The sequence below is a fragment of the Cetorhinus maximus genome, chromosome 1 (genome assembly GCF_964194155.1).
Source record: "Cetorhinus maximus chromosome 1, sCetMax3.hap1.1, whole genome shotgun sequence".
In the NCBI taxonomy this organism is placed as follows: Eukaryota; Metazoa; Chordata; class Chondrichthyes; order Lamniformes; family Cetorhinidae; genus Cetorhinus; species Cetorhinus maximus.
The window spans coordinates 11598625-11670713 of NC_135879.1; positions in this window are offsets into that span (position 1 = coordinate 11598625).

Here is a 72089-nt window from a genome sequence, read left to right on the forward strand (position 1 = left end):
TTTCCAATCCACTGGTATCTTTCCAGACTCTAGAGAATTTTGGAAGATTAAAACCAATGCATCCATTATCTCTGCAGTCACTTCTTCTAAGACACTAAGATGCAGGCCATCAGCTCTAGGATGCTTGTTAGTTTTTAGTCCCATTAGTTTTCCTAGTACTTTTTCTATAGTGATCGTGATTGTTTTAAGTTCCTCCCTTCCGTTTGCCTCTCAATTTTCTATTCTCTCTGGGATGCTTTTAGTGTCTTCTACTGTAAAGGCAGATGAGGAATATTTGTTCAATGTCCCTGTTATTTCCTTATTTCCTATTAAAGATTCCCCAGTCTCTTCCACTAAGGGACCAATGTTTACTTTAGCTACTCTCTTCCTTTTCCTATACTTGTTGAAACTCTTATTGTCTGATTTTATATTTCTTGTTAATTTACTCTCATCTTCTAATTTTTCCCTCTCTATCATTTTTTTAAATCAACCTTTGCTTTGCATCCATTAAAATGATCCCAATCTTCTGGCTTGCCACTAATCTTTGCAGCACTGTACATCTTTTCTTTCAGTTTGATACCATCCTTCACTTCCTTAGTTGTCCACAGATGGTTCATCCTTCTCGTAAAGGTTTTTGTTCTCAATGGAATGTAATGAGTGGCTCGGAATGCTAAGTGGCCTACTCCTATTCCTATGTTCCTATATCAGCTGCTCTCCTTTACTGTGGTACAACCTGGGACCTATCCTGCTCTTGGAAATATTAGTGAGGGCTTCACCTATTGCCTCATCCATTTCCTTGAGAATTCTAGATGCCCAGTAGACATTTTAAGTGCCTTGAGTTGCTTCATAATACACACTCCATTGACCTCTGCATATGTTATTGATTCAGCTAGTGAGTCAGTCTGATTGGATGTGAAATTTATCCAGAGTCTTCACTTGCACACACTGCTGTGAAGAATTTATTCAACACATCTGCTGTTTCCTGATTTTCAATTGCTTTTCTACCTAACCAATCCTTTAAAGGATCCATCTAGTTTTTAACAATTCCTGAACTTATATAAACAGTCTTTGGATTTCTCCACTTACTATCTACAATCCACCTTTCCTCTGTCTTAACCTCTAAAATCAATTTTAGCTGTTCTTAATGACATTTATTTGAATCAACAGCCTGATTACTCCTTGAGCATTTATCTATTTTACAATAGTTCTTGGGGCAGATTTTTGTCGACATTCTGGGTGGGAATCCAATGGAGTGGGTCATCTGTTCTTTTTAAAACCCATCTGATGGAATGAAAATTTGGGTGAGTTCTACAAAGTGATCTGTTTCACTGGATGACCATCTTGTCAACGATAATGAAGATAATGACATTGACAGATGATTGCTTAACATATTAAAGAAAGAGAAAGGACTTTCATTTATATAGTGCCTTTCACAACCATGGGCCATTCCAACTTAATCTGCTGAATGCTTGACATTTATTAACCTGATGCCTTTGTCCCTGGCTCTTTGCAGAGACACTTTGCAGAGAAACAGCCTGTGTTACACAAACGTAAGTGGGTGAACAAGGAAAACCTGTTACAATTATGTGGTTTGAAATACATTTATGTTTTGGGAATATGTTTTTTAATTTAGGGTTAAACAAAGGGGGTCATGTGACCTGTTCTGAAATCTGCCTGACTGTAAGCCTGGGTGGCTTGATTGTTAGATATCAAAGGAAAGCTGAGATTGTTTTACTGGGAAGAATATGCAAGTATTTATGTTTGGAGACAATGGCAGCAGCCTCCGTGCTAACAGTAAAAACAGTCCCAGAAAAGTGTAAGAATGTCGGGTTGTAAGTAGTTGTGCCTTAAAGTGTCTATTCAGTTCCAAATAAAACAGAGTTGGGCACTGAAGGATAGCTAATTAGCACTTCTATCTAGATACAAGGTCTATGTGATTCACCTTGCCATGGGGAAGAATGGCCAGAGGAAGCCACGGTAAAGATCAGGCTACATACGTTCCTAGAATATCCCTGAATATTACAGTGTTTTTAGTTTGCCTGGACCCGCGAGAGAGGGAACAGCTAGAAACCAAAAATTTTCTGTTGTTCATTTTTCAGGAATGCAAGCGGGAACTTGCACTCAAACTGAAAAGATCAAATTTGTGGGGAGATAAAATGAGGCTGGAAGAGTCACCGAGCTTGGGCTAGAGGGAGATTCTCCAGGAAAAGATAAGCTCATTGTAAAAAACAGTTCTAATTTTGCAAGTTGTGTGGCTGAGGAAAGAAAAGAACAGGAATAAATCCTTGGGAGTTAAAAACCACTTCAGATTAGTCCTGGAAAAATTGGATGTCTAAGTAAAGGACAGTGTGAAGTATACCTGTGAAGTATGTTTTTTTCAGTTGGACCAAGAATAAAAAGCGGGGAGGGGGAGGGGTGTTCTGTTCTGTGGTTTAAAATATAAATTTCTTACCAAGTTAATGTTTAGTTAATAATTGTTTTCAGTCATTTGTTACAGTGAATGTCTTAAAATGTGAAATCTTATCCTGTCATTCTTTCAGTTATTAACTGGAGTTTGAATCTTTCTTTTAAAGTTATCAGTCTCTATGGAGATCGTAACAATTACTTTTAGAATATTGGCGTTCACTCCCTCTTGATCATTGCAGAGAACAGGCCACTAAATCTTTTTTCAAGTGTAGTCACCTGTAACACAGAAAATGCAGCAGTCAATCTGCACGCAGCAAGGTCCCTCAAACAGCAATGAACTAATGACCAGATAATCTCTTATAATAATGTTGGTTAAGGGTTAAATATTGGCCAGGACATCAGAGCAAACTCCATCTATTTTCTTTAAATTGCGTGAATTTTATGCCTGCCTGAGGGGGTACCTGGGGATTCAGTTTAACACGCTTCCAAAATTATAAAATAACTGTATTAATGTTGACGTTAAAATAACCGACAATAAAATGTCATGCAACCACCTTGCATACCTGTCCACTAATATCACCAACTCTAACTGGTGTACTTCCTTGCTGCATTTTTCCTCTCCTGTTTTACTTTGTTTTTTCTACCTCCTTCCTACCTTATTCTCCAGAACTCTTGGCATTTATTAATTTGGTAATGTTGCCTTCATTCCTTGTTCATTGTACAGCCACTAACCAAACAGCCTTTCCACAATTAGCCTAAAACTGAAGTGATAAATCAAGAAAGAGAGTGAACAAGAAAAGCTAGAAAGTCATCCAATTACTTAGAAAATATTGGAGCCTACTCCCACAAGCCAAAGGAATAGTCCATCCCTTCAGAAAGAGTTGACCTAGTTTATTGAGGAGATACACAATGGCTACTTTAGGTATTTAGGAATATCTTAAATGATCCAAGCTGTCATCAATGTCCATGATTCTTCATATCTGCTATTAGAATAGTTTATCATTTCAGCTTCTGCTCAGTGGAAGTGTTAGAATATTGGCTATGGAGAACTAAATGCCCTGAACAATGTTTCTTTGGAGTACCTCATCGGTAAATGAGGATGAAAAATATTTTTAAAGGAATATTTAGGTTCTCCTTTAACAAAACCAACTTGAGGACTCAATGCAACTTTTAGCATAAATTAGGAATTTGTGCTTCATGGTCGTATTTAACTGAATTAGATAATCCTTCAACTGGCATTTCACCTCGGGAGTTCAGCTCCCACAACACTCAAGAAGCTTGACACCCTCCGGGACAAAGCAGCCCCCTTGATTGACACACATCCACAAACATTCACTCCCTCCTTCAACAACACACAGTAGCAGCAGTGTGTACCATCTACAAGATGCATTACAGCAATTCACCCAGGCTCCTTCTAGAGCACCTTCCAAACCCATGACCACTACCATCTAGAAGGACAAGGGCAGCAGACACATGGGAGTATCACCACCTAGAAGTTCCCCTCCAAGTTACTAACCATCCTGATTTGGAAATATATCGCCGCTCCTTCACTGTTGCTGGGTCAAAATCCTGGAACTCCCTTCCTGACAGCACTTACACCACATGGACTGCAGAGGTTCAAGAAGGCAGTTCACCACCACCTTCTCAAGGGTAACTAGGGATGGGCAATAAATGCTGGCCTAGCCAGTGAAGTCCACATCCCATGAATGAATTTTAAAAAAGGAGCCTGCAACGAGTGGTAAGTAAGAGAGAGGGTACTTCAACATGGAGGAGCCCTCTCACCAACTTTAAATAAAAAATGGTTCCTGCTGCCAAGCCACCACCATGAGGAGAGTTGTCGGGGGAAGAGGGGATGAATCCCTTAATAGGCCGGGCTCTGGTGGCTGTTACACCCAGGCAGTCAGGGAGGGGCTCGGGGCTTGCCTGGAGTGCTGGCAACACCCCCAGGTCTGCCGCTGGTTGCCTGCGCCTCCAAGCTGTTAAACTGCACTCCACTAGTTCGGGAAACTGGAGACCGACTGGAAAATTCCAGTTGGTCTCCCTCAATTGCTGTTAACAAGGCTCTTAACAAGCCTACTTAGCTATCTGCTTCATAGGGGTGGGCAGCTGTGAAAGGCCCCAAATTCATCCTGGCAAAAATGTCTGGTGCCGGGAACCGGATTGGGAATCTAGCACGCTGGCCAGTGCTGGTAATTTCTGGCCTCATCTGCCTCATTTCCATCCTTGCACAGAGTGTTTCCACTTGCAGAGAAGAACAGTCTACAAGGTAGTCACCCAAAAAAAAATCAAATAGGGAATTCAGGAGAAACCTCTTTACCCAGACAGTGGTGAGAATGTGGAACTTGCTACTACAGCGAGTGGTTGAGGCAAATAGTATAGATGCACTTAAGGAGAACCTAATCTTACTGAATGGCGGAGCAGACTCAATGAGCTGAATGGCTTACCCATGCTCCTGTGTTCTTATAGAAGAGAAAAGGGAATAGAACATAATGATGATAGAGTTAGATGAGGAAGAATGAGAGGAGAGGAGCACAAACATTGACATGGACTGATTGCGCTGAATAGCCTGTTTCTGTGCTGTGGATTCTATGTAATTCAGAACTGAAATTGATAAATTTTTGTCGGGCAAGGGTTCAGAACAAAGGCAGGTAGAGGGATTCAAGATAAGATCAGCCATGGTCAAACTGAATGGCAAAACAGGCTCAAGGGGCTAAATGGCCTATTCCTGCTCATGTGTTCCCAACCCGTACTCCTCCCCGTCTGCACTCCCCCACTCCCATTCCTGAGGCAGAACAGGAAGCTGTGCAGTCATCTGGTGCTTCTAACATAGATATATTTAGGAGTGGTTCTTGAGGTAGTCATTCCACAGAAACTAACTGTACAAAGTGTTACATGATAGCACATCACTCAAATGACCTCAGCCACATGTACTTCCATGAAGCCTATACCTCAATGAAGTCAACATAGGACTGTTACAATATTGAGTGACTCGTTCTTTCATTGTACTCAGTAGCGAGCAGCCAAGAACATTGGGGATGGCAAAACAGAAGAAATGAAAGGGAATTAGTTAAAGATACAAGAGAAACAAGGAATAATGTTAGGCAATTAGCTCTGCTGCCGTAATGCATGACATCTGGATTGTTATGGCGAAATCTTCATTGCTGCGGCCAATTTTTCTTATTAGGAATCTCAATGTGGTAAGTCTAATTTGTTTTGTAGTGGGGAATGTTGACTTTTCTGTCTGTAATACTCAAATAAAGTTGGTGCTAATTACAACTTGATGCCTCAGTCTGTCTTCTTGCTTTTCCACCCACCAGGGCTTCAAGTATTTCAGCATTCTATTGTATCTCACTGGCCTCATGCTCCATCCCAACCCCTTGCAGGATGAGGCCTTTTCATTAATATTATGCACGCAGAATCCTTACCACAATTCAAGCGACCGTGTCTAATCTATAGTATAAGGACTCCCCAATACAATCTAAACGTCTGAAGCATTAGTGTCCTAAACATGTTCGCATTTTAGATCTTTCTTTATTCCTGTGCCTCACTGCGACCAGCCACATGATTGGCGTGAGTACTAGAGCAGGTCAGAAGCTGGGAATTTGGCAGCAAAGGCCTCATCTCCTGATTCCCCATGGCCACACTATGCACCATCACATCACTATTCTTACATCGTCGCTGGATCAAATATTCCAGATCTCCTTACCTAAGATCATAAGAAATAGGAGCAGGGGTAGGGAAATTCAATAAGATCCTGGCTGATCTTAATGAATGATCTTAGTGGCTAGTGGAGTCTTAACTCCACTTTCCAGCCTGTCCTTCAAAACCTTTATCTCCTTTGTAAACCAAAAAATCTGCCTAACTCGGCCTTGAATATATTCAGTGACCTCTGGCCTCCACTGGTCTCTGAGGAAGAGAATCCAATGACTAATGACCCTCTGAGGGAATAAATTCCTCTTCACCTCCATCTTAAATGGGAAATCCCTTATTATTAAATCTAGGTTTAGATTCCCCCACAAGCAGTGAAAAAATCCTCTCAGAAACTAGCCTGTCAAGCCCCCTCAGTATCTCATATGTTTCAATAAGATCACCTCTCATTCTTCTAAACTCCAATGGGCATAGGCCCAACCTCTCAGGCTTTTCTCATAATTCAACCCTTTCATCCCAGGAATCAACTTTGTGAACTTGCTCCAATGCTACCCCTCCTTAAATCAGGAGGCCAAAACTGTATGCAGTACTCTAAGGGAAGAATTTTTGTCAGGGGTGAGGGGGAAGTACAGGAGCGGGCGCGTGCAGGCGCGCCTCCGATCGGCGCCCCCGATTGGGGGCGTGCCGCCATCTTATGTGGGCGGGCCAATTAAGCTATGCGCTCCCTGTGCAGGCAGGGGAGGGAATTCCCTCAGCTGGGAATGCGCTCTGTCGCATTCTCCCTGAGGCTAAGTGCTGCCTCAGGGAGATCGGCATCAAATTTAAAAATGGTAAACGTACAAAAACAAAATTTCCCTGACATGTCCCCTCATGTGACACTGTTACATGAGTTGGGACACGTCCATCACTTTAAATCAAACATTTATTAAATTTTTTTAAAAACTCTCATGAAACCTCATCTCGTCTGTGGATGAGGTTTCATGCTTTTTCTGAAGCCCGCCAGCGCTCCCGGCCTGTCCACCAACGCTAAGGTTGGACGGGCAGGTTCATTAATGATGTCAATAGGCCGTTGACAGGTCGGCGGGCGCACAGCTGATTCGACTGCGCCCCCGCCAACTTGAAAATTGAAATGATGCGGGGTGAGGTCGGGAGTTCCGCCCGACGTCATCCCACATCATTTTACGCATCGGCGAGCGGGCCCCACCCCCCCGGCCCCACCCCCCCTGCTCGCCGAACTAAAGATCCTGGCCCAAGTGTGGTCTCACCAACATCCTGTACAATTGTAGCAAAACTTTCCTGCATTTATATTCCACCCCTTTGCAATAAAGCCAGGATTCCATTTACCTTCCTAATTACTTGCTCTATCTGCAGCATTCTGCAGTCTCTCTCGATTTAAATAATATTCTACTTTTCTATTCTTCCAGTCAATGTGGAAAATCTCACATTTTCCCACATGATACTCCAGCTTCCAAATTTTTTCCCACTCACTTTATCTATCTATATCCCTTTGCAGACCCTTTGTATCCTCCTCACAATTTGCGTTGCTACCTACCTTTGGATCCTCATCAAATTTGGCTACAATGCACTTAGGGTGGGATTTTCTGGCCCTACCCATCACTGGGATCATCCAGGTCCTGCCGAAAGTCAATGGGCACTTAGCTGGGCTGCTGAATCTTCTGCTGCGGGTCCCGGCATGAAAAGGCCGGAAAATCCCTGCCTTAGTCACTTCAGCCAAGTCATTAATATAGATTGTAAATAGTTGAGGCCCCAGCACTGATTCCTGTGGCACACCACTAGTTACAGTTCACAAACCTGAAAATGATTCATTTATCCCTACTCTGTTTCCTGTTACTTGGCCAATCCTCAACCCATGCCAATATATCACTCCCAACACCATGAGCTCTTATCTTGTGTAGTAACCTTTTATGTGGCACCCTATCGAATGCCTTTTGGAAATCCAAATACACTACGTCTACTGGCTCCCCTTTATCCAACCTGCTTCTTACTTCATCAAAGAACTCTAATAAATCTGTCAAACACGACTTCCCTTTCACAAAACCATGTTGACTCTGCCTGATTGTCAATTTTGTAATGTTCTACTACTACCTCCTTAATGATGGATTCTAGCATTTTCCCAATGACAGATGTTAGACTAACTGGCCTGTGGTTTCCTGCTTTCTTGAATAGTGGTGTTACATTTGCGATTTTCCAGTCTGCTGGAACCTTTGCAGAACCTGGGGAATTTTGGAATATTGCAACCAATGCATCCACAATCTCAGCAGCCGCTTCATTTAAGACCCCAGGTTCGGGATTTCCTGGCCCCGCCCATCACTGGGATCATCCAGCCCCACCGAAAGTCGATGGACTTTTGGCTGGGCCACCAAATGTCCCGCATTAGGTCGCGCCACAACAGGGCCAGAAAATCCCAGCCTAGAATGCAGAACATCAGGCCCAGGGAACTTGTCAACCTTTAATCCCATTAGTTTTCCAGAACTTCTTCTCTAGTGATTTGTAATTGTTTTAAGTTCCTCCCTCCCTTTTTCTCCCTGCTTTTCTACTATTCTTGGGATTTGTATGTGTCTTCTACTGTGAAGGCAGATGCAAAATACTTGTTCAAATTCACTGCCATTTCCTTGTTTCCCATTATTAATTCCCCAGTCTCACCCTCTAAGGGACCAACACTCACTTCAGCTACTCTTTTCCTTTTTATATACTTGTGAAAGCTCAGTGTCTGTTTTTACATTTCTTGCTAGTTTTCTCTCATACTTCAATTTTTCCCTCTTTATTATTCTTTGAGTTATGCTGGTTTCTAAAGTGTTTCCAACCTTCTGGGTTACCAGTAATATTTGCAGTGTTGTACGTCTTTTTTTTCAATTTGCTACCATCCTTAACCTCCTTAATTAGCCATGGACGGTGCAACGTTCTTGTAGAGTCTCTTTTACTCAATGAAATAAATCTTTGTTGAGTGTTGTGAAATAGCTCCTTAAATGTCTTGCTGCTGCTTCCTAACCTTCATAATCTTACCTACCAAAATATTGGGAGTGTCTTTACCACCCAAACTACAAGAAGACCTATCGCCATAGTAACTAGAGATGGACAATAAATGTTGGCCTTGCCTGAGGGAGCCATATCCCAAGGATGAATAAAAATAAAATTGTTCTTCTCTATAGCATGGACTGAGCCTAGAGCATCAATTAAGGTTGTAGCAGGTAACTAGGGTCCTATAGCAACAAAGCTCCAGCCTTCTATCAGAACATTTCTTCATTGACCTGAAATATTAACCCTCTGATTCTGTCTCCACAGCTGCTGCCTGACTGGTTTGAGTATTCCCACCTCTACTAAAGAGAAGAACAAGAGGAGCAATGTTGTAGGAATATCATTACCTCCAAGTACCCCTCCAAGTCACACCCCATCTTGGCTTGGTCACAAATTGCTGTTCCAAGTCAAAAGTCGTGGATTTCCCTACCTGACACTGTGTTGGAGGCCCCATACTGCAAGAACTGCAGCAGTTCAAGGGGCAGACCGATAACCATCGCCATCTCACAGGCAACTGGGGATGGGTAATAAATACAGCCTTACCGGCAATGCCCATAACCTGAGACAAAAGATTTTTTAAAAAGCTAGTTTGAAAGCTAGTATAGGCTAATGCTTCCTCATGAGTCACTCCACTGAGTGGATTGTAAAGAGTATGTGTTGCTATACTCTATGCTGCTGTAAAAGAAGCATTCACCAGAAAACTGGACAATGGGTAGACAAAATGTTGAAACGTCAAAGACATTCTCCAACTACAAACACAACCCAGTTTAAAAATATTGTAAAACGTCTTTAAAAACTGGGTATCATTACAATCCCTACTCCTTACACCATGCCTGCTTATCAGGAGCATGAATTTATATTGGGCAAATGGCAAGAAACATTTGCCATCACCGTATGAGCTAAATACAAAGTTGCTGCTTTACAATATATTAAGCGCAATGATCATTTTGGGCAATTCACAAAGTACTTAGCCATTTTAAAAGCTCTGCAGATTTCAAGCAAAGTAAATCAATACCAATCAGCTGTTTCACCTCCTTAAAGAGCAAATACCTTAGTGATGAGATTCTGGGTGCAACTGCTAATAATTGGACAAGGTGGTTGCTGGGTGGAAATTTCCTGTTTTTTAAAAAAATATGTTGGTTACTTTGTTTTTTTGTCCAGTGGACAAATCAGGTTAATTATTGATGTATTCACATTGTGATGGTCTTCCCTTGGATATTAGTGGAAGGGTTTAAAGGCTGATTAACAAACAGCCTGACGGGCTGAGATGTGAACTTCCATGACCATTGACAGTCAACCTATACCATGAGGGTAGGGCAGGAGGGTGGGACTATCCACACAGCCAGATGTGAGTATCCCGCTGAATATCCAGAACCAGGAACCGGGGCAGAATCTTACGTTACCCCGCTGGTGGGTTTGTAGTTGGGGAGTGAGTGTAAAATTCCTCGAATGGGCTTCCCACTGGGTTCCCGCCTGCACCGACCTTCCTGCAATTTTATGCTGGGGCTGGCGAGACCTCGGACAGGAAACTTGCCCTTGCCCCAGTTGAAGCCATTAAGTGGCCAATTATTGACCCCCTAATAGCCGTTTCCAGCCCAGCCTCAATTTTAAGGTGGTGGGAGGAGTTCCAGGGTGTGGGTGAAGCCCAAAAATAAATTGGGTTCAGGTGTTGGGCAGAATGGGGGGCAGTGCGCCTCCACTAGCAGCCCCCTTTTAACATTGGAGGCTCCCCATCTTAAGGTCCGGTAACCGCAGGACCTCTCCAACTCCCCAGCCTCTCCACTGACACCCCAATCCCCCTCTGTCCATCCGCCCATGTCACCCCAAACCTCCATGCCCTGAGACCCTCAAAACTTAACTGTTCCTGGAATCCCGGGACTTAGGCTCTGGGGACTGCTGGCAGTCCCAGCCCTGTCCACTGCAGCTTCTGGCACTGCACAGACTAGAGAACTGTCGGCCAATCAGATTGACCAGCAGCTCCCTAAGGCGGGACTTCCTCCCGAGTGAGGGGCGGAAGTCCCGCTTCCTGCCAATTAACACTCGTTGGAGCGTGAAATTGCTAAGGGGCAGGCGGCCTTGGCAGGGATGTGTTGCCTGCTGACTCTTCAGATGGTGGGAAGGGAAATACCGCCATCCTAAAAATCCTGACCAGAGCTCTGATCCCCACTTTGCTGGGACTCTGTGGGGTTGCATTTGACCCTTGTACCTTCTGATGCAGGAATACACCCTCTAAGCCTCACACCAGTTCCATGGTAGAACACTCTACCAATATATAAAAATGCTATCCTCAAACTAGCTGATAGCAACCTTATAGGACATCCCCTGGTAAATACAATATTTTAATTTTATTTCTTTTTATTCATTCAAGGGCTTCACTGGGCTTCACTGGCTAGGCCAGCATTTATTGCCCATCCCTAATTGCCCTTGAGAAGGTGGTGGTGAGCTGCCTTCTTGAACCACTGCAGTCCCTGTGTTGTAGGTACACCCACAGTGCCGTTAGGGAGGGAGTTCCAGAATTTTGACCCAACGACAGTGAAGGAACGGCGATGTAGTTCCAAGTTAGGATGGTGAGTGACTTGGGGGATACCGTCCAGGTGGTGGTGTTCCCATGTTTCTGCTGTCCTTGTCCTTCTAGATGGTAGTGGTCATGGGTTTGGAAGGTGCTGTCTAAGAAGCCTTGGTGTGTTTCTGCAGTGCACCTTGTAGATGGTACACACTGCTGCTACTGTTGGTCGGTGGTGGAGGGAGTGAATGTTTGTGGATGGGGTGCCAGTCAAGCAGGTTGCTTTAACCTGGGTGTTGTCAAGCTTCTTGAGTATTGTTGGAGCTGCACTCATCCAGACAGGTGGAGAGTATTCCGTCACACTCCTGACTTGGGCCTTGTAGATTGTGGACAGGATTTGGGGAGTCAGGAGGTGAGTTACTCATTGCAGGATTCCTAGCCTCTGACCTGCTTTTGTAGCCACAGTATTTATATGGCTAGTCCAGTTCAGTTTCTGGTCAATGGTAACCCATAGGTTGTTGATTGTGGGGGATTCAGCGATGATAATGCCAGTGAATGTCAAGGGGCGTTATGTCAGTGTTAAAATGAGCAATGCACTAAAATACATCTACAGTTTGTTTGTACCAGACATGCACCTAACGAATATGTAACAGTTGTGACATGTGATATTTGAACAGTTCTCCTTATATAAATAAATGTTGCATCTCATGGGGTAGTAGAATAGATAGTGCAATGGTTCACTGTGCTGTTCTTACCTCTGGCTCTTAGGCTCATGTGTAGTCCAGCATCATGATATACTGGATTAGAGTTTCCACTTGGGTCCAATTGGTGATCCGGAATCGAATTGCATTTAAAATTGCTCTGGTTTTAAGATGCGTTTTTTTATCCTCGAGTTTCAATTTGAACTCATTTGCATATGACCAAATGTAAAGTGACCCATATGAACCAGTGCAATTGAGCAACGTCTGGGAACTAACTCTTCCCTTTCTTTAAAAAAAAAGCTTTTCTTTAAAAAGTATTCTCTGATGTACTTAACAGTGAACCGGTTCAGTTCGATTAATCAAACTCAAGACGGGTTTATCACAATAGTAAAAAATTCAGTGTGTTCAAAGCACCACCAATTTAAAATAACTCAGAATGACTTCAAAAAATACATACAGTTAGTTATATGCTAGTCATATTGGTGTCAGTTTATTAGTAAGTAAAAAAAAACATTCAAAAGCTTTTAAAATGTGCCAATTAGTCTAAAGCAGCATAATATTTAGAACCTTCTTGAAGACCTGGAATTGGGACAAGTAATGGAAACTCACAGCGGTGATTAGTTCAACTTGGGTACATGGCCTGTTTTGTAGGCAGGGCCATGGCCAGGATTTTACGGCCCTGCCACAGCGTGTCTCCACCAACCCCACCCCCCCACCACCCCCCCAACCCGCCCCACCCCAGCGGATGCAGTGAGTCATTTAAATCTCCATTCAGTTTGGCGGGACCTTAATATCCCACCGGGCGGGAGGGGTGTAAAATCCTGGCCCATGTTTTTTTTAAATTTAGCTCAAAAAGCCGTGGAAACAGGAGTTGCCGGGTTTGGGCAAAATTGCGCCAAATAAAGCGGCGCAACAGAGTGAAAACATGAGGCTGCTGACTCCTCTCCCTTTCTCTCTCCCTTTAATGACAGTGAGTGTCCTAGTATGAAGATCAAGGCTGGCTCTCCAGTGCAGTAATGAGGGAGCACTACAGTGTCAGAGGTGCTGAATTCCAGGTGAGACATTAAACCGAGGCCCCACCTGCCTGCTTGGGTGGATGAGAAGGATCCCTGGACACTGTTTCAAAGAAGATCAGGGGAGTTATCCCCAGTGTCCTGGCCAATATTTATCCATCAATCAACCTCACAGAGAACAGATTATCTCGTCATCATCCTTTTGCTGTTGTTTATGGGAGTTTGCTGTGCGCATGCTGACTGACACATTTCCAACATTACAACAGTGACTACACTTCAAAAAGTACTTCATTGGCTTTAAAGTGCTTTAAGATGTCCAGTGGTCATGAGAGGCATTATATGATTGCAAGTCTTTCATTTTGTTTTTGAATAAAAGGAGCTTTGGCATTCGCAACTCACTTCCTGGTGGATCTAAGTTTATACACATAAAACTACATCTAATTTGATGCTAAATTGAGTCCCAGGTTACAAGGACAGCTATTGTATGAAGCAGAAATTTCACAGTGCTGCTGTAAGGGCTTTGCTTCTAAGAGGTTAAGGTGCACTGTTGGAGCAGAAAAAAGGGAATATGCTAGTGCTGACACTGTGGGAAACGTACAAAGCATTTTTAATGAATATGTTCACAGTTTTGCTGCACCTAGTGTTATATATATTCATTCAATGCAGCCTATTTTCAAAATCAGAAGATAGCTGACAATCTATTCTTTCAGATCCATGGCCCTCCGCTAAGTGGATGCTTCTAGGTAATGTCACCTTCAGATGTGGGGGTGAGGCACTTTATTAAAAGTGAGCCTAGACTCGATGGAAACTCAACTTGAAAGCTGAAGTTAAAAAACAAAGAGGGACTCGCAGGTTTTACTGAAAATCGGTTTCGAATTTACAGCTGATTGTAAGATTGTAGCAGTCATTTTTTTAATAAGTTATTGTGACCTGGACTGCACAGCTGCCGAAAAGGATGGCGAAACAGATTCAATGGCAGCTTTCAAAAGGGAATCGGGTACATACTGGCAAAGGAAAAAATCTGCAGGGCTGAGGAAAGAACAGGGAAGCGTGACTAATTGCTTAGCTCTTTCAACGAGCCAACACGGGCATGAGGGGCCAAATGGCCTCCTTCCATGTGGCAAGACTCTACGATTCACTGAAAAACAAAAGAAGGCACATTGAGTGGGCATTTGCAGAAATTCCCAAAGTGTTCCTTTACCCAATTGAAATTTTTTTTAACTATAGCTTCCCGTGCAAACTTTCAGGCAAATGCATTTCGCAACACGCCAATTATCCTACACTTTCCTTGGATGGCGCTATAAAATAAACAGATAAGCAAGAAGAAAAGACAAATGATATAATCTAGGCTTCAGTTTCAGACCGTATCCTGCCATTGAGAGCTTCCCACCATGACAGTCAAATCACGATTGTAATGTAGGAAACCTGTAGGGAGCCACAAACTGCAATTTGATAGTGATCAAATCGTCTGCTTTAATGACGTTGCTTGAGGGGTAAATATTGGCCAGGACACAGGAGATAGCCCTCCTGCTCTTCTTCAAATAGTGCTGTAGGATCTTTTCCCTGAATGAGCAACTGAAGGATGATATGTATGCAATGATCAAATTATCTGTTTAAGTGATGCTGATTGAGGGATAAATATTGTCTCAGGCATTAGGTGGAGCACCAGTTCTTTTCTTTGAATAGTCTTGTGGGATCTTTTATGTCCGCTGGAGTGGGCAGACAAGCCCTTAAATGCTTCGCCCAAAAGAAAATCCGCCTGAATCATACTAAAGAACCAGCCTAGACTGGGACCTGAACCCAGGATCTTTTGACTCAGTGAGCATGCTATCACCTGAAGCCATGGCTTGGGACAGGGATGAGCCAAGATAAATATTTTTTCCAAAGTTTTGCCCTTGCATTTCAGGGCTTTGAAGATTCCCCTGGGGTGCAGGGTGTGAATCTCGAAGGAATTTGATTTTTCACATCATAATAATATACCAAAATGCTCCATAGAGGCACAATTAAACTTCCCGCATTGGTCCGAGCTCTGCAAACCCTCCTACTGTCTTGCCAAACAAACCATTCACTCTGACTGAACTAGGTGCAGAAGCTTTGACCCATTATGGGTCAATTGTAAATTCCTTCTTTCTAGAGAGTGGGATCCAGCATTAAAAAGGGAGTCAATGGGAAGAATAATATGGGGGGTGCAGATGCCATGCCTGCCAACCCCGCCCATCCCACTGGAAACCACATCCATGTGGAGCCGACACTCTGCGCTAAGCCCCCCCCCCCACCGCAGCCAGAAAGCATTGCGGGGCAAGCTAATGAGTATGGAGTCAGACTGATGCTCCTCCCTGTAACAGAAGCCCCGCCCTCTATCAGTGCCGTGGCAACAGCCGGGACTGCAGCTGAAGAGAGGAGCCCAAGGCCTAGGATCCCTGGAGCAGGTGAGCCTGGGGCCTTGGGCCAAGAGGGTTTGAGTGCATTAGCAATGGGGCGGGGGTGGGGGGGTGTTGGGGGGGGAGTGGTTTAAGGGAGGGAGGAAGTTGGGTGTTCAGTCTAAGAGGGTCCACCCCACAATCAGCAAAGAGCAGCCTCCAAAAGAGAACCAGCCCCTTCCTTCCTGCACTTTAAACATTTCATGTAAAAAATCGAGCTTCCTGTTCCTGCCCTGCTGCTCACGCCAAACATATTATGACGTTGGGTATCAGGGTCAATGGACTTGATAACAAGCCTAATTGACCCTTAACTGTTCATTTAAATATGGTGGGTCGGCTGCCAATTTTGGTGCCCGCCTGCTCCCCATATTATGCAGGTGGGCTCAGGGGTGGACAGGAAGGTCGTGGGGTGGGTGCCCAAGATGCTCGCTGGGGGGCACGTAAAATTCAGCCCAATGACTTACCAATCAACAAGAGCAGCCACTGAGGCGAAGAAGGGCAACTGTTCAAGCTAACAATCCACCACCATCTCCGCCAATGTCCTCACTGTGGGACAGCCTGCAAGGCTAAGATAGGGGCCATCTGCAAACACACATCTCACTGACATCTCACTTCCACCCAAGGAAGAATCGTCCTTGACGTGAAGGTTCGCCAATGATGATGAGGGAGTATTATTAAGGACAACCTGAAATTTCTCAAAATGCATAAGGAACCCAAGTGCCTTACTGGAGAGCATTAAATTATGTTAAACAAGTGAACAAAATAATAAAAAGCAGCAGTGACACTAATAAGACCGCTGAGAGCATCTCAAGTAGCAATAAAGGTTTTTTTCAAATATAACCACAGTAAACAGAGGATGAAAGAAAGTATTGGTTTACTAAAAGGGTAATGCTAGGAAGCGGGAATCTGGAGTTAATGAATTGGCATCTGTTTTATCCAGGAAGAGGATGGAAAGTTAATGATGTGTGTTATTGGATAAAACCAGCAACCAAAAGCTCTCCAGCCCCAATCCCCTCCTTCCTGCATACAGGAAAGAATCTGTGGACCTTCTGATTTGCTCTAACAGATGGGATCAGGAATTCTCTCATCAGCAGTCAAGGTTGCAAGGCCTAAGCCCCATCTCCACCTGGATGTCCATTCATCATTCTGACAGGAAAACGAGGTGGAAGGCTACTAATGTGTATCTCCACCCCCCCCTCTGCCTCATTGGCATGGATGACTCAACTTATACCTGAAGTGGGGTGTAGCAGTTCTGCATACATCTCTCCCACTCAGTTCCTCAGGAATTCACGGGCAACACAATGGGACCACTGAGCATGCATAATGGCACCCCCCATGTGCTTAGAGTGCCTTTCACTAGCTCAGGCTATCCCAACGCACCTCACAGCCAATGAGGTATTTTGGATGAGGTATACAATTTAGATAGGAGGTCTTGTGGTGCAGTGGTTGGCATCGCTGCCTCTGGGCCAGGAGTTTGAGTCCCATCCCAAGACTTGATGGCCAAGGAAAGTGTGTTCATAACGTGGCCAGATAGGTTGAGTGTCAGCCTGCAATTCCTTCCAACACACGCCAATGGCAGGTGGTTAGAATGGTAGATATTGCTGGTCAACTGTGAGATGGAAAGAATGCCTGTACCATCGCAATACATAGCTCCAGACTACAACATGCATGTAAAAGTGCATGTTACCACAGCAATTCACACTCTGCGAGTGAGCTCACACACTCTTTGCAGGGGGGGCTTGAACCTACAACTTTCTGATACTGGCACCAGGAAATAACCATAAAAGCTGCTGGGTTAAATATTGTTTAATTGTAGTATTAATTGTAAGTAGGCAACTGATTGACTAATATTTGGCCCACGTGTGACTCCATTACGCAGTTGATTCTTAATGCTGTCAGACCCACTAGGATTGAGAAATAAATGTTGCCATGCCAATATTTCCCACATCCCAAGAACAAATAAAATTTAAAAAAATCCTGCTTAACCAAGTTTGGCTTCTGTTTCAATTTGTCCACAATGTGTTTTGATTTAACTTTTACCCATATTTCCTTAAATCTTTCCATTTTTGGTAGTATTACAGTGTCGATAATAATGTGATTATGGAGTCCTTTACTTCTTCCTTGTGCATAACATCTGGATCACTATTTAATGTCAGCAATTGGTAGCACTCTTTCTGCTGAGTCAGAAGATTGTCAAGACGAGGGGGAGAATTTTCACGTCGGCGCGTGGGGGCGGGCCCGGAACACTGCCGCGTAAAATGACGCGTGGTGACTTGCATGTGTCCCAATGTCACTGCGTGTCATTCAGATCTTTCGTTCAGCGAGCATGCGCCAGAGAAGGCAGCACACCCGAACTGTCAAAGGTCTGTTAAGGCCAGTAAGAAACCAATTAACATAATTATTAACGCTGCCCGTCCGACCTTAAGGTTGGGGGGCAGGCGAAGAGCCCAAGCGGCCTTCGCGTTTTTCAGGAAACCTCATCCACGGGCAGGATCAGGTTTCCTGAAGGTTTTATTAAATAAATCAATATTTTTTTCACATTTCATAAACATGTCCCAGCTCATGTCACATGAGGAGACATGTCTAAATAATTTTTATGTTTCTTTATTGAAAAATTTCAATACATACTTAATCTCCCTGAGGCAGCTCCGTGCCCCAGTGAGATTTCTGCGCTCTTACGTACGCGTGCAAGAGCACAGGCTCCAACTCTCCCTCTTCCCCCCGCCCGCACAGGTAGCACTGAGCACTATCGGCCGTGCGTCATGCTGCGCAGACCTTAATTGGCCCGCCCGCGTAAAATGGCGGCAAGGAGCTGATCGCGGGTGGTGATTGGCTCTGCGCCCCACCCACACCCACTCCCGTCCGGCACACCTGACGGGGAGAAAATTTTCCCAAAGGTGTACTCCTGAGATTTGAGCACTAATCCTAGGCTAACACTCTAGCGCAGTACTGAGAGGAGTGCTGCACTGTCAAGGGTACTATCTTTCAGACATGATGCTAAGGCAAGTTCCTCTCAGGTACAAGATCCTGTGAAACTATCTGAAGAAGAGCAGGTGAGTTCTGCTGTCTACCTGGCCTATATTTATCCCTCAACCAACATTACTGAAAAACAAATTATTGGCTCACTACAATATTGCTGTTTTAAGGGAGCTTGCTGTGCGCAAATTGGCTGTTGTGTTTTCTACATTACAACAATGACTACACTTCAAATGTTCTTTTGATGGCTGTAAAACACCAAGGAAACTTCCTCTGATCATGAAAGATGTTATATAAATGCGTTTTTGTTGATGATGAGATTCAAAGTTAGTTGCTGACCACGTTACCTTTGCAGTAACAGATAAAACAGCAGTGGTCCACCCCGAGGATGTGATAGATCCATTTGTCATAGATCATCAACTTTCACAGCAAATTGTGATGTTGAATTCGAAAATCTGGTAATTTGTGCACGAGTATCAGAAAAAAACGTCAAATGTGGTCAGATTGTCATAGGAGAAAAATTACATCTATAAAGCACTTTTCAAAATCTCAGGACATCCCAGCCCATGGGGCAAAATTTTTACCTTGGCGAGAGGGCGGTGCCCAACCTGCTGGAGCGTAAAATGGCATGCGTTGATGCCGAGCGAGCTTCCCGACGTCATCGTGCAGTCACGCGATATTTCGGTCGGCCAGGGCACGCCGGAGTCAGCAGGGCGCCTTCCGACAATTAAAAGGCCTGGTAAGGCCATTAACAAGGTCTTTGAAACAAATTTTTCGCTGCCAGTCCAACCTCACCGTTGGCGGGCAGGCGAAGAAAGCCATGTGGCCTTTGCATTTTTTTTTTGGAAACCTCATCCATGGGCAGGATGAGGTTCCCAATATCAAATAAAAATAAAATAAATTTTATTAAATTTCATTTCATTTATAACATGTCTTTACTCGTGTGACAAGAGTCACACGAGGGGACATGTTTTATAACATTTTTAACACCTTTATTTTTAATTCTGAAAACTGTTCATCTCCCTGAAGCAGCGCCGTGCCTCAGGGAAATTTTCAAGCACACACTCATGCACATGCGCAAAGTTCGCTCTCACCCTCCCCCCCTCCACCGCCCGCTCAGGCTGCGCTGAAACGCTGCCGCTCATGTTTCACGCTGGGCGGGCCTTGATTGGCCTGTCGGCATACAATCACAGTCCAGCTTCCTAACCGCCCCGCCGAGCCTGCCCTAAAAGGGCAAAAATTCTGCCCCTGGAATAGACAAGCAAGAGTGTTGGTATTAAAAATAAACGGCTACAAAATAAGACCCCCTAACACTACTTTGGCAGCAACGTTGTCACAACCACTGCGAGAGTCTATAACTACCTGCTCAGGATAACGAGGGATAGGCAAGAAATGTGGCCTGACCCAATGCACCTTGATCCCAAAACTCAAATAAAACTGTTTAGAGGTGTGCGCTCTTCTTCAGATTTTGCTCCTGCTGTTTCCCATGTTTGTAACCTGGGTAATTGCAATTTTCCGTGATTAACATTTTGGATTTTTCATTGGTCTCTCGAAACTTAAATAGAGATCCTTATCCATCCTGTTCCCCTGTCTAAACTTACAGTGTTCCTTCCTTCCTTCATTATCCTTGATTTCAATCCATATTATCATAACAGCATTGGTGAGGTACTTATGCCATTTCTTTCTATTCTGCTGAAACTCGCATTTATGCTTTTGCTCCCTCCAATCTTTATTGCCCCAATACTCTCCTGGCCTAACTCTCATCCTCCACTGTCTGTAAAATTCAGCTCATCCAAACCTCTGCCACCTGCGTCCTATTCCACATCGGGTCCTCGTCGCTTATCACTCCCATCCTCACTGACCTACAGCTCCAGTCCTCTAATTCTGGCCTCTAGTGCAGTCCCCTCTCACTTCATCCCACCACTGGTGGTTGTACCTTCAGCTATCTAGCCCCTATACATGCTTGAATCACCTCCCTAAACCCTTCCGTCTCTCTGCTACAGCCCTCTCTTTCCTAAAGTCTCTCCTTGAAATTCCCTCTTACCCTTCCCTACATCTCTAATCTTGTCTAACTATGCCTCTGCAAAATGCTTTGGCATGCTATTCTACATTAAAGGCGGTAAGAAAATGCAAAGCATTGTGGCTATGAATGCAGTGGCTTCTTATAACCGTGTTGCCACTTGTCCAACAGCTTTGTTTGACCCAACCGCTCTATGGACTCTTTGTATTTTAAAGACCAAACCAATGTAATGACTTATTCAGGTCTATGTTATTCCAGTTAGATGGCATTTTTCATTCAACACATGTTTCCAATTCCACGTGCTTGTTTACTATGCTTTGAACGTTAGCATTATGTTTGGCTTCCCCTTTGTTTTGTTATCCCTCCTCTATTCTCTGTCCTTTTGTTTGTAAGCAAATTGTTTAGTTACCCTCTCACCCTTTGTACTTTTCACCCTTCCTTGTGCACTTTAATTAAAATTTGGCTGGTCACTTCTAAGAGTAATAATGCGGTGTTAAATCCATATGATACTAAAACAATGACTTTGCTTCAACTCTGCAATAAGTGTAAGCTTTTAACTCCTGCACCCGAGTTCATTCAGTGTTTAACGTATGGCTTGTTTGAACTGCTTCATGTTAGCTGGCCCAAAGTATTTTAGCAGTTAACACAGACCAAGCCAATCAAGCTGGTACTCTGCACATTGCCAAGTAAATAAATAAACTACTTCTTGCCGTAGTCAGACTGGAATCAGCTGCAGAGATGAATGGGCCAACATCATGGGCTGAACTTTACGTTAATCGGGCGGGCGGGTGTGCACCCGGCCTGATCGGGCGTGAAATCGTGCGAGGTGACGTCGGGCGAGCGTTCCAACATCTTCGCGCGCTCGCGCGATATTTCGCTCGGCGGGCATGCATAAAAGTCGGGGGGGGGGGCGGGGGCGCGCCCACTGACAGTTAAGAGGGCAATTAAGCCCATTAACGGCACAATTGTCCGCTATTTATCGTCGCCCTTACGGTCGGCGGACGGGCAAATCGGCCAGGCAGCCCTTACATTTTTAATGAAACCTCGTTCGAGGGCGGGATGAGGTTTCCGTTATGAAATAAAATAGAAATAAAAAGCTGCGGGCAGCATTTTTATCATCCATATTTCATCAGGTGCCTGATTGTGATGCTTGGGCATTTTTTATTTTTGCTTTTTAAAGCTTCATTGGAACATTTTCGGGTCTGCAGCTCCTTGAGGCAGCTCTCTGCCTTCAGGGGGCTTTCTCCTAGCCCTCGCCCGCACCCACGCTGACATCACCGCCCATCCTCCCCCTGCCCGCTCACCCTGGCGGCGCTGAGATTTTCAGCGCGCGTTCCACGCTGGCTGCCCGTTAATTGGCCAGCGTGAAATCGTGGTCGGCGGTCCGCTTCCCGGCCGATCCCGGGCCAACCGATCGCGCCTGCCTGCCGAGCTAAAAATTCAGGCCCACATCATGAACACATGATTGATATCGCCATACGTTTAAAGCATTAAGATCTGCACGGAATACTTGAGTAAATATTATCAATGAGAAAGTTCAATGGATACAGAGTCAAGCATTGTTGAAACGTATTAAAATCACTCAGCATCAGCTAGGTTCTCCTTGATACAGCACAGGGATACGCTCATTACACAATATTTTATAAATTAGCAGGGTCATTAGTGGCGTAGCTGACTGATTAATAGCTATGGGTTTTATAAGCCCTGTGCTTGTTCACTTCTTCAGAGGTGTTGGGAGCCTGGCTGACTGTGACCATTCATTTCCCCATTGCTCCAGTGTCCTACAATAACAGGACGTACAATTCATCACCCCCAAGTACATACAAGATATGTTTCATCAAGTTGCTAATAAACTGTTCGGCTATAATGCCCGCACTTTATACTGCCATATCGTTCAGGTTTGGTTTGGTGATTCCTTTTCATTCTGTCATGGGGTGTGGGCATCGTTGGCTGGGCCAGCGTTTTTGTTGCCCGAACCTAATTGCCCTTGAGAAGGTGGTGGTGAGCTGCCTTCTCGAACCGCAGCAGTCCATGTGGTGTAGGTACACCCACAGTGCTGTTAAGGGAGGGAGTTCCAGGGTTTTGACCCAGCGACAGTGAAGGAACGGTGACATAATTACAAGTCAGGATGGTGTGTGACTTGGAGGGGAATTTGCACACATACAACCCCATGCATTATGCTTACAGGCTGAGACTCATCCTAAATTTATCCTTTATATATCAGTGTATGAAAGCCAGTCAATACCACCCAAATGTGACCTGGATTTGATCTTCCACCACAACTGAAGTCCCTTCTCCTTCCGCCTTTGACATTTCTCAGTGGTTCTGTTGATGGGTGCTGTGCAATAACGAGGAAAATATGTTTCTTTGTTCATTTTTTTCCTCTTTTTGCATTCCAGCCAAAACCTCATAGATGCTTTCTACTGCAAGGCTTCCCACTTAAGTTGTGTCATGTTATCAATGTAGGCATCAGTGATTTCAGCCGTTAGTAAAAGGGCTTCAGAAACCAGAGGGCATTTATGTGGGCTCTCTTTGCTGGGAAGGATTATTGCTGCTTTGGCAGTGATTTATGTAATAAATATACTGTTTTCTCAAAGCTCCTTTGTCTTCTGTTTCATATTTGCAATTAGGTGAGCTAAGCATTCAAACATGACACAAAAGCTACACTTAACTTTGTTTTTTTAATACTTAATAAGAGATAAAATGCGATATTTCTGCCTTAGGACACCTTTTCAAATCCTGCTGCTTTTGTATCAGGCAAATCCATGTGAAAATGTGCCTTTTGTCACTTCTTACAGTCTTCCTCATTGTTTGCTCTTACATTAACACGGAGCACAACAACACAAATCAAAGGCTCTCACCATCAATTACTCCAAGTAATAGCAAAGCATCAATAGGAAACTAGTGCACAAAACACCTCCTGTGTCTGTGACGCTACAAGCATTATGGATGAGATCACCTTGGTTTGAAAAAGAAGAAAACCAACGGGGTTATCAATCACCACAGATCTGACAGCACCTTAGCAGTTCCTTCACAGAGAAGGGAGCAGGAAATATTTAGCCATTATCCATGCGTGCAACAAACCGTAATGCTGCCAGGTGATTCACCATCGATGATCAGCCCTCTTGGATCAGCTGTTGGAGACCTTCACAGATAATCCCAAAGTTTTGTGGTAAGTATCTTGTACACCTCGTAATTTAGACGCCTGCTCATCACTCTAATGTTGAAGGCAAGATAGCAGTCTGTAATGCTGGACACAACTTTGTAAAACTGGCTACTTTCACTCCTCTCGCACTTCAACACTGAATGCAACAGATTAGGAATAGTGGGCTGATATCTGGCAGATTGTTGAAAACCAGTGCTGGTTCACGATGTACCTACAAGAGAGAGCTGAATCAGTTCCTGACTGGGGCAGAGGTCAGATCATTCACGAAGTAGATATTAATCAGTACAAGATATGGACTGCCTAGGGACATCAGAAAGGAATTTTCCAATATTTTTCCCCTTCGTTGAATGTTTAACATTTTTTTTTCATGTTGCTCACAATAATACATGCTACATAATGATAGGGGATGTCTCGACATGATGATAAGGCAATCACAATGGTCTAGGACAAACTAGATAGACCAGTTATTTTCTTGTCCAATGTAATATTAATGTTAATTGATAGACATTTTTGATACAAAGGGAGTCCAGGGATGTAGAGATAGTGCAGGAAGGTCAATTTGAGGTAGAAGATCTATCATGATCTTATTAAATGGCTGGGCAGGTTTGAGCAGCTGAATGGCCTACTTCTGCTCCCTCTTCTATGATCCTATGTTCTTAATTAACACGCCATGTTTTCTTAGCATTCAGTTAGGGTTAGCATCGCATTAGTTTCGTGTTGCATTAGCATTCCTGGGCCATCAGGCCCAGTTTTTGCCTGAGTTTATCCCTCTGCATCTCTCCCTCTGCCCTCTCTACGCCCTTGGAAAGGCAAAATAACATAGACCATAGCCAAAAATCCCTCTCTGCCTCTTCATGGGCAATCAGAGATGTCCCAGAAGGCTCTGAACCCATAATTAGTCTCACCTTTCATATTGTGTGATCATCTTATTTTCCTAAAATTCATCTAATGCCTTCTTGAAGGATTGCAAAGAGCCAGTCTTCACTGCTGCTTTGGGAATCCTGTTCGATACATCAATTACTCTGAGAAAACAAGAGCACCTCCACATCCAACCCCAATCCTCACCTTCCTATTTTTTTGTTGGTGGCCCACAACTTTGCTCAACTCCATCATCTCAAAGCCTCTCTATTTCCATGCTGTCAATGCCATTAATCATTTGAAATCCAAGTCTACATCTCTCCAGCCAATACAAAGTCAAGGCATCAGGTCTACCTTTATGACTCAATGATATAGGTCAGGGACTCATATTTGTTGCCATTTTCTGCACCTTCTCCAGAGCCGCAAAGTCCATCTTTAGGTGGGAGGGGTCCAAAACTGAACATACTACTCCAATACAGGTCTCACCAAGGCCTTATATAGCCCTATTAACGTGACCTTAGTTTTGTACCAATTCATCCAGGTGATAAAAGTTTTCAAGGCATCTATTTGGTTTGGCCACAGCTTTCTAACACTACTTTAACCTCTAGGCAGTGGGCAGTGATCATTCCCAAGTCTTATTTTCTTTCCAGTATCTTTACTTTCCGTCCGTTCAAACTATGCTTTGTACCCATAGGGTGCACACCAATGGACAAAATTTCCCTGGTTCGGGGTGCCGGGTCTGAAGGCGGTGAGGAGGCTGGGAAGATAGCAGAGATATCGTTATGTCGGGCAGTCTCCCTGGTGCATCCCAGCTGCCGGGGAACTTTCCCAGAGGCAGGCAGGAAGGAATGCAGCTCGGTTTTCCACACGGCGGAGGTGGGCAACCAATTTAAGTACTTAAAGCCCCAATTAGAGACAATTTAGAGAGCCCGCTGGTATTTTTCTGGAGGCGGAGCAGTGCCCCCACCATCCCGAGGCGTGGCTAGGCCACCAGCTCCATGGAGACAGTCTCCCTGCACCAGGCGGACAGGTCATTAGAGCCGGAGGTTCCATCCCCCAAAGTGGAGGCTGCCAGCAGCAAAGTCTGTACCTGTAGCCCAAACGTTGCAACCAGAGGAGTTTTCTCTCTGCTCCGGGGGTCCTGCCTGCTTGGCCCCTCTAAATTCATGCCTCCATGGGCACCTCCATTTTGAGGCACCCTCATGCTCTCCTACCTGACTCAGCAATGTCCACCTCTCCACATGGGGTGACCAGGGCTCTGGCACTGCCAGCCCTCTGATTGGGCCTCGGCAATGGGCGAACACCTTGACAGCGAGAGCCGATTAGGAGGCCAATGCAGAATAATAGCTCCCCTAGTCTGATTCCTGGCTAGTGCAGGCTCAGCATCCCATTTGATCCCAGTGTCAGGGTCCCAAAGCCAGTAGAAAAACCCGGCCCAATGTGTATAACAGCACAAATACTTATAATGAGAAAGTAGTTATCGGTCTTGGATGCAGTTTGTTCAGATCTGTTTGCAATCGTTTCCGTTGCCTAAGTGCTAGACTCGAGTTCACAATTTGGCATCATCTATGAATTTAATTTCCTTACCTCTAAGCACTCCTCCAGATTGTCAATAAATAGAGTAGAATTGAAGGGGACTGAGTCTTAAACTCAGCTATGCCAAATTCATGACTCGACTGCAACATAAAACTTTTAAAGCAACTGTTTGCTTGTTGTCCCTTAGCCAAATTGTTACCATTCTTGCCAATTCATCCTTCACAACATTGGGCCTCATCTTTCTACATGATCTCTTGTGAGGCACTTGGCAATCCAAGCAAATATGTTCAAGTCTTTTTGGCTCACTCTTGTATTCTCCAAAATACTAGGACTCTTTTATCAAACATGGGCTTTTTTTTTCTGAAACCATGTTGGCTCTGTGCCTCTTTCCTCTCGCAATCATCCCTGAACAATTCTAGATGATCATTTATAATAACCCTTTCTATTAGTTCCCCCACCACAGAGGTTAAACTCACCGGTTTACAGTTTCCATGATATGACTTCCATCTATTTTTATATAAGGGTGCCACATATGCTCCATTCCAATCATCTGGCATTCCTCAGCACTCAGTGAACTATGGAAAATATTTTCCTCAGAGATCTGCACAAGATCATTTTGTGCAGTTAGATGTGACCTTGGCAGGTTTTTCCATCTTCTGCTCTATTAGTTTAGCTCTCTCCATTTCACTTGGGAGCTACAAGGAACCTATCTGAATATTACCTTTACCTGTTACGCGATGGGCAGGTCCAAACATCTCACAGTTGAAAGCAGATACAAAGTAATGTTTAACCTGCTTTGTGCCTGTTCTCATTTATAATTCTCCTCAAGTTATCTTGCACCAATTCTATTCGCTCCCTTTTGACTTTAATTTTCCCATTATTTTGACTATTTTCCATTATCCTCCTCACTGGATGTATTTGGCTAATAATTTCTCATTAGTGCTGACTACATATTTGCCCTATCTGAAAAACAATTACCGCTTCTATAAGTCTTAAAATAGCTCATTGTGAGTGCAAGTAATTCCCTATGCAGCCATTGTTCTGCTCTCTCATCAGACTCTCATTCCTTTCTAACAGGGATTTATGAGGTTCCGTAGCCTTTCAGGATTGTATTCTTCTAAAGGTATACTTCCTGTTTTGTTTCATTGTGTTGCAATTATCTATACCTAGCTTCTTCTCCCATTAAATACTGCTAAGCCTCATTTCATTTCTGTCAATGTAGCTTTTTAAAATGTGGCACCAACATACGATTATCCACAAATTGTTACAGCCCCAAATTCCAAATCCTATAATAGAATCATTGAATCCTTAAAGTGCTGGACCACCTGGAGCTGTGGTGCATTACTGAACACAAAATCCAAAATATTATTCCCTCTAGTCAAATTAAGAATCATCAGTGGATGGATGCCTCCTGGTAGAGCACTGATCCATTGAGCCTGCTTCTCATTTGCTCACCTTACAGGTGGATGATTGAAATGTTATCCTTTATTTGCAGCCTTAATGATTTGCACAGTTTTAGGGGTCCCCTTCTTCTCTGGGATTCGTAGTCTATCAATACACTGCAGAGACCAGGCATTTGCACCTGTTTCAACTAAACAAAATAGGCATTCCCTGGTTCATTCCCCAGGGCAATACCTTGACCAATCAAAGTCAATCTGTCAGTCATCAGTTAATTGGTGCATTCTCCATGGCAACACCTCTACCAATCAGAGTCCACTTGCCAAACAATCAGCACTCTCTTCTCATGAAGTATAAATTGTTGTTCCCTTTACATTTGGTATCCTCGCGAATTGTTCCGATGAGTGCAAGACGAAAAGCTTTGACAACATGGGCAGGATTTTCCAGCCCTGCCGGCTGTTGGGACTGCCTGGTCCTGCTGCAAGTCAATGGACTTTTGGCTGGGCTGCCGAATCTTCTGCGGCGGGTCCCACCATGACAAGGCCAGAAAATCCTGGCCCATGTGTCTTTTTTCAGCAATACCTTTAGCATAGAAAAAACTTCCAAGGTATTTCACAGGAAAACAAATGGATGCTAAATCAAAGAAGGAGATATTGGGGAAGGGTAGCCTAAAACTTGGACAAATACAGTAGATGTATTTTAAAGGAAGTCGTAAAGGAGGAAGGAAAACAAGGGAGGAGGTGGAACTTAGTGAGGCAGTTCCGGTGAAAGGACATTGACCTGAAATGTTAACTCTGTTTTCTCTCCACAGATGCTGCCTGATCTGTTGAGTATTTTCAACATTTTCCATTTTATTTTAGCCATATTCCAGGAGTCACATTATTCAATTCCTCTAAGACTTCAGTTTAGTGGTATTGTAGTTGATAGGAGAACATTTGCTGTTTTTCATGGGTTTTTACTTATGAACAGAAGACACAGATAGGTACAAATGTGGGTCTGTCTGCCTTGTTTATATATGGAACCAAAACAGTTTCTCTGCGTTTACAGACCATGGAAGTTATGTCATGTGCTCATAGTCCATGATATAAAAATTAATAGGAAATACATGGCATTTTAAAATCTCATCAACAGATGATTACTGCAGGGATAAGAAGCAGGCTTCTCTGTATCATAGTTTGAACAAGAGTTTAAAGTATATTGTTTGGCTCCATGAATGGAGGAACTCAGGAAGAGATCATAAATTGCAAGAACAAAGACCAAATGGTTTATTAATTACATCTGAATCCCAAGATTATATTCAAGTCTTGTAGCGATTCTCAACCATCTGTTCTTTATAATATATAAGATATAAAATGTTTATCCATACCTTTCTTTGGAGAACATTTTTATTGTGTATGCAACATCAATTTATATTAACCCTTCAGTTTTCTTCTTTCCTGCCCTGATCAAGCGGCTCATTCTGTTGAACAATTCCATTGTGGTCAGTTGACCTTGTGCATCTCACCTGACACAACACAATTTATATTTAAGCTTAGACAGCAGAGATCTGCAGTCTAGTCAAATATTGACAGTGTCACAGCCAATACCTAACTGGTTTCCATGGAAATACAGAAGAAAATGCTTCAAAGACACTCTGAAGCTCTCCTTGAAGTGTGGCAGAATTGACATTAATGACTAGGAGGAGCTTGCTACCAATCGTTCAATAGGGTGACAACCTATCATATCACACTTTGGGTCACAACTTAATGAAGGGGAAGAGCAGTGGCAGAGAAGGAAAGAAAAGGAAGAAAATCCTGCACTCTGGACCCTACTACCTCCTGACCCCATGTGCCCAAAGATCTGTGAGTTGAGAATCAGCTTGTTCACTCACATGAAGAGCAATGGCAGAAACCCACAATCCTGAGTAGAGGTCATCCTCGAATCGATGGACAGCTGGTTCTCACTTGATATACACCCACACTTTCAAAATGCGTCACTGACCAGCCATCAGGAAGCTGAACCCTACTTATTTTCCCTGAGTCATTGAGGCCATCTGTAAAACCTCTTTTCCCCACCTTTGCAAAGGTCAGTCAGCACAGAGTGAGGATGAAGACAAGACCTTCCTGACTTATATGGATCTATTTCATAATGAGTGATGTAATTAACCAATCAACCTCCTAGAGTTGCTCATTTTTACGTTATATTTCTTAATTATATTGATCAGGTACACATTACTGCACAAAATGAAGTAACATACACATAAACGATTACATCCCATAGAACAAATGCTGATTGTCCTTCACTATCACTCTCACACAGATACAGTAAATTCACCGCAATGTTTCGCAGAATAGGTGAAATTTGTGCACATCATGGAATTTGTTCCAAACCTCATTAAGCCTAAGCTTGCCAAAGGAAAGTTCAATGAAAAGTGCACGGCATAATCCTTTAAAGGGCTCCTGGTAAAATTTAAAGTGATGCAGCCACTTAGAAGTAAGCGATTGCATGTGCGGGACCAAAAAATAGTTTTTCCAAGGGGAGGTGGGGAGGGGAGTGGTGGGATGGAAGTGGTAATGGAATTGTTCTTTAAATGCCAGTGGCAGTCAACGTAAACATGCAAGGCAGGATGTGGGGTCCATGGGGATGTTTTTGAGTTTGCACAGCCAACTCAACACAGACTGATCAAGTGATTTCCCTGTGTGCCCAACAGTTGGTATTCTACCCTTCCCAAAGCGCAGTAAGTATAATAGTTCCAGAGATAATCTCCTTATCTTATTGTTACATTCTTCCTGTCATAATCCAGCTGCTCTCCCAGTTTTTGTATTCAAGACAGACTGCAACTCCCAGAGGACACACTGTGTTAAACGTGAGCTGGAACTTACAACTTATAGGCAAAGGTGAAAAGCAGTAACATGCCTTAGGATTAACAATATACCTTTATACACAGAGAGTTGTTTGGGATGCCTGCCATGTGGTCCTGATCTCTCTTATAGATTAAAAAAACAACCCATTCTGTCATACCATAAACATCAGGCTAAACCACTGGTTCCCAAACTGAAGGGGTTTGTGAAATGTTTCCGGGGATTCACGGAAAAAATCCTGTCATAGCCGCACAGAAGTGCCTGCCCACCAAAATTAATCTCAGCCGTGGGTTCGAGAAGTAGCCTGTCACTCAGGATGGTCAATGTCCAAAGCAACCAGTCAGGTACCTAGACCGTCTTGACTGACGGGCCACTTGGCCAGTTATTTGCTGTTGTTCTGAACAACAGCAAACGTTAGCCTAGTAGAACGTGCCTTGTCTCGCACCGTGTGACAGGAGTTGGAGTTGGAGTTGGAGAGCCATCGGTGGTGTGTTGTGTCTTCTGCTTCAGAATCGTGTGCTGCCTGTGCCTGTAAGAGTGGAGCTCTCAGGTATCATAGAATGGTTACAGCGCAGGAGGAGGCCATTCAGCCCGTCGTGCCTGCTTTCTGCAAGTGCGACTCAACTAGTCCCTCTCCTCCCGCCTTTTCCCCGTAGCCCTGCAAGTCTATTCTCTTCAGATAATTATCCCATTCCCTATTGAGTGCCTCCATTGAACATTGAACCTGCCTCCACCACACTCTCAGACCATGCATTCCAGACCTTAACCATTCACTGTGTCAAAAAGCTTTCCCTCCTGTCACCATTGCTTCTTATGCCAATCACCTTAAATTGGTGTCCTCTGGGTCGTGAACCTTCCCCCATTAGAACGTTTCTCCCTATGAGATCAAAGACTATGATCTGTTAAGTACATGCAGTTTAATGTTAATGTTTTCTGTGTTTCTCTTCCCGTTCTGACCTCTGGTCTCAAATCCTGAAGGGAAGGTGAGAAGATTGGACTGCCCTCAGTCAGTCTGCAGGGGGTGCAGACAGTGCCAAACACCGGGGCCCAGAGGTTAGGGGAGTCCCAGGCCCGGGCTGTGTTGTAGCGACATCCAGAGGATCTAGACCTTAAAGACTCTTTTTTTAAAAATCGGAACCACCAGCTTGAGAATAATAATTTTTTAGAAGTTGGTTTTTTAGCTTAGCGGAGCAGCTGTGCTGCTTCTGACCTTTGGCACTTTGTGGTTTTTGGCGGGTTTTTCAACATCAGGAGCACAAAAGTCGCCAAAGTTCAGAAGCAGCAACTGAGGATGTTCTTCACTGAAGATCTGTTCGATGGCTGGTAAGTCCCTTGAACATGTTAGAGCTAATTGGATGATGGCGCGTTTGGGTGGGGGGGTTGGTGGCTGAGGGGGTGGAGATGTGTGGGGGTGGGGGTGTTGAGGTGTGGGAGTTGGGTGGGGGGGGTGGTTAAGGTGTTGGGATTGGGGGGGGTGAGGTGAGGGGGTGTGAGAATGAGGTGAGGGGGTAGGGGGGTGGGGATGTGTGCGGTCGAGGGGTGAGGGTAGGGGGTGGAGGTGTGGGGGAGCGAGGTGAGGGGGTGGTGGTTGGGGGTAGGGTTTTGGGGGAGCCACTTTTAAGGTTAGTACCACAAAATTAAATATTGTAGGTACCTCAATGTGCAGAACATGTTAATGAGGGCTGAGACAGTCACCCAAAATCAGTGTTATTGTCTGCACAGTGTTATAAATAACCAATGGGGTATTTTCCTGTCAAATTAATAATATTGCATGATGCTGATAAAATAAAATTTGTACTCTCTGGTTTTTTTAATAGTTGTGGTGGGATCACCTATAGGGTGCACACAAACTAGCCCTGCATTATATCTCTTAATAATAATGGCCCATGCTGCATGTGTGTCGGACAATATTTGTAACCGGATGCCAACAATGGGTGTTTTCACTTTACTAGGACCTTTCTGTGATTGTTTGGTGAATTGATAAGGAGAGGGTTAAGGGGGCGGTGAGGGGTGGGGGGGCGGAGAGTGTGCAATAAATTGTCATCATAAAAACCAATGTCATATTTCTGAGATCACTGATTTTATAATTTATATTCAGGTAAGGGAGAAAATCCCTGCGAAATATTTATTTCTAGGAGGAGGTTCATGAGATTTGGCATTTTCAAGAAAGGGGTTCACAGGGGTTGTTCAGGTTTGGGAATGAGCGAATTTGCTTTATGACAAAAAATAAATTCACACCAAAGCCGTATCAACTAGCAGATAAACTTTAATGTCATCACTTAAAGCAATTGAAAAAAATACATGTGAATCGATGGGTGGAATTTTCCCTCCCAGAGGCTAAGGGCAGAATATTACACTCATTGGGCAGGCACGTACCCAACCCTAATGAACGTAAAATGATGCGCGATGACATCGGACGAGCATCCCGATGTCATCACACACTCGCGAGGTATTTCGGTCGGCGGGCGCCTGCGGGAGTCAGCAGCGTGCTGACTGATCCGTCTGCCTCACCATCACCTACTGGGGTCGAAGGTCAGGGCACCATATTTAAATGCCACCCAAACACACTCATTACCCTCAACAGGCCAGCTGCGTGCAGGAAACGTCTTGAAATGGCGGCACAAAAGAAAAAAAAGCTGCTCCCGGGTTCAGCAATGACTCCCTTGTGGCCCTCACCCATGGAGCCAGCACCGGGATGTCCTCTACCCGAGGGATGGCTCCAGGGGGCCTGCCAGACCCACCTCGCCAGCCTGGGAAGCGGTTTCAAGGGAGGTCAGCTCATTGGGCACCTTCCCGAGAAACACCATCCGGAGCAGGAATAGGATGAACGATCTCATCCGCTCCGCCAGAGTAAGTCAACCTTCAGCTCACTCCGATCTCACACTCCCATAATGGCATCATGCACTCAAAGGGCTACACTGCTCAGGGATCTCACTCAATATTAGCGGGGGAGACATCAGCACTGATTGCCTCACAGACACTTTAACATCACCAGCACCTCATCTATCACGCTGCACAAACTCCATCCTCAGCCCTTACTGGGGAGGGCTCAGCACACAAAGCAGGTATGCATGTTTCCCAACTTCCCCTCCATCTCTTCTCACCATGTTCCATGCCATTTATCTTCATGCAGACCAAGCTCACCCCTAACTGCAGGGTGATGTCCCAGATGGGAGGAGGGACGGCAGACGTCCAGGATCTGTCTCACTTTGAGAAGCATGCCGCTGAGCTGGCAGGCGAAGACAAAGATTGGTCCTGTGGGGAAGATGAGATCAGTCTCTACCAGCACGCCAGTACAGATGAGCCCTCCATAAGTTGATAACACCCTGATAATTACAGTGACTGACATGCAATGTTGTATTCAGCCTGCTTATGAACTAAATCTATCTTCTCTCTCTTACAGGCACCAGCAGGTCTAGACAGGCCACCAGAGCTACCTTACAGACAATGTCTCAGACACCACCATTACCATCTCTGGGTATGTCCTGTCCCACCGGCAACACAGACCCAGCAGAGGTGGTGGCACTGTGGCATACATTCAAGAGGGAGTTGCCCTGAGAGTGCTCAATATCGACTCCGGCCCCCCCATGAAGTCTCATGGGATTAGGCCAAACATGGGCAAGGAAACCTCTCACTGGTTACCACATACCGCACCCGTTCAGCTGATGAATCAGTGCTCCTCCATGTTGAACATGATTTGGAGAAGGCACTGAGGGTGACAAGGGTGCAGTATGCGCTCTGGGTGGGGGACTTCAATGTCTATCACCAAGAGTGACTCGGTAGCACCACTACGGGTCAAGCTGGCCGAGTCCTTAAGGATATAGCTGCTAGACTAGGTCTGCAGCAAGTGGTGAGGGAACCAACAGGAAGAAAAAACATACTTGACCCTTATCCTCACCAACCTGCCTGCCACAGATGCATCTGTCCATGACAGTATCGGTAGGAGTGACCACCATACAGTCCTTGTGGAGAAGTAGTGCCGTCTTCACATTGAGGGTACCTTCCATCGTGCTGTGTGGCACTACCATTGTGCTAAATGGGATAGATTTTGAACAGATCTAGCAACTCAAGACTGGGCATCCATGAGGCGCTGTGGGCCATCAGCAACAGCAGAATTGTACTCAACCACAATCTGTAACCTCATGGCCCGGCATATCCCCCACTCGACCAATACCATCAAGCCAGGGGATCAACCTTGGTTCCATGAAGAGTGCAGGAGGGCATGCCAGGAGCAGCACCAGGCATACCTAAAAATGAGGTGTCAACCTGGTGAGGCTACAACATAAGCCTACCTACATGCCAAACAACATAAGCAGCAAGTGATAAACAGAGCTAAGCAATTCCACGATCAATGGATCAGGTCTAAGCTCTGCAGTCTTACCGCATCTAATTGTGAATGGCGGTGGACAATTAAACAACTCACTGGAGGAGGAAGCACCACAAATATCCCCATCCTCAATGATGGCTGAGCCCATGCAGTATATCAGTGGAAAAGATAAGGTTGAAGCATTTGCAACAATCTTCAGCCAGAAGTGCCAAGTGGATGATCCACCTTGGCCTCCTCCGGAGGTCCCCAGTATCACAGATGCCAGTCTTCAGCCAATTCAATTCACTCCACATAATATCAAGAACGGCTGAAGGCACTGGATACTGCAAAGTGTTATGATCCACAGCTGAGGTTACCACTGGACAAGCCTGATCCCAGAGTGAGGAGGGTGCACCTGCCCTAGAGCAGGACATCCAAAACAGGCTGGCACCCTTTAGGTCTTAGCCCTCTGGGGGATGCCCGCCAAAGTCATCAAAGACAAGAAGGCGTAGCAGTTAGCTGGCTGCTTCCACCTCTGCTGCAGATGTCAGGGATGCACCAAGATGTAGCAGTACAGTTAGAAAAATTAAGAAATTTTGACATCACTTGTGGATTACAGGTGTTCAATCACTGTATATATCATGCATATTTGTAAATACATTTGTTGTTCATGAAAATGGTCTCATCATTCGAAAGCGTTGTACATATGAATCAATGTGCCCTGTTATTGCGAGGGTGAGCCATGTCCCCACTCAGTGAGCTTTGTGAGCTTCACATTCATGTGATGTGTAGCTGAGTCATGACAGTTACTCGATCCTTGTGTAATGTCAGGGTGGTGTGTCAAACTCATTGCTGGAAGTGCTTGCAAAATGCATTAATAACCTCTAGTCCTTACAGGACAACACGGAGTTAGTCGTGCTCAATAGCCTTGGAGGATTAGCTGTAATATTCTCTCAAAATGAGATGGCTGTCTTCATTGGCAGCGCCAATGCACAAGACCTGCAGCCACGATGGTCTCTCCAGCCACACGAGCATCTCAGTGTCCAGTAAAAGTTTCTCATTAAGGTGGAAATGATTGCATCAAGTCCTTTGTCGCAGTGTTCACGCTGTTGTGCCAACTTTCACTTCCCAGAAGGCAGCATTGGTATAGTGTTCGCTGCTGACCTTTCCAAAGATTAGGGCCTGGCGAGTCATGGTGGTTGAAGGGGCAAGTCCGAATGCTGAACTTGCTCCTGATGTTACTGGCTGCAAAGGCCTCCTCATCCTCTGGGTCTTGCTGGGGCTCCCCTGGACCTCAGGCCAAGCCTCCTCTCGAAGCCGTGCTAGGTGGCGCCGGGCCCTCCTCCTCCTCAACTGGATCACTGCCATCAAGAAGGCAGCATTGAGGGCAGGCTCCATTATTCAACCCTCCTTCTCCCTGTGGACTGATGGATGCAACAGATTAATGAACACTGGGCAAATATAGTGGACCTCCCACTTGCAAACAGATAGCCACTGTCATGCCCTGCGTCTGCACTACAAGCTTTTTGCTGATAATGCCTTGTAGCTGAGGCACAAACTCACAGATCAAGGTGACCAAGTTGCCAACCCTGATATTGACATCTCAATCCCACAGAGCTTGGAAGAGGTTTAGACACATTCATGAAATGTGCCACCTTACAAAGGCACTTCTGAAATCTCTGATCTGGTATACCGATTAAACTCAACTTGCACTTCAGCAATGACTAGATGCCCTTAGGCCCGTTATCCATGCCAATTGGAGAAAACACCTCAGAGGCTTTCATTGACGATCTGGCAGATATGCAGTAGCTGTGCTACCTTAGCATTCGCCTGCATTTTCCATTCTCAAATCCCTCTCTCTTAAAGCTCAAGTGGGCCAACTGTATTGTGAAGCCAATTCATCAGGCCCTAATCTTTGGAAAGGTCAACAGCGAACACTATATCAATGCACCCGCAGTCTCTTGTTAAAGTGTACCAAAGGGACAGTAGCTCTAATTGCATCTTCTCAAGGAAGTCTTCCTCTTTTCTCTCAGCTCTGACTCTATTACAATGTTGTGACTCTAAGCAGTTTGAGGGTGCCCCCTGAAAGAGCCCCGGAGTCCAGCATTGTGCTCCTCCTACACAACCTCAGACCCCCTCCCGTGAAGATTCTTCTCCAGTTTTCATTTCAAACTGCACAACAACTTCACGCTTTCAAGATGGTGGTCCTGCATTTTTATTTTGAGACCAGCTTTGACCCACCCCCCCTGTTAGTGCTCGAGTCCCTCCAATCTCCCTGGAACCTCATGATGTGTAGGTAGACCTCCTTCCAGTTATTCCCCAGCCTCCACCAGCAACCCTGGATCCCATTGCAAGTGTGGTGGACATTCCAGCCCTCACCCTTGAACCAATCACTGTTGATGTCCCCATACCCCATGTGGAATTCACCCCTCTGTGTGCACAGTCTCAAACAGAGGAGAACCCCACTCCCCCCGCCCCACCCCACTAGGAGAGCTTCGAATACCCCCCAGCTTTATTACCTTTTCCTCATTTACAGACTTCAGATGCCTCCCCTAACCATGACCATCCCATCTGCAGCCCAGTACCGAGCCAGACAACTCCATTGCCAATGGCTGCAGGACTATGACCATGCCCTGCACACCAAGCTGTACCTTATCCCAATTGAGCACACAGGCCGTGCCCTTCCCTGGAGGGGACTACAATGTGCGTACCATGCATAGCCCTGTAGCATGGCCCACAAACCCCCATCTCTCACCCTGACTTCTTGGCCCCAGACTAGGGACTATGACTGTCTTTCAATGAACTTTCCTGTTCCTTCAGGACTGCTCGCAATGTAAAATAAAAGCAAAATACTGTGGATGCTGGAAATCTGACATAAAAACAGAAAATGCTGGAAAACCTTAGCATCTGTGGAGAGAGAAACAGAGTTAACGTTTTGAGTCGTATGACTCTTTAGCTCTGAAGAAACGTTAACTCTGTTTCTCTCCCCACAGACGCTGTCAGACCTGCTGAATTTGTCTGATCACAACATAATCTGCCTTCCCCCTGCACCACAACCACCCCACCTCCACCCCCCACCTCCCAACCTCCATGGGTCACTGTGCAACCCATCCCTCTTGTGCCACATGAACACAACCCCCACCACCACCCCTGTATTCCAGAGTCTGTGTGCATCCCCTCCCATTCATACAGTTCAGTTCCCTCTCTTCCTGTGTCTGTGTTCTAGTCCCCACCCTCGGCCTCCCCTCTGCCTCCCATTGCCCCCCACCTCTCCAATCCCAACATTGCCTATTGACCCCCCATGTCTTTGTCCTCCTTTCCCCACTTTCCGACCCCATCATAGCCCTTTGTCCCCCAATGTCTCCCCCAATGTCTCTCTGCAACCAGCTCATTTCCTCTTCTGTTCTCCTCAAATTGGTAATGGCCTATTTTCTGCTCTGGAATGCGCATCCCAGCTGCAGGAAAAAAATCAGCTGAAACCAGCTGACGACTGCTGGATCTGAGGATCTATGGTGGAAATAACAGGTCCCAACTGACATGCACTGGGAGCGACCAAAACAACTGAGAAATCCAACAGGAAGTAAGTTGGTCCACACCCGAAAAACAATCCAATTTCTACTCTCTGTTTGCAAACTTCTCTCCTTCTCCCAGTCTTACACTTTCAAGCTCCAGCTTTTCTCTCCCTGCCTGTGTATTATAGTTCAAGGTCAGCAGGGCCATTCAAATTAAAATTAAATGTATTGCTCTGTAAGAAGCCAAGAGATTGATGGAGCCTTGTGGACACACCAAGATTGATGCTTCAGGACTTTGGTCAGAAAGTCGTCTTCTACATAGGTTCCCTTATGTCGTAGTGTATAGAGAAAAGAAAGAACTTGCATTTATATAGCACCTTCCATGAGCTCAGAATGCCCCCAACCCGCTTTACAACCAATAACATGCTTTTGAAGTGTTGTCTCTATCTTAAACACCAAATCCAGCAGGCACGGCTCAGTTAGTAACTCTCTCAGCCCTTGAATCAGCATTTTGTGGGTTTAAGCGCCACTGCAGACACTTGAGCACTTGCCCAGGCTGACACTCTGATACAGCGCTGGGGGAATGCTACACTGTCACAGGTAGCCTATTTTGGATGAGGTGTTAAAGCAAGGTGCTGGCTGCCCTCTCAAGTGGACATCAAAGGTCCTTTAGCACCATTTCAAAGATGAGCAGGCGAGTGCTCCCCGGTGTCCTAGTCAATATTTCTCCCATAATCAACATCACTAAAATGTTTGTAGGATCTTGCTGTGCACAAATTGGCTGCTGCATTTTCTACATTATAACAGCGACTGCACTTCAAACAAAAAAAGGTCTTTAATTGACGGTAAAAGGCCCTGGGATGTCCTGGGGTTGTGAAAGGCGAGTCTTTCTCTCATTTCTCATAAATCTCCCTCAAACAGTAATGAGATAATTTGACCTGATAAATGTGGTTTTTGGTGATTATTGGTTGAGGGATAAATATTGGCTGGAACATCAGGGAAAATCTTTTCAAAATGAGTCGCTTGCTTGATTATATTTATGTTTCAGGTCACTGAAAATTATGGAGAGTGTACCATCTGCCAGTCCAAATTTCAATGGTATGTCTAATTATTTCCACTTTTCTCTTGAGAGCAGATAAGCATTACACACAAATCTTCAATGCTGTTTGCCAAGTATGAAACTTTGGAAGAGAACTGCTGACAATGTATAAACAATTCAGAATACACTCGTGACAAAAGTTAGTTTCTCTCACACCTATTCATACCACCCAGCCAACTCAGCCCATTTAAGTCAAATAAATGTTTATGTTACTTCACATGAACAAACAAAGAACAAACAAAGTGCCCATCCCTAACATAAAGGTCAAAATAATTAACGCAAAAAATGTCACCCGTGACACGCCCCTGCTGTGCTCAAGGTGCCTTCAACTTATGTCCGCGGGTGCTGCGTCTTGGTGCTCCCAACCCCCCCCACCCCTCCACTCGCTGACAGTGGCGTTGGAGGCAGCCTGCTGACCCTGCTGTCCTGGTGGCCCTGCTGACCTTGGCGGTCGTTCTCTGGTTGCCAGAGTCTGAGTAGGCGGCGCCCGGGAGGGTGCGTCCAGCCCCAATGCTGGGTACTCCTCAGTCGTCGTGGCACTATCAGATACAGGGGTGACTGGCAGAGGGGCGGAGTGGCTGGTGCCCTCGTCCAGAGCACCCTGAGAGAAGCTCATAGAAACGACAGGCAGTTCGTCCGCCAGTGTGAGGTGCGTTTGCACCTCTCTGCTCGCCATTGATGGGCGGGGACCTAGCAGGGAGACTAGGTGCCTCATCCATCTCTCACGCCAGCAGTGACCTCCTGAGCTCACTGCCTGTGTGAGGGTTTGCAGGTCCGAGTGTGACCCCAGGAACCCCCGAGTATGCTCCTGAAGCTGCCTTTCCATGAGAGTTGCCACTCTCTCAATGGAGGAGGCTGTGCTCTTGATGTTAAGGGTCAATGCAGAACTCACCGCATGGACTCCTCCATGACGGAGACCATGGCATGCAGGCCCTCACGGATCTCCGTCAGTTCTCCCCGTGCATCCAGCATCTGTCGGCTGATGGGCGATTCCAGAGCCTCGTCATCTACCTCGGACGCAGCATGGTCCTGGTCTCCAGCTGTGCTCCCACTGGCGGCTCCCTGGGATCGCCCTGCCTCTGCCAGCTCCTCATGCGAGTGTGATGTGCCCTCACCGCTGTGCGTTTCTCGTGGAGCCGAATACCTAATGCCCACCGACATGTGAGTATCTGCGCTGGTGCCTGGTTCAAAAAGACAGTGTGACGCTGGTGAAGGTGAGCTGTTTTCCTTGGAGCTCAATGGGGTGTCCTCAGGGTCACCCGTGGCTACTGCAGATAGTGCATCTGTGGGAGGAAAGCTGTCATGAAGCTATGAATGTATATAATATTATTAGAAAATATTTTTCTTTTAAAATAGAGGTTTAGTCTGTGGGTCTGTCTTAATTGGATTAAAGCCAGCTAGTCTGGGTGCTTTGACCCGTACTAGTGTTGAGATGTAAGAGAGGTAGAGTGCATCTGCATTTTTTGAATAGACCATTCAAGAAGTAGGGTGAAATCTGGCACCTAGCTAGCAGAGACCAAGCCATATGTCTATATTACTAATAAAACTGGTACTATGAAAGGGGTTTTATTGTTAGAAGAGGTGGAGTTCAAAGAGGTTGGTAATACATTGAGAATTTACATTCAGTGAGATATACTAAGTATAAGGATGGCAGTTTTGTGTGTGCAGGGCAGAGGCAATGTAAGATCGAATCAACTGTAAGCCTCCAACTGCCTGCACAGGAACCAAAGTGATAAGAACCTTATTTTGAATTCGTAAGGTGAAAATGCTTTGCCTGGTGTCTGGTTAAGTCTACGGGTGCTGTTGCCTTAATGGAGATTAGTTTGGGAATTTGTTAAAAGTTATGATAGTAGTAATTTGTAGCCATGTACATGTGTTTAATGTGTTATAACTTAATAAAATGTTTCATTTAGTTTAATATAAAACCTCTCAAGAACTGGTGGTCTGATTCCTGAATTTAGAGTTGCATCTCAAACATACCACTTGAAAATATAGGTTATGACAGTTGTTTCAAGTTTCCTTCTGGGGTTTTTAAATAACTCAGCTTTACCGAACTGCTGGGTCATAACAAGGCAAAAGATCAGTAGATTCAATCATCATAGTCACTATACATGCTAGGTGGGCTGAGGAGACAGTGAAGACCTGCTGCATGGTGCCATCTGCATTGGAGCTTCAATGGACTCTCTGGCTATGACAGTTCAGTTTCTGATGAAAGGCCGTTATGTTTCCAGTACCCACTGCACACGCATCTGCCAACTGCACTCTTACCTTCATCCAAGACCCCCGCCTCACCGCAACCAGAGGAGCGATCTGGCCAGTTCCAGCTCCAGCACATCACCCTTGTGCTTCGTGAGGATGCACAGATTTGGCACTCCTCCGCCCATTCTGCTGCGCACTGCGGCGTTATGACTCCTCTTCTCCTGATGGGGAAAAATAGCCTCAATATTGCTCCATCTCCCTAAAGGTCCTTTCCTGTTTCCCACCCACCTACCCAAGCGGGCATTAGGCAGGTCGTGTCACTGTGGCACATTTCACCCTACAATGCACTGTGAGGTCAGTCATGCTGACATCCCAGCCTTGGCAGGGCAGGCTTCAGTGCCAGTTGGCATACACACTCTTAGGCCCCTGAATGTCCGGAGGAACGGGCACCCGACTAAAATTGTCTGCACAGATCCATGCCATTTTTGCACTTACCCTTGCTGACCGTAGCAGATCATTGAACCTTTTGCGGCACTCAATCCACTTGCGGTGCACCATGTCATGCCCATTGACTTGGGAAACGACCTCTGACCAGGCCTTCTTGGTAAGGTGGGAAGGTCTTCTCTTGCCGTACCTGGGCGTTAAGATATGCCGCCTGGCACTGACCCCCTTGACCAGCACTCCCATGCACTCATCTGAGAAACAGGGGGGCAGAGGGTTTTGTATCTGCTTCCGGCCGCACCTGCTTCAGGCACACTCTGAGGGTAGAATTCTGTTCATAATGACTATTGAGAGCACCAGAGTGAGAGAAGATCTCTAATTTATATTTAAATGTGTTTATTATCACCCCATGCTGCTCAGTGTGAGAATGCAGCCAGGCAACTTCCTCATAGACCTCTGCTTATCACTTTCTGTAACCTTGGCCTGAATTATCCCGTTGGCGATTTGGGGGCGGGGCCCGCTCGCCGACGGGAAAATGACGCGGGATGACATCGGGAGGAATCCCCGATGTCGTCCCGGTCCCTTTAAATTTTTAGGAAGGCGGGCAGACAGCGAAATCAGCTGTCCGTCCGCCAACCTGTCAATGGCCAATTGAGGCCATTGACAGGCTAATTAAGATAATTAAAGGCCCTGCCCATCCAACCTTAAGGCTGGCGGGCAGGCAAGGAGCCCCAGCGAACTTCTGATAATATGTGAAACCTCATCCACTGGCGGGACGAGGTTTCATGTCCGTTTTTAAAAAGTCTAATAAAGTTTATGTCATTTTTATTAACATGTCCCATCACGTGTGACATTGTCACATGAGGGGGGACATGTTAATAATTTTTTAATTTTTCTATTTTTTGACTTTTCTTACCTGTCACTAATCTCCCTGGGACAGGATTTTGCCTCAGGGAGCAGTGCGCTCTTTCATGCGCATGTGCATTTTGACAGATGGGGATTCCCTCCCACCCCCCCACCCCCACCCCCACCCCGGAACAGGAAGCGCATAGCACTTCCTGTCGGGCAGCCCGCTGGGCGGGGCCTTAATTGGCCCGCCCACTCAAAATGGCGGCAGGCCCTGTTTCAGTGGTGGGGGTCAGCTGCCCACCTGCCATCCAAGGGTAAAATTCTGCCCCTTGTTTTCTTGGAATGGTTTGGGAAGAAACCTCTTATACCTTTATCGACCCCACGGAAACAACAGTCCCCTGTTTCACAACTCTGATTATTAGCCTGGGATCCCTTCCCCCAAACTGGCGTTTCCAATTTTGCTTAATTTTTATCCTGTATAATTCAGTTGGCAAAGATGTATGTTTATTAAATTAAATTTAGCCGAAAATAAGTAAATTTGTTTCTGTCTCAACTTTAATTCCTTCCCTAACACCCTGGGCAGGATTTTCGGGTAATTGGGTGGGCTCAGCGGGCGGGCATGGGTGCGGCCGGGAAACGGCCTGCCGCCCGCGATTGACCACCGACCACCGTTTCACCAATTAATGGCCAGGCCACGTGAAAGGCGCGCTTGAGAAGCTCAGCGCTGACAAGTGTGGGGACAGGAGGTGTGAGGGCGAGCACTGAAGTCTGCACAAGGCGTAGGGGAAGGCGGAATGAAAGCTCCCTGAAGGCACAGAGCTGCCTCAGGGAGCTGAAGAATTTTAAACCAACGCATAAAGTTTTTGAAATTCCAGAAAAAATGCCCATGCCGCGGACTCACTCGCCTCAGGTATACTTGAATGTATACTTGAAAAATTCTGCCCAAAGATTCCTTTTAATTTAATTACAGAAACCTCTTTCCGCCCAACGGATGGGGTTTCCTCAAAAGTCCAAAAGCCGCCTGGCCGATTCGCCCGCTCGCCAACCGTAACGTTGGACGGGCAGTGAAAATTACAACTTAATTAAATGATTAATGGCCTTAATGGGCCTCTTAATTGTTTGCGGGTGAACTGCCGACCCAAATATTGCACGAGTGCACGATTATGTCGGGACGCTCACCCAACACCATCACGCACTGTTTCACGCTTGAGCGTGTCCGGCAAGCGCCCGCACGTCGAGCGGAAAATCCTGCCCCCCAGTCCTCCTTCCCAAAACATCAAGAGCCTGATGGAAACAGAAATACCCGGAAAAACTCAGCCGGTCTGGCAGCATCGGCGGAGAAGAACAAAGTTGACGTTTCGAGTCCTCATGACCCTTCAACAGAATGCTGCCAGGCCTCCTGAGTTTTTCCAGGTATTTCTGTTTTTGTTTTGGATTTCCAGCATCCGCAGTTTTTTGTTTTTACCTTAGGAGCCTGATGGACTTTGTTTGTAAGAATATGAGCTAGAAAGTTAGAAAGAGTTAACTTCCTAAAGAGTTAGAAAGTTTTGGGCTGATTCTGTGATCAGGTGTTCAAAGGCAGGAGCAGCACTCACAGAGTGCGAGGCTCTTAGGAACAGAAGTACGTCATTCGGCTCCTCAAGCCTGCTCCATTATTCAATTAGATTGTGCATGATTTGTACTTCAACGCAATGTCAATCTAGATTTTGAAAGATTAATTTATCCCAACATCCACAGTCTTTTGGGTGGTTGGAATTCCAAATTTCTAGGACCTTCTGTGTGAAAAAGTGTGTCCTGGTTTCGCTCCTGGGGTCACGAACAGTGCTATACAGTGCGAGCTGTTCTTTCTGATACACAACATCAACTAGAAATTTACCCACGAAGTATGGCACGATAGCATGAGAGAAAGGTCGGACATTACACTAACGAGGGAAATTGAGAGGCAGTAACAGGGAGTTATTGACATCTAATTGAGATCTCATTTATCACATCTGCACATTACATCAGTTTGGGGAAATGCCGAAGCTGTGAGATAGGTACTTCAGTGTTAGAGATTGCATTACACTATGTGAACTCATAGCAGTATCAGGGTTTAGGCCAGCATTATCCGCAAAGATGTTTCACATTCAAAGGGTTTCTAAACTAATGACAAGTAGGATTTGTGGAGCTGAAGGAAAGTAGACAAGGTGTTGATTGCCTCTGGTTAAAAACATGAGGGCCAATTAAGGCAAATGTCTAAATTATACAATAGGAATGTCGCTGTTGAAAGAAGGATTCAAGTTTCTTTTTGTTGCAGACTTCACAATTAATCATATCACTTTGCTGGGCAGCCAGACTCCACCACCTCCAATCAATTAGCTGAAAATGTTACCAAGAGAAAATTTTTTGTTTGTCCCATACCTCGTTTTTATTGTGCAGAGCCACTCCAATTAGTGGCTTGGCTCCTGGTGCCTTGCTTATATGTTGGGATGGATTCCAGGGTCATGAAGGGTTCTCAAAATTCCCACATTTATCATATCATCAACAAGGATATCACTTTTGGACTTTTAAACTGTTGAGTTAAATGTAAAACCCTGCAGACAGGAGGCTGGGCCCATGAAGGCCTGGGGCTACACATGCCCGGGCTTATTGAGTGCGGTGTGGATTGTTTTGCCTGAAACCAGACAACGAGAGGAGACAGAATACGCATTCTTCCCTTTAATACAATCAACCCAGAGAAAGACTTCACCTCACACAAACCTGAAGCCCATCAAAATCTTGCATAAATAATCGCTACCAACTACTAAGGCAGGAAGGCACAATCAATTCAATTATGCAAACCCATCAATACTCCACACATACAATGGCTTTCAGTTCAAAACTAATTACTGGGCAGGAAGACAATGATAAACATCATGCGAGCCCATTAAAAACAACGAGACTACAATCAAGGAAGCCCACCAAAGTCAAACAAAGAACTAACCTTGATTTGGATTCCGATAAGAAATTCGAAAGACAGTATAACTGGCCCAGTCAGTTACGAGAGGGAGAGGGAGGGAAACCATCTAGCAGGGCAGTGAGCAGTTGGAAGTGTTTGAAACAGAGTTTAAGCAAGAAGATCTGGAGGTTTGCAGGCCCGCAGGCAACATCACGGCGAGGGGCACGGGGTGGCAGACTCAACCGAAGACAACAAGGCCGCAACCGCAGAACCTCCACGAAGATCGACCACCCACAACTGCATCCTCCACTCAACTGAAGAACCTTTGTAGATTCCACAGACCAGGACCACGTGGGGACGGCAGGCCCCAGAGGACACAAAGAGCGTACCCCAAAGCTGCAACCGGCTTACCAGGCTGGATTTCGAACTGTCAAGGAATCCTGGGTTGATGAGCATGATCCCTGACCTCTCCTAGTTCAATTTAGTTAGGTTTTGGGGGTGAGACAAGGGTGAGGGGATTAGTAGCGTGATTTTTCCCTCGTTATGCCGTGTGTTCCCCATTCTTAACTAAGTGTACTTTGTAAGTCTGTATAATCTCAGTGTAATCCTAATGTTATAAATTCATTTGTGACTTCAATAAACTCAGTTTTTCTTGCATCAAAACCAGTTGTCTGCTGCACTTTGTCACAACCCCCAAATAAGTCCAAGGTCTGGAACCCAGGGAGTGGGAGCGATTCGAACCGCTCAGAAGTCAGAGGTGAAACTGACTCACACCACCAACCCCCCACAGGTAGCACAGCAATAACTTTAGCTGTTATAAAGTTGTGTTATTGACTTTTATTTTCTTATTGACTGGAGAATATGTGCGGAGCAATTTAGGAGACATTCACTCTCTAACCGTCGCATCACAGATAGAATAGAATGGGCCTATATTTCCTGGAGTTCAGAAAAATGGGAGGTGATCTCATTGAAACAAATACAAATCTTGGAGGGCTTGACAGGGTAGGAGATAAGACTGCAGAGGCTAGAACTAGGGACCATAGTCTCAGGATAAGAGATGGTCCATTTAGAGCTGACATGAGAAGACATTTCTTTACTCAGTGGGAAGAGAATCTTTGGAATTCTCCTTTCTAGAAAGCTCTGGATGCTCAGTGATGAATATATTGAAGGCTGAGATTGTTAGATTTTTGAGCACCAAGGGCATTATGGGACATGGGTATTGGCCAGGAAGGTGAGTTGAAGTAGAAGATTAGACATAGTTTTACTGAATGGCAAAGCAGACATGAGTAGGCCAAATGGCCTACTCCTGCTCCTATTTCTTATGTTTTGGACTCAGTGCCGGACCTGAGGGCCTGGAGGATGAAGTCTCGCTCTGCTTCGTTGCAGAGTCAGTTCGAGCCTTGAGGTCCCCTCAACCTAAACTCCACAATTTCATTTTGATGTTGTGAATCCAAAACTACTCGGCATCAACACGGAACTTGCCAGTGCACCATTGAAAACCACCAAATTCAGCCGTTTCTCAGCGCTCACATTTGCGATGGGTGGCAGTGCCTACTCTAGCAACATGGACAGAAATCAAACAATCCTTGAGGTGGCAGTCCAAACCCTTGGAGCTACTAGTGGCTCCCCATTAACATTGCAACCATACTGGTGAGTTTGAGGAATGTAGGAATTGCTAGACAACAACAACAACTTGTATTTATATAGTACCTTTCATGTAGCAACACATCCCAAGACGTTTCACAGGAGTGTAACCAGACAAAGCTTGTCAAGGAGCCAGCTAAGGAGACATTAGTACAGGTGACCAAAGGCTTGGTCAAAGAGGTAAGTTTTAAGAAGCATCTCAAAGGAGGAGAGAAAGCTAGAGACGCAAAGGGGTTTAAGGAAGGAATTCAGGAGCTTGGGACCTAAGTAGCTGGAGCCATGGTGACCATTGACTAATGGGATGCCCAAGAGGCCAGAATTAGACAATAAAAGGGCAGGATCCATGTACTGCAGTTCGCCTTCTGCTATCCTGGTAGCTACATGACACAATGACATTAGCGCTGGCTGATCATGGCAATCAATCTCCAGAGGCTACTGTTAGCATCAACATAAATTTATTGTTGGGTAAACAAGGTTCTGCTGCTGTTGTGCCAAAGGTATGTGAGCAGATCATCAGTGTCACAGTCGTTTGTTACTGATGAGTGCTACTTATGAAAGTCTCTGATTCATGGAAGGACTTGTTGGTAACTCCACTTAACTTTTCAATTGTCACCTTGAGATAATTGCCCAGATTCTGGAGTAGTAATTTTGGTGAAACTGTCAGCGTTCACCATCATTGCTCCTCTGAGGTGTCAGCTGTGGCTCAGTTCATAGCACCCTCACCTTTGAATCAGAGGGTTGTGGGTTCATGTCCCACTCCTGGAAACCAAGAATTGTGATTGTACTCAAAAGAGTTGCAATCTGTGACTGTTGATAACTCGAAAGAGTATCATTGCTCCTCTGAAAGTGACTGCAACTTCCAGAGTCCACACGTACTGAATAACGCAGAAATCTGCAGGTTGCTGTTAGTTATTCTATGCTTCCCCATGGTCAAAGTCCCCCAAGACTGCAATCAATTAGAAATCACTGGACTGACATAAATATGCCCATTTATGCTAATACGTTCATTGTAAAAACCATTGACTGAGGTGCAATTGGGTTTTTAACTGCACACTAAGTTCACAATTACTGCTGAACAGCCTAACTAGCCCTGATAAACTAATTTTATATTTATAGTCACTTTACAGAACTTGAATATTGCTGCAATGAGAGATGTGTTTTTTTTATTCATTCACAGGATGTGGGCTTCGCTGGCTGGGCCAGCATTTATTGCCCATCCAGTTGTCCTTGAGAAGGTGGTGGTGAGCTGCCTTCTTGAACTGCTGCAGTCCATGTGGTGTAGGTACACCCACAGTGCTGTTAGGAAGGGAGTTCCAGGATTTTGACCCAGCAACAGTGAAGGAATGGCGATATATTTTCAAGTCAGGGTGGTGAGTGACTTGGAGGAGAACTTCCAGGTGGTGATGTTCCCATCTATCTGCTGCCCTTGTCCTTCTAGGTGGTAGTGGTCATGGGTTTGGAAGGTGCTGTCTAAGGAGCCTTGGTGAATTCCTGCAGTGCATTTTGTAGATGGTACACACTGCCGCTGCTGTGTGTCAGTGGTCGAAGGAGTGAATATTTGTGGACGGGTTGCCAATCAAGTGGGCTGCTTTGTCCTGGACGGTGTCAAGCTTCTTGAGTGTTGTGGGAGCTACAATCATCCACGCAAGTGGGGAGTATTCCATCACATTCCTGATTTGTGCCTTGTAGATGGTGGACAGGCTTTGGGGAGTCAGGAGATGAGTTACTTGTCACAGGATGCCTAGCCTCTGACCTGTTCTTGTAGTCACAGTATTTATATAGCTAGTCCAGTTCAGTTTTTGGTCAATGGTAACCCCCCAGGATGTTGATAGTGTGGGATTCAGTGATGGTAATGCCATTGAACATCAAGGGGTGATGGTTACATTCTCTCTAGTTGAAGGTGGTAATTGCCTGCCATTTGTGTGGCGTGAATGTTACTTGCTACTTGTCAGCCCAAGCCTGGATATTGTCCAGGTCTTGCTGCATTTACACATGGACTGTTTCAGTATCTGAGGAGTCGCGAATGGTGCTGAACATTGTGCAATCATCAGTGAACATCTCCGCCTCTGACCTTATGATGGAAAGAAGGTCATTGATGAAGCAGCTGAAGATAGTTGGGCCGAGGACACTACCCTGAGGAACTCCTGCAATGATGTCCTGGAGCTGAGATGATTGACCCCCAACATTCCAACCAGCTGAGTTTTTACCCCCTCATTCCCATTGACTCCAGTTTTGCTAGGGCTCCTTGATGCCACACTCAGTCAAATGCGGCCTTGATGTCAAGGGCAGTCACTCTCACCTCACCTCGGGAGTTCAGGTCTTTTGTCAATGTTTGAACCAAGGCTGTAATGAGGTCAGGAGCTGAGTGGCCCTGGCGGAACCCAAACTGGGCATCACTGAGCAGGCTATTGCGAAGCAAGTGCCGCTTGATAGCACTGTTGATGACCCTCCCATTACTTTACTGATGATCGAGAGTAGACTGATGGGTCAGTAATTGGCTGGGTTGGATTTGTCCTGCTTTTTGTGTACAGGACTAACCTGTGCAATTTTCCACGTAGTCGGGTAGATGCCAGTGTTGTAGCTGTACTGGAACAGTTTGGCTAGGGAACGGCAAGTTCTGGAGCACAAGTCTTCGGTACTATTGCTGGAATATTCAGAACCCGTAGCCTTTGCAGTATCCAGTGCCTTCAGCCGTTTCTTGATATGATGTGGAGTCAATCAAATTGACAGAAGATTGGCATCTGCGATGCTAGGGACCTCCGGAGGAGTTCCAGAATTTAAACTCAATTTGCAAGGATCTAGAAATATTAACTTAATAGCAACTAGGGATGGACAATGCCAGCATCCGACATATAGGATTAGACAGGATAGAAGACAGAGAAACTGGCAGAGTCTTTGAATATCTTTAAGGCAGAGATGGATAGATTTTTGATAAGCAAGGAGGTGAAAGGTTATCGGGGGTAGGTGGGAATGTGGAGTTGAGGTTACAATCAGATCAGCCATGATCTTATTAAATGGCGGAGCAGGGTCGAGGGGCCGAGTGACCTTCTCCTGCTCCTAATTTGCATGTCCGTATGTTCATAGGCCATTGGGTTCAACCAGTTCATGCCAGTGTTTATGCTCCACTCAAACCTCCTTCCATCTTTTCTCATCGAAATTTATCATAGTAACTCTCTTTCCCCTTCTCCCTCAGCTTCCCCCACCTAAAATGCATCTATACTTTGCTTCAACCAATCCCTGTGCTAGTGACTTCAACATTCTCACCACTCTTTGTGTAAAGAAGTTTCTTCTCAATTCCCTGTTGGATTTTTTGGTGACTACCTTATTTTGATGGCCTCTGGCAACACTCTCTCTGTATCTTTCATAGCTCTTTTATAGCTTTTGTAATTTTAAAGACTTCTATTCTTAATCCCTCAATCTTCTTTAGAAAAAAAAGACCCAGCCCCGTCAACCCTTTCCTGACACGTATACCCACACATTTCTGGTATCATACTTATAAATCTAATTTCCTCTGCACCCTGTCCATTGCCTCTATATCCTTTTAATAATACGGTGACCAGAACTGCTCACAGTATTCTAAATGTAGTCTTAACAGGTTCAATACAGGTTTAACATATTCCGCAGGGATCGTTCCCTCCGTGACACCCTGGTCCACTCCTCCATCACCCCCTACTCCTCAACCCCCTCCCACGGCACCTTCCCATGCAACCGCAGAAGGTGCAACACCTGCCCCTTTACTTCCCCCCTCCTCACCGTCCAAGGGCCCAAACACTCCTTTCAAGTGAAACAGCATTTCACCTGCACTTTCCTCAATTTAGTCTACTGCATTCGCTGCTCCCAATGCAGTTTCCTCTACATTGGAGAGACCAAACGCAGACTGGGCGACCGCTTTGCGGAACACCTTCGGTGTGTCCGCAAGCATGACCCAGACCTCCCTGTCGCTTGCCATTTCAACACATCACCCTGCTCTCATGCCCACATGTCCATCCTTGGCCTGCTGCAATGTTCCAGTGAAGCTCAACGCAAACTGGAGGAACAGCACCTCATCTTCCGACTAGGCACTTTACAGCCTTCCAGACTGAATATTGAGTTCAACAATTTTAGATCATGAACTCTCTCATCCATCCCCACCCCCTTTCCGATTCCCCCCCCCCCTTTTTTTTCCAATAATTTATATAGATTTTTCTTTTCCCACCTATTTCCATTATTTTTAAATGTATTTCCATCCATTGTTTTATCTCTACTTTTTAGCCTATTTCGATCCCTTCCCCCCACCCCACCCCCACTAGGGCTATCTGTACCTTGCTCGTCCTGCTTTCTACCCTTGATGTCACCATTAGCACATATCTTAGATAATATCACCATCGTCAACACCTCTTTGGCCTTTTGTCTATGACATCTTTTGGCAATCTCCACCTATCACTGGCCCTCTATCCAGCTCTACCTTTCCCACCCCCCCTTAAACCAGCTTATATTTCACCACTCTTCTATTTTTCCTTAGTTCTGTTGAAGAGTCATAAGGACTCAAAACGTTAACTGTGTTTCTCTCCGCAGATGCTGTCAGACCTGCTGAGGTTTTCCAGGTATTTTTGTTTTTGTTTTGGATTTCCAGCATCCGCAGTTTTTTGCTTTAACATAGTTAAACTACTTTTCAATTCTATCCCTCTGGAAACAAAGCCTGGTGCTCAGTTAGGTTTTTTTTTATATATGGCCTTGCTAATCAGTGTCGCAACTTTTAGTGATTGATGTATTTGTACTCTGAGATCCTTTTTTCCCTCTACACCACCTAGTTGCACATTCAAAGTTATAAATAACCTCCATATTCCTCCTACGCTATCTCACATTTATCCGTGTTGAACTTCATTTGCTAATTATTTGCCCATTCTGCAAGTTTATTAATGTCCCCTTGTAATTTGGTGTCATTCACAAATTTAGAAATGGTATATTTTATTCCAAAGCCCAAATCACTAATGTAAGTTATGAACAGCAGTGGTCCCAGCACTGATTCTTGTGAAATGTCACTTCCCCACTTCTGCTACCCTTTGTCTCAACTCTCTGCTATCCTGACAAAGCATTTTGAAATATATTGCTGCAATCTATGGACAATTTCACCACAATACACTTCCAAGATAATCAATGTGCTGCTATATGACATAAATATGATGCAGCAATACAAAAGTTTTTGGTTCCTTTAGAGAATAAATCCAGGTGCCTAGTAAGAGTTATTCAGTTAATGAACTGAAACCACAGGTAAAGAAAGACAAATGCTTCAGAGTGTACATAATGCTCCTCACATCAATGAATTCCTCAGCAATTTACAATGGGTGGAGGTAGACACAAAGCAGGAAGGTGAGGGAATTTAAGCTGGGCAGGTGGCGTGATGGTATGGGGGTTGAAGGAAGATATTTTTAGGATGTTTTTCAAGGTAAGGAGGAAGGAAGAGAAGTTTTTTGTGGAGAATTCGAGAGCATCCGTTGGTGGAATGAAGAGGTTGGAGGACGTGCAGTAATCTTGAGTCAGAGGTATGTAGCATTCAAGTTCTGGCACATGGTTGAAGAAGATTACCTAAACAGTTCTGCTTCCTTTCAGCCACACACTACTCATCTTACTAAAAGTTATTTCTCCTAGCTGTTTTATTGGGTCCAAAACCTCAATAACACGGTAAGGGCTATTCCCCATGACAAACTGCCTCCTGGCTAATTCAATTGCCTGTGACGAGCATCTTTGTCAACAAACAGTAGGGTTTATTGGGAAGCCCACTACAGAATACAGCACTCAAAATCAACATCAAAAATAAAATTAGCTCCACAGCTTGCTCAGTGGTGCAAAGGTTTGGTGGACGACAACATCAATTTTAGTCCTAAATGTTACTTGTTTTCAGTAGCTTGGATTAAAAATGGCAATCACTCGTTTAAGAAAGTGGGCCTGATACACTGGTGATGTACAGATGCACATCACTGAAATTAGAACGGGTGCAAATCTCACCAGAATTAGTATTCTGGTGTTAAAAGCACCAAATATTCATGGATCATAATGTTTGTATAATTATTTAAACCTCAAGGTGAGATTTGGACAGGGAACTAACTAGTGATTAGGGGTGGAATTTAGAAGGATAACAACAAGAACTTGCATCTATATAGCGCCTTTAACATTGTAAAACATCCCAAGGTGATTCACAGGAGCACAATCAGACAAAGGTTGACACTGAGCCAAAGACGGAGATGTTAGGACAGGATGGACAAATAGCTAAAAGCTTGATTGGTTTTAAGGATCGTATAAATGAATGGGAGAGAGAGACAGCGAGATTTAGGGAGTGATTTCCAGAGCTTAGGGCCTAGGTGGCTAAAGGCATGGTCACCAATGCTGAGGTGAAGGGAGTGAGGACACACAAGAGGCCAGAATTGAAAGAATTCAAAGTTCTTGGAGAGTGTAGGGTTTGGGAATGTTATTAAGATAGGGTATGGTTAGATCATGGAGGGATTTGAACATGAGCAATACCGGCCTGAGAATTTTAATGTTGATACATTGGTGGACCAGGAGCATCTCTAGTTCAGCAGGTTTAAGGGGTGATGACTGAATGGCACTTGGTGTGGGATAAGGTACATCATCAAATTACCCTCTAATTCACACATCATCCCAACTTGGAAATATATTGACATTTCTTAATTGTTGTTGGGTCAAAATTCTAGAATTTCTACCTAAGGATCATCACACTTAAGAAGCTTGACACCATCCTGCTTGATTGGCACTCCATCTGCCACCTTAAACTTTCACTTGCTCCACCACTGGTGCACAGTGGCAGTTGTGTGTACCATCTACAAGGTGTGCTTCAGTACCTTCCAAGCCTAGTGCTTAATCCCAAACACAGTAAATTGTCTGTCACTGTGGAAAATAACACAACCTTAGACCACTTTATGCCAACAGAAAATGTCACACTAGCAGATAACATTACTCAGATTAAACTACCATTTTAGATTTTTTAAATATAAATAAAGAATTGTACACAAGAAGAAAAATAAAGCAAAATACTGCCTAGCTGCTAGAGGAATTATGAATAGCATTTTTAATGCAAAGATCTGACAGATTTCACTAACTTTGCTGATTAATGCCTGTGTCTTTCAGCCCTAATTTATTGCATGCAAAAATCTGTGCAAATAGTGGGAAAATAGATACATTTTATAAATTAATGGTCCCTGCTTTCAGTGTAATTGAGCATGCCAGAATTTGCAGGGCTGTTGTGGCTCTCAGTAGCAGCAAACTTCTCATCGTTCACCACTGTTGGGAGTGCAAGACTGGGTCAATATATCTGAGGAAGTCACAAGCAACCAGGAAGTCTGGGGAATCTTCACTAATGAGCTGAAGATTAGCGACCAAACCTGGAATTTCTATCAAATGGAGTTCCTCTAATGTAAACCTGTTTTTTGTAAGCAATCACACAAACAAAATACAAACCTTCATGAACTAGGTGATAAAGTATATCTCATTGTGATAGTGTTTTTTCAGGTTAATTGGTAAGTTATATCAATGCCTAAAACATTGCTGTGACTCTCTGATTAAAGGAAACCTTTATCAGCTCCTGATTCTTCAGATATGCGCATTGCTGGCAAAGTCAACATTTATTGCCCACCCCTATTTGCCTTTGAGCTTCTACGTTCACTGCCATAACTCCAGACGACAACATGCACGTAAAAGTGCATGTTGCCACAGCAACTCGGACTTCCTGAGTGAACTGTGACACACCACCACTACTGCTTGTCTTTGAGAAGGTGTTTTTTTTTAACTATTCATTCACGGGATGTGTCGCTGGTAAGGCCAATATTTGTTGCCCATCCCTAATTGCAGTCCGGGAGGTGCAAGTACACTTACAGAGCTGTCAGGAAGGGAGTTCGAAGATTTTGACCCAGAATGACAAAAAATGGTGACAATTTACTGCCATTGGGATTAATCACTAGACTTAGGCTACACTAGCTCAAATGTGGATAGGATAAAGATGCAGCTTTCAATTTGTAGGAAATTTGGTCCTTGACGAAAACTGTTGTCAAGTCATTTACATCAGAAAAGGCATTGTGAAAAGGCCTGATTCATGTCTATACTCCACTGGTTGGTTCAAAGCCAAGAGAACAGGAAATCTGAGAGGAAGGAAAGTAACTAAGAGGTTCCACAGGAACATGGGCAGGCCATTCAGCCGTTCAAACCTGTGCACTATTCTACTAGATGTGTACCTCAATTTCATTTACTTGCCTTTGTTCCAAATCTTTTGATATCCTTACCCAACAAAAATCCATTGATCCATCTTGAAAATTTCAATTGTTTCACCATCCACTTCTGTGCTTCATAAGATTAAAAAATATTTGGCCAACATTTATGTGGCTGTTAGTTAAAAGTAACACCCAATAATGGTGACTAATGAGCTATATGGTCTTTTCAGGTATTTATAGGAAGTTCTTAGCCAAAAAGACTTAGGTCTACTGTGTGCTGTGTACTTGTGTTTCACTCCTGGGAGCCAGGATATTGTCACTATTAGCAAGAGAAACAAGTGATTTATCTTGGCTGTCCTCATAGAACTAGATCAATGTTCAGTTATAAAGCAAAGTGATTACTCGCAGAACTTGAAACAACATTTTAGGAAAAGGACATTTTTAGATGATAATGACCCTACAGTCTACTGGCCTCTGTGTGGAAGATAGTGATTTTGGTAGCAGGGGGCAATTTTAGAAATATTATGGCTGACCAGCATCAACTACTGAAGATTTAACACACACATTAAAGTTCATGCATTAAAACCACAGTGAAGCTAATTGTCAGGGCTAGATCTTAGCTCATGGCCCATCCATTAACTTTTAATATCACCTATCCTATCATTGCTTTTGGTGCAACTTGGCTTAGGTTTTAATGTTTTATTATATATTAATCTAATACTATGACAGATATATCATTTACACCATGAATCATAAAAGAATGAAAATGCTCTATTGCCCATTATGGCTTGACTTTAAAAAATTGGTATCAAAATATCTTCAATGTATTAAATCACTTACCTCCTTGCATACTTTCTGTCAATGGTTTTCATTAGAAATTCTGATGCCCAAATATGTACAATCTCCATTACTTGCATTGTCAGAGTCTATCATGAGCACCTGCCTTTATCAGACAAAACTGAATATTTGCCAATGCCATCCACATCAATTATATTGGCACCACTAATAAGGTATTCTGCCTCCTGCCCTACAGCCCTTTGAGATCTCTGCATTCCTCACATTCTGGCCTCTTGCACATCTCTAATTTTTATCATTCCATCACAGACAGCCGTGCCTTCAGCTACCTAGACCCTATGCCGTGAAATTCCTCCTCTAAACCTCTCTACGTCCTTTAAGATGCTTCTTACAGCCTACCCCTTTGACTGAGGCTGTTCTAATATCTCCTTATGTGGCTTGGTGTTAAATCTTATTTGACAATCACTCCTGCAAAGTGCAATAAAACATTCTGCGACATTAAAGGCACAATATAAACATAAGTTATTGCTGTTGTAGTATTGAGCACTCCGGTTATTTCAGGAAGGGTTAGTAGGACCACGTTAGACTTCGATTACCTTAACCATGTGTCTGTATGTATTTTACCCTTTTAGGATGCCTAGGACTTGGATCAGGCAGCTCCGCCAACTCGAGTACCCACCCTTACTGCCAACCCCCACTGCAGCACCCCCGCCCCACGCCTGCACACCAGGCAGGCATCTGGAACTCCTGTGATGCTGCCAGCCTACTTGCTGACTGTTCTGCCATTACCAGGGGGGTGGTGCTCTGTTAGAGCTGGATTTGTCGACTATGAAGCAGTTGCCCTGGGTAAGTGCCCTTTCATCAGTCTTTGGTTATGCCCTCCACCATGTAAAAAAATGAGTTGGTGACATTGTCAAGCCGTTTTGCTATAAACTCCCCCAAAACTCACCGCCTCTCTGACTCAGCCCTCTCGGGCATCCACCCCTTCACTTTGGCCACAATTGAAGGCCATACTTCTGCTGCCTTAATCTCACCCTCTTAGATTCTCTCATTACATCCTCCTGCCTCTTTGTCTGCGTTAGCTCCTTTAAGATCCATCTTACAACAAAACTTCTCCGGCCAAGTTTTTAGTCGTCCTTCTTAATATCTGTCGTTGGCTGGGTGTCCATTTTTCTTACAACTTTGTGAAGCCCCTTGGTGCATTAAAGTGGTTCTTGTTATGACAGCAGGACAGGAAAGATAAATTCAGGCACAACAAGCTGATAGAAAATCATTTTAAGAAATGAGCACGCAGTCCATTGCTGACACATACCGTTAATGGGGAAGAGGTGGAATGTATTCTCAAGTTGGATGGGTTCCTAGCTGAAGCAATAATGGGTCAGTTTGCATTTTAACCATCTGTCACGACTCACCCCAGGCCCCACTAATCAATGTGCCACCATGGATGCTTCACAAAGTTTAAGCAGGGACTCTTGCTCTTCTCAGCCTAGAACACAGCTTTGCATTACTGACATCCAAAGAACCAAAGTCAGCTGGGAATATCCCATATATAATTAAACCTAATCCTAAACTGTAAAACAATCTTTTGAGGCACTTTAAAGGCAAAAGTACCAAGGACTGATGATGAATATAGAGCAGTCTGATTGAAGTGGTCATCTTTATACTCATTTAAATATCGAGGAAGAGAATTAGTTCAACTGCGACATTATTTAGCAGATGTTGTACAACCAAAATCATGAGAAAAATGTCAAATCCATCTTCACGAGCAAACCAAAGGGATCCTTCTCCCCTCCCCCCATGTGGAGTGATTTAAACTGGAAACATTAATTCTCTATTTTTCCCACAGTTCTCACTTTTTCTGGAGCCCAGTCCCACTAAGGATTATAAATGGGTGGTCTTGTATGAGAATTGTTTGAACTCACTGACTTTTGCTTCTGTACAATATTTAGGGATTACTCTTAAGGATAGTTCCACATTTAGCTACCAATGCTGTGGCACTAGTTAACTGCTAAGGTGCCTGTTCAGTAGAATGGGCCTATATTCTCTGGAGATTAGAAAAATGAGAGGTGATCTCATTGAAATGTTTAAAATATTTAGAGGGCTCCACAGAATAGATTTTGAGAGGTTGCTTCCCCTGACCGGAGAGTTTAAATGGTGTATTCGAGGTCTTCACGTTAGGCACATTTCTCAGGTCAGACTGCAGATTCTTTGCTTCTTCATTCTTAGGGATTTTGAGGTCTTTCACCTGCTGCCACCATGTTGTATGTTGTCTCATGAAGACTTCTAGAGGCTTGTATGCTTGAACAAAAACTGTTTATTAATAACATATAACTATACACATATATACAGGATACAGTCCTGTCTTGGTGCTGTCTTCAAGCCTACTTCTACCAGACTCACCGCTGCACTTTACTTCTCCTATCTGACTCTCTACTTCATAATGTGGGTGGTCCTGTTTCCCCAGTCCCACATTAACCCTTACAATCCCGAACACTCTAATACTACAATAGTCTTAGGATAAAGGGCTGAAATAAGGAGAAACTTCTTCACTCAGAGGGATGTGAATCTTTGAAATTCTCTAACCCAGAGAGCTGTAGATGCTCAGTCATTGAGCATATTCGTGGCTGAGTTAGATAATTTTTTGGACATTAAGGGAATCAAGGGATATGAAGATAAGACAGGGAAGTGTTGAGGTAGAAGATCAGCTGTAATCGTTAGAACAGTGGAGGAGGGAGGAGGAGACGTATGGCCTACTCCTGCTCCAATACCTTACTTTCTTATGTAAAGACAGTGGGTTACTTTGGAGTCTTTGCTGAAATCCCAGCCTAGTTACTATCATCTGTATATGATGCGGGCGATGTTCAGCTGCCAGCTGTACACTTCTCACCTTGAGCAAGGGAGGTTCCAGAGTTGGCCATCAGAAAGGCGCCTCCAATGACCCAATGACCCCCAAGGTCCAGCCGGGTGCGATTTTCAGGCGGATTATTTTGCTAACTCTGGCTGAATGGATTCCTGGAGATTTCATTATATCGCATAAGACCATAAGACGTAGGAGCAGAAGTAGGCCATTTGGCCCATTGAATCTGCTCTGCCATCCAATGAGATCATGGCTGATCTGATAATCCTCAACCCCACTCTCCTGCATTTTCCCCATAACCTTTGATTCCCTTACTGATTAAAAATCTGTCTATCTCAGCCTTAAATATACTTAACGACCCAGCCTCTACAGCCTCTGCGGTAAAGAATTCCACAGATTAGCTACCTTCTCATCTCTGTTTTAAATGGGTGACCCCTTACTCTGAGATTATGCCCTCTGGTCCCAGACTCTCCCACAAGGGGAAACAACCTCTCAGCATCTACCCTGTCAAGCCCCCTAAGAATCTTAAATGTTTCAATAAGATCACTTCACATTCTTCTAAACTCCAATAAGTACAGGCCCAACCTACTCAACCTCTCCTCATAAGAAAATCCCTCCATCCTTGGGATTAACCTAGTGAACCTTCTCTGGATTGTCTCCAATGCCAGTATATCTTTCCTTAGTTAGGGGGACCAAAATTGTTCACAGTATTCTAGGTGTGGTCTAACTAGTGCCTTGTATAGTTTTAGCAAGACTTCCATATTTTTATAGTCCATTTTCTTTGAAATAAAGGCCAACATTCCATTTGCCTTCCCTATTATCTGTTAAATTGTATGTTAGTTTTTTGGGATTCATGCACAAGGACTCCCAAATCCTTCTGTGCTGCAGTTGTTCTCCATTTAAATAATATTCAGCTCCTCTATTCCTGCCAAAGTTTATAACCTCACATTTTCCCTCATTATATTCCATCTGCCAAGTTTTGGCCCATTCACTTAACCCATCTATATCCCTCTGTAGACTCTTTGTGTTATCCTCACCACTTGCCTTCAACCAACTTTTGTGTCATCCGCAAACTTGGTGATAGTACATTCACTTCCCTCATCTAAGTTATTAATATATATTGTAAATAATTGAGGCCCCAGCACTGATCCCTGTGGCACTCCACTAGTTACAGGTTGCCATCCTGAAAATGCATCCCTTATCCCAACTCTCTGTCTTTTATTAGTTAGCCAATCCTCCATCCATGCTAATATACTACCCCCAACACCACGGGCTCTTATCTTATTAAGTAGCCTTATGTGCGGTACCTTATTGAATGCCTTTTGGAAATCACACACTGCCCTCCATGTCCTACTTCTGCTATTGGTCCATCAATTCCTCTTCCACATGACACATTGTCCTCCTATAACCAATTGGCCAGTGAGCAGAAGCTTCATGGCTCAATTCGATGATTATTGGCAATCAAATGCCTTATTTGTTACCTCAGCATCTACCAGAGGTGGTAACACAGTCAGGATGGAGTAGCCCTGGGAGTCTCATGGCATCAGGTCAAATATGGGCAAGGAACCTCCTGCTTATTACCACCTACTGCCCTCCTTCAGCTTACGAATCAGTGCTCCTCCATGTTGAACGCCACTTGGAAGAAGCGCTGAGGTAACCAGGGCACAGAATCTACTCTGTATTGGGGACTTCACTGTCCATTACCAAGGATGGCTCAGTGGCACCAAATATGAAAGCAAAATACTGCAGATGCTGGAGATCTGAAATAAAAACAGAAGGTGCTGGAAAAACTCTGCAGGTCTGGCGGCATCTGTGGAGGAGAAACAGAGTTAATGTTCTGAGACCAAGATGACTTCTTTGGAACTGAAATAAAAACAGAAAGTTTTGGAAAAACTCAGCAGGTCTGACAACATGTGTGGAGAGTTAAGGTTTTGAGTCCAACGTGATTCTCCTTCGGATACCAGTCAGCATCACTACTGACTGACTCCTGAAGGACATATCTGCCAGACTGGGCCTGTGGCAGGTGGTGAGGGAACCAACAAGAGAGAAAAAAAACACTTGCCGTCCTCAACAATCTGCCTGTTGCAGATGCATTTGTCCATGACTCGTATTAGTAAGAGTGACCACTGTACAGTCCTTTTGGAAACAAAGTCCCGTCTTTACACTGAGGACACCCTTCATCATGTTGTGTGGCACTACCAGCACGCTAAATGGGACAGATTCAGAACAGATCCAGCAACTTAAAACTGGGCATCCATGAAGTGCCTTGGGCCATTACCATCAAGCAGCACCAGGCATATCTAAAAATGAGGTGGCATGTACTTAATGTACTTAAAAGAAGTTGCCCTTGTACTCCAAAAAAAAATTAAAGGGTACATTGGTGCCAAGTAGATGATCCATCTCAGCTTCCTCTTGCGATATCCACCATAATAGAAGCATTACATGATGTCAAGAAATGGCTGAGTGCACTGGATACAGCAAAGATGGTTGGTCCTGACAACATCTTGGCAATAGTACTGAAGACCTGTGCTCCAGAACTAACTGCCGCTCTAGCCAAGCTGTTCCAGTCCAACTGCTTCTACCTAACAAAGTAGAAAATTGCCAAAGTATGTCCTGTCCACAAAAAAGCAGGACAAATCCAATCCAGTTATCGCTCCATGAGTCTACTCTCAATCATTAGCATATTGGTGAAAGAGATTGTTAACAGTGCTATCAAATGGCACATACACAGCAATAATCTGCTTACTAATGCACGGCTTAGGCTCTGCCAGGGTCACTGGGCCCCTGGCCTTATTACAGCCTTGGTCCAAATATGGACAAAAAAAGCTGAATTCAAGAGGTGAGGTGAGACTGACTGCCCTTGACATCAAGGCAGCATTTGTATGAGTGTGGCATCAAGGAGCCCTAGCAAAATTGAAGTCAATGGGAATAAAAGGAGAAATTGACCACTGGCTGGAGTCATGCCTACTACAAAGGAAGATGTTTGGCGTTGATGGAACTGAAACGTCTCAGCCCCAGATATCGCTGCAGGAGTTAATCAGGACAGTATCCTAGGGTTAACCATCTTCAGCTGCTTCATCAATGATCTTCATTCCATCATAAGGTCAGAAGTGGGGATGTTCGCTGGTAATTGCAGTGTCCAACTCCATTCACAGCCCCTCTGATAATATGTAGTCTGTGTCCCTTTGCAGCAAGATCTGAACAACATTCAGGCCAGGCTAATAAGTGGTAAGTAACATTCATGCCACAAAAGTGGCAGGCAATGGTGATCTCCAACAAGAGAGAATCTAACTCTTACTATCACTGAATCCCCCACCATCAACCTCCTGGGGGTTACCATTGACCAGGAACTTAACTGGACCAGTCACATCAATATTATGGCTACATGAGCAAGTCAGAGCCTGGGTATTCTGTGCAAGTAATCCACCTTCTGTCTCCCCAAAAGCCTTTGCACCATTTACAAGGCACAATTCAGAAGTGTGATCTCTTCTTGCTTAGGTGCATGAGGCTCCAACAACATTCAAAAACTTGACACCATTCAGGACAAAGCATCCCGCTTGATTGGCACCTCATCCACCAACGTAAAAATTAATTCCCACTATCAGCACTGCACAGTGGCAGCAGTGTGTGTCACCTACAAGATGTACTGTAGCCAGTCACTAAGGCTTCCTTGACAGCACCTTCCAAACCCATGACCTCTACCACCTAGAAGGACAAGAGCAGCCTGTACTTGGCAACACCACCATTTCCACATTCCCCCTGCAAGTCAAACACTATCCTGACTTGGAACTGTATCATCGTTCCTTCATCACTGCTGGATTAAAATCCTGGAAACTGCTACCTAACAGCACAGTGGATGTACCTATGCTACATGAGCTGCAGCAGTTCAAGAAAGTGGCTCACGATCTTGTCAAGGGCAATTAGAGATCAGCAATTAATGTTGGCCTTGCCAGAGATGTTCATACCTTATGAATGAATGAAAAAAAGTGCACAGCAATAAATTTGAAAACCCTTTGTAGGTTGGTATTTCTTTCACTGAATCTCAAATCTCTATTCATGGCTGAAATGGTCCTTTCCTTGGCAGACTGTGCGATTTATTTTTGATTTGTGAATGATGCTAAGCAGCATTCAGCTGCAAAGGGTCATCTAATATCTTAATATCTAATGGAGGCAGCTGGTGATGATCTCCTGTCCAATTTCTCTTCAATAGGTTTTACATCTCCTCTTCCCTGTGCGCAACTTCTTCATGACTCAGCGATGAGTGGTCTTTAACTTCCTCCACTTCATCATCTGTAAATGGAAGGACCAATCCTTTCCAAATTTCAAAAATATGGACAGTCTTGCTAGGCCATGTTATAAGACTTCCTTTGAGCTGACCAAATACCAGAGGTGGTACCTCAGAACTCGAACTATGATATTGCTGAAAAGAGAGACATGTTGCTGAAGATTTTCATCGCGCACTCATCAGGACAAACACAAGAATGTCAAATTTCAAACTATCCCAACAATTTATACCTCAGGAGAAAAGGGTGCTGATTGGTTAGCAAGTTAATTCTGATAGGTTGAGGCGCTATCATGGGGAAAGAAATGGGTAATTCAAAAAAGTTGCATGACTTGAACATATTCTTTTGTCTGCAGAGAATGGATCCCTGTGTATGAATGTATGCCACTTGTAGCAAGTGTAAATGAGCCATGTTACGAGCTCGACTAATCATTTAATTCCAACTATCTACTTAATTATTATGCATGTGACATTCAGTAAGTCCCTGCACCAGTTGTCCTTGGGGTTATCAATCTTGTTGCAGATACATTTAAACACATTGCTCTAGTTCATTAATCCAGGTGTTATGGATTGGGGTAGAACAAAAGTATCATGGCAGCTTCCATTGATCTGTTATACCTGGTGATTGGCATAGCACACAGGATGTACATTCTTGTTGATATATTGAGAGGGTGGTTGAATGAATAATGCCAGCTGGAATTATACTGGATCCTATCATGCTGGGTTTGGGGGAATACTGCCACTCTATACCCGCTCTCTTGCTGGATTCATGCAGAAGGTTATGAGATGCCATGAGATGCCCACTTGAACATGACATCAGTGACCTGTCAATACAATGGTGTACTGCCAATTGACTAAGGTTGCTTGATTACTGATGTACAGCAGGAAAACACTGGGGAAAACAAAGCCCACCCTAATCATCATTTACACATGGCATGACAATTGACTAATTTCCCTAGTGGATGGAATGGAGAAAACTAACAACAGACATTTTTAGGGGGCAGAGTTTCAATGGGGAGACTCCCACAACTTTAAGGAAAGTTCAAGCTAAGGTGTCCCATGTAAATAAAAACAGAAAGTTCTGGAAAAACTCAGAAGGTCTGGCAGCACCTGTGGAGAGAGAAACAGAGTTAATGCTTCAAGTCCAATATGACGCTTCTTCAGGACCGATTTTTCAGCTCCAAAGAAGAGTCATATTGGACTCAAAATGTTATCTCTGTTTCTCTCTCCACATATGCTGCCAGACCTGCTGAGATTTTCCAGCTCTCTGTTTTTATTTAGATCCTTAGCATCCACAGTATTTTGCTTTTATTTTAAAGTCCCATGTAAATGTCTGATGTACATATAACTGACTAATTGTGATGGTCAACTGTGATAAATGCTTTGATGGAATCAGCCAAAAGGAAGTCTATATCCAACAAGTAACAGGTTCTTATACCTAACAAAAATCTATTGATATACATCTTTAAATTGATTGTTTCAGCACCTTTTGGTGAGAGTTCCAGATTTTCATTGCCCTATGTATGAAAATGTGCTTCCTGAAACCACTACTAAATGACCCCGTTCTCATTTTGAGGTTGTGCCTCCTTGTTTTGGAATCTCCCATCAGAGGAAATAGTTTCTCTTTATCTACTCCATCTAATCCCCTTATATCTTCACGTCAGAGATGTAATAGACACAAAAACCTTCTGATAGTGTATGTTCTCTATGGGTTGAATGATCATTTCTACTTCTACACTCTAATATTCTTAATCAAATACGTTTGCATTGATTTTAAGATTGCCTAGTTCACTTTAAATGTAAATATGTAAAAAAAAATGTAAATTACTCTAAAATCTACCTGACAAATGTGGTTAATTTAGGCAAGTCATAGTATTTCTGGACTGCAAAAGGTCAGAATCTTGGATGCTCTTCTGTTTTTATCTTATCATGTCATCTTGAGATTGGGGTGGGAGATTTCCAGAATAAATGTTAACATTGCCCAACACACTACAGACCTTCCCAATCATGGAACAGTGCCTAATCTTCACCACAACTGATTTCACTAGTGTTTTTTTAATGGTGAAGATGTATTTCGTAATCATTTTTACTAGTGGCAGATGGGTGGTGAAGCATTGGATTCAACAGCCAGCACTTCACTCTTAATAAAATAGCAAGCTGAGAAATTAAACCAGAAAAAGGCCAACATTTCACCTCTTGGAAGGTATGTATGTAAGAAAACTAAAAACAAGTTCTGCAATTTGTCCGATTCCACACACGGGGATGTTCTGATTGGTGACAGAATGATGGCAACATGACAAGATACTCTCAAATTGTGCGAAGATCGACCAAACCGCCAAAGTGCATGATCCCCCTTGAACTCGAAGAAAGGATCAGATTTCCATGGAGATTTGCGTAGTTTGACGTGTGTGCAACCCAGCGTTCTGAGGACAGAGGAGAACCAAATAAGACCTGAAGTTCTGTTGCTGATCTCTTGTTTGGGGAAAGTACATATGTGGGCCTTCCGGCCTAGTCAAAACATCTGTCACCTGCTTTGTCAAATCTAATCTAGAGAACTGTCTACGATTTACAGTAATATCTTCAGGGGCTAGAAACGGGCTGGAAAAGTAACAGCTGAGTGAAGCTATTACCTTCACTGTTATCAACAAGATTGTACTCATTGCAGAATCTGTTTCTAATCCAGGCCTCAGCTCCTAGCTGACAGGGGTCAAAAAATTGTTTGCTGTAACAACCCAGAATTACCAGTGACATTGGTTGTTCATCATCAAGGATAATCAGAGATGAGATCTTTTCACAGGAGAATATCTCTTCCTCTCTTGCCTGCCCTGTTTAAACATCTCATAGAAGAACTAACAGATGACATAGCGCTTTGGGTAGTGTTGGAGCTATTTATACTTGGCATGCACTTAGGCCTGGACTTTCGCAGAGTCAGAATAACTCTGGAGCCATTTAAAAATGGCAGGTGGTGTCTGATTCTGGGACTCCCTCCCCCATTCCTGGTGCCCCCAATTTTCATTGAGTCTGCACCCTGCACTCCCAACCTAGCCAGCTCCATTGCATCTCCTGGCCCCCCACAATTTTCGTGGAGTCGGGCCAGCTTCTGATGACTTGTGGTTCATGGCCCCTCAGAGGAGTCATGAACCATAGTCTGGATTTGGGAACCTTTTGAAAAGTGTGTTCAAAAGGGCCTACCCATGTCCTCTCCATGCCAACACATGCCCCCCAGCCACTCCCCATGGTCCCTCATACTGTCCATTCCCACTCAATGCCAACTCATGCCCCTTCCATGCCCATTTACCTGGTTTGCACTATGTGCGTAACCAATGAACCATATAATAACAATGACATGTGGAAACTGCTGAGAGAAAAAAACCACACATTCACAAATCCTTTAAAATAAACGCTATTCCTATAACCCCATAAAAATGTCAATCGGATAGACCATTAAAGTATCAATAAAAGAGGCTTCAAACACTCTTATCCTTGTCCAAATAAACATTGAGACAATGACAAAAAGTGATCACAGAAAGAACAATTTATTATAACCACTTAAAGATGTCAATCAAGCAAACTCAACAATTCACTTCAGTTGTCAAAACACAACCCCCTATGGGGCTAATGCTTTTATTGGTCTGAACTCTCAGATACAAAAAAATTGCAAAGGCTAATGGAATGTTAGATTATCTCAAGAGGGCTAGAATATAAAGCACTGGAACTAATATTACTGCTGTACAGAGTTCTGGCTATACTTCATTTGCAGTAAGGTGTCCAGTTCCAGGCACTACATTGTGGTCTTGGAGGGAGTGCAGCAAAGATTCACCAGAATGTTATTGTGGCTGAAAAAAGATTAAATTGCGAGGACAGATTGCATAGGCTAGGCTTATATTTTTCTTGAAAATGAAATATTAAGCAGTGATATAATTGAGGTGTTTAAGATGATTAAAGGATTTGATAGGGTGGATAGAGAAAAACTATTTCCTTTGGTGGGAGAGTGTCCAGAACAAGGGGTCATAACTTTAAAATTAGAGCTAGACCATTCAGGATGATGTCAGGAAACACTCCTTCATGCAAATGGTACTAGAAATCTGGAAGTCTCCCAAACACTGTTGAGGCTGGAGGTCAATTGAAAATTTCAAAACTGAGATTGATAGATAAAAGGTGTGGCTATGGGTACCCGCATGGGCCCCAGTTATGCCTGTCTCTTTATGGGGTATGTGGAACATTCCTTGTTCCAGTCCTACTCCGGCCCCCTCCCACAACTCTTTCTCCGATACATCGATGATTACTTCGGTGCTGCTTCATGCTCTCGTCTGGACCTGGAAAAATTTATTAATTTTGCTTCCAATTTCCACCCCTCCATCATTTTCACATGGACCATCTCTGACACTTCCCTTCCCTTCCTTGACCTCTCTGTCTCAATTTCTGGTGATAGACTGTCCACCAATATCCATTACAAGCCTACCGACTCCCACAGCTACCTCGACTACAGCTCCTCACACCCCGCTTCCTGTAAGGACTCCATCCCATTCTCTCAGTTCCTTCGCCTCCGTCGCATCTGTTCTGATGATGCCACTTTCAAAAACAGTTTCTCTGACATGATTTCCATCTTCCTTAACCGAGGTTTTCCACCCACGGTTGTTGACAGGGCCTTCAACCGTGTCCGGCCCATCTCCCGCGCATCCGCCCTCACAACTTCCTCTCCCTCCCAGAATCATGATGGGGTCCCCCTTGTCCTCACTTATCACCCCACCAGCCTCCGCATTCAAAGGATCATCCTCCGCCATTTCCGCCAACTCCAGCATGATGCCACCACCAAACACATCTTCCCTCCACCCCCACGGTGGCATTCCGCAAGGATCGTTCCCTCTGGGACACCCTGGTCCACTCCTCCATCACCCCCTACACCTCAACCCCCTCCCACGGCACCTTCCCATGCAACCGCAGAAGGTGCAACACCTGCCCCTTTACTTCCTCTCTCCTCACCATCCAAGGGCCCAAATGCTCCTTTCAAGTGAAGCAGCATTTCACTTGCACTTCCCTCAATTTAGTCTACTGCATTCGTTGCTCCCAATGCGGCTTCCTCTACATTGGAGAGACCAAATGCAGACTGGGAGACCGCTTTGTGGAACACCTTCGGTCTGTCCGCAAGCATGACCCAGACCTCCTTGTCGCTTGCCATTTTAACACTCCACCCTGCTCTCATGCCCACATGTCTGTCCTTGGCTTGCTGCATTGTTCCAGTGAAGCTCAACGCAAACTGGAGGAACAGCACCTCATCTTCCGACTAGGCACTTTACAGCCTTCCGGACTGAATATTGAGTTCAACAATTTTAGATCATGAACTATCTCCTCCATCCCCACCCCCTTTCCGATTTCCCCCCTTTTTTTTCCAATAATTTATATAGATTTTTCTTTTCCCACCTATTTCCATTATTTTTAAATGTATTTCCATCCATTGTTTTATCTCTACCTTTTAGCCTATTTTGATTCCTTCACCCCACACCACCCCCACTAGAGCTATCTGTACCTTGCTCGTCCTGCTTTCTACCCTTAATTAGCACATTCCTTAGATAATATCACCACCTTCAACACCTCTTTGTCCTTTTGTCTATGACTTCTTTTGTCTATCTCCACCCATCACTGGCCCTCTATCCAGCTCTACTTGTCCCACACCCCCCCTTAAACCAGATTATATTTCACCTCTTTTCTATTTTTTGCTTAGTTCTGTTGAAGAGTCATATGGACTCTCCGCAGATGCTGTCAGACCTGCTGAGTTTTTCCAGGTACTTTTATTTTTATTTTTGATAGATATTATGTTAGGCAAAGGTATTAAGGATTACAGAAGCTAGGCAGGAAGATGAAACTGAAGATACAAATCAGCCTTGATCCAATTGAAAGGCTTGCGCAGTTGAATGGCCTTCTTCTGTTCCTATGTCCCTTCCTAAATTCCTCTGAAAGCTGCAGAATATCTTATTATTCACCATCAGCTAATTTTAATCTCTGGTTGTCTTTCTTAGATATCCAAAACTAATCAAATAGGATGCGGCTCAGGAACATTTGACTATACCCAGATCTCTTAAATTCTGAGAGGCAGGCAGACTGGCTTCTTTGAACATATTTGGAGAACAGAGGTTTATAATTAACAACCCTCAAGCTTGAAGCATTAATCATCTTAGTCGGCTTCTTTACAAGCTTCAGCACAATTCCAGCAAATACCTATCCAGCTGGAAGGTGTTAATTGGCACAGGATCAATAGCTTTTGCTTGGAATCTGTCGCGTATATCGACTCCTCCCCGGGGATTGTCCTCTAATTTCCAGTCTTGCCTGAAATGTTTAATTATAAACCTCTGTCTCTAGTCATGTCAACTGTGAGCCAAAGTGGTGGCTTACATTTTCATCATCTTTGTCTTTGAGGATTTAAAAGACCTGGTAGAGTCAAATACTCCTGCGATGTATCCTAGTACTTGGTTCATTTTGGATCTTAGCAGGCTGCAGGAGGCAGGTGGAGATGGAACCCGGTGTGCTGAAACAGATTCCCACAAGACACAAAAGCAAATCCAATTAAACCATCACTGCTTCATTTTCCAGGTTTGTGGGATGTGGCTGTGCTCTAAACATTCTATGATTCTATAAGACAAGGTTTGTTTTTTAACACCGTTGTGGAAGCCTACCCAAAGAATGCTGCATCCTGCAGAACAGTTATTCCGTAAGACCCCAAAGGCACACCCATCAATGAGTAATTCGAGGTTCGATATCCTCAACAATTGCAGAACCAATTCTCCTACTTATTCACCTGCAGTCAGAAACAGGTGGTTGCCTGATCTTTAGCCCTGGTGCAGTCTGTTGATGATGATACAGTCTTCATTTGTTAAGTGCTTGAAAGGGCTGCATTTTGATTGGCTAATTGCTGCACTCTGAAAGCTTGTTCAGCACTGAGGAATTTATTAGAAGATGTTCCAACATGGGATAGGCTTGAAAACTGGAGCTATGAGGAGAGATTGGCTAGGCTAGGGTTGTTTTCCTTAGAACAGAGGTGGCTAAGGGGTGACCTTATTGAGGTGTACGAAATTATGAGGGGCCAAGATAGGATAGACAGGAAAGACTTGTTTCCTCTAGCTGAGGGGTCAACTACCATGGGGCATAGATTTAAGATGATTGCTAGAAGGATTTGAGGGAACATGAGGAAAAACCTGTTCACACAGAGGGTGGTGGGTGTCTGGAATTCACTATCTAAAGTGGTGGTTGAGGCTGAAACACTCAACTCATTTAAAAGGTATTTGGATCTGCACCTGAAGTGCTGTAACCTACAAGGCTATGGACCAGGCGCTGGAAAGTGGGATTAAAATGAGCGGCTAGTTTCTTTTTTCTCTTTTTGACAGGCGCAGACAGGATGGGCTGAATGGCCTCTTTCTACAGCGTAACTTTTTTATGGTTCTAACAATTTGCACACCTTTAGCAACACAGGACTGACTGCCTCATCCTCTTCTCTCCCCATCTCAGACGATGCACTGGAAATTAAGGAAGCCCGGACCTGTCGGGAATGATTCATGGTGGATAAAAAGTTAACCTAAGATATTGTTTAGTTTTAACAGAAAACACGTCTGATTCTACAGATTTTTAAAGGAGGCCAATGGTTCAATTGGTTAGAACATTTCCCTTTCACTGTTGAGACATACGTTTGAATCCAGCGCAGATTGAAGGATTGTCTGTTACAAGTGCAAATCAAAATGGATTTGGATAGCCTCAAATCCATTCCTAATTATCATGTGCTTAGCGTGAGACTGCATGTAATTCGGCACTAATGGCATTAGTGCAAGAGCCCAATAGGGTGGCTGGTGTAGGAAATAGAAGTGAAAGGTCTTCTTCTGATTTTAGGTGTTAAGGGAAAGATGGCATGGTATCCACTCCTCCCCTTCTCGATATGTTGTAAAAAATGAATGCAATACTTCTACATTTACAGATCATGAGTGCACCAGAGAGTGACCCCCTCCCGCCCCCCACCCCCCCCCCCCCCACCTATTTATCAATTGGGTATCTTGTTTCAGAATGGGACTGGGTGTGTCATCTGTAGGGTCATCCCTTTCTCTTTATCTATCCAGACTACATACTGAGAATTCCACTGTTGGAATTTATATCAATGTAAAGGCAGCAAGGTTACCCATTTTGTCGAGTTATCATTCTGCAAACAATATCACGCCTCACATCTCATAGGGAGGCTTCCCATGTTGTTCCTATCCTATATAATGGAGCTGCATGGTCACACCATTCTTGCAATTCATTTTAATTTAGCCTATGAGAGAAACAACTTCTTCAAAAGTTTTCTAACCATAAAACAATATGGTAGTAGGGCCGGAGGAGCTGATCAGGAGTTATTGTGGTGTTAGGATCTGTCGTATTCAATTCTTCAATTATTTGGTGTTTGATTGTGTGTATATTGACTGTTCTCTCTTCTGTGTGCTATTAGTTAAGCCTGGGTGTGGTGACTGAGAA